At 41.2% G+C, this 72089-nt stretch overlaps 1 protein-coding gene across 1 annotated transcript; it reads right to left on the reverse strand.

Moving 5' to 3' along the window:
- Positions 1-287: 287 nt before the first annotated feature.
- Positions 288-49455, reverse strand: LOC133169747 (leucine-rich repeat and fibronectin type-III domain-containing protein 2). The gene is made up of 5 exons (XM_061302177.1): positions 48846-49455; positions 28040-28129; positions 18125-18238; positions 4221-5617; positions 288-2963 (listed from the first exon to the last, which is right to left on the reverse strand). The coding sequence occupies exons 4-5, from the start codon at positions 5594-5596 to the stop codon at positions 1970-1972; spliced, it is 2370 nt and encodes a 789-aa protein (XP_061158161.1). The 5' UTR covers positions 5597-5617; positions 18125-18238; positions 28040-28129; positions 48846-49455; the 3' UTR covers positions 288-1969.
- Between the last annotated feature and the right edge of the window lie 22634 nt (positions 49456-72089).

Genomic DNA, 72089 nt, shown 5'->3' on the forward strand with positions numbered 1-72089 from the left:
AGATTACATCCAGGCAGATTATGAATTAGGGCGGGCCCTGGCAAGGAGCAGCGTGTACTGGTGATGCGTAATATCGGCAGTGCTGAGGTGAGTCAGCAGCAACTGGCCTGATTACAACAACTGGACCTGAGAAAGCAATGCATCGGCCCACCCCACCCCTAATAAACAATGACAGTCATACTGGTGTGTGATGTTGGAGTAAAAACAATAGCCAACGGAATTTACCAACATTTTATATATATTTTTTCTTTTTAGCAAAAATCTTTTCACACATAGGTTTATTTTTTTTTTAAATCCTTGAGTCGCAGAATCATGACTAAGCCGAGTCACGCACACAATTGTATTCTTAGCAGCGTGAAAAGGGATGACACAAATAGAACTAGTAAGTTAAATTGTCCGTTCACAAAATACAAATGTCTCTTTTATCAACAATGTCGTCACTTCTTGGGAAATGTTTTTTTTTTTTTTTTGGGTTACCCTGATGTAGTGGGGACAAGAGGTACTGTAAGTCATGGCAACATAGTGACCAATCTGATCGAAGGGGAAACAAAAGACAATGTCTGTCGGTAAGGATTTATTTGGTTTCTGATTTGAGTGATTTTTCTTCTTTTTTTTTTAAATTGACATTTTAAAAAGAAGTAGGTTGCCACTTGTCTTACAGTTGTGGAAAATCCCATTTGACTGAGCCAGCTAGAAACGACCAAGTTAGTACACCACAGTAAAGCACCTTCACTGTTTGCTTGCAATGAAAATTAAAACATCACCAAATGATTTCCCCACGTTTACATTCCAACCAGTTATTTGTACAAAATATGCCAATATACAGAATGCTACACCAAGGGATCAAATCAATTTAAAAAAATATAGAAACATCCAACAGAATCATATGCAGCAAAAACCCACAGGATATTGGGAAAGGCATCAAAACAGGGAGTGGCTAAATCTTAGTTAGTCAATCATTGTGAAACGCCACAAAGTAAAAGTAAGAATCATTTACAACTCGGAATGAAAGAGAATGAATCAACTCGGCAGCAGCCTTTCTCTTCCATGCCATCGGGTTTAACAGATATGATATTCTTTTTTTTCTCATTTTGCTATCATTATTTCGGGCTGATTTTTAACCTAACTAGACTGCAATATCCTCATTTTTTTGGCCATTCACTAGATTCATCTGACCTTTGTCATCAGCTTGACCAATGGAATGCAAAGCAAATGAGAGTGAACATAGACTGGATCCAAAGGATTTCACCTGCTTTGTGCTACGTTTCTTACATGACCCAAAGTAGAAGGCGAGAAAAAATGTGCTGTTTCAATCTTTTACTTGATGTTGAAAGAAGGGCCGCATAATAAATATTGTGCTTGCTCTTTGATGTGACTGGAAATGACATCATGTGGAATGAAATGGCTACCTTTTGTGACATTTGGATGATGCTGGATAACCGAGCTGTACATCTGTAACTTGATGTATCGGTCAAAATAATAAATAGTATAAATGATAAAAAAAACAACAACAACCTTGATAAAAAAACAAAAACATTTAAATCACCCGGCGCCGCCCCCACATTGTGATCCTGCGGTCCTTCGATCAACTGTGGCGGCAGTCTTATCGTCGCGGTGGGGTCACACAAAAGTACATCCCATTCACGGTAACTGCGGCAAATCCACTTGGCAGTCAATTCATTTGATCAAGAGCTCCGAATATTTGGTCTCTCTTCCCTCTTTGCCATGTTGAGGGAAAGTATTCCAAGCCATTGCTGTGCAATCCAAGAGTCAATAAAGGTCAACTATTTTGTACACACACTCGAAGACTGTCCGAGTTAAGTGCTTTGTTGAAAAATGACAAGTTTGAAGTGGCAATACACAAACACTGGTCCCGTGTGTAACGCGCCTTCCTTTTGATCACGTATTTCTCCAGTCTATGATTTTGATCAAGTGGGTTGGGTCCAGTGCAATAGTGGCCCAATAGTACTCAAACGGTGCTCTCCATCACCCACTCCGAGCCCTCTAAACTCGGCTTATCATTGTCCTCATTGTCATCGTACTGCAGCAGCATGCCGTTAACTGACAAACTCCGTTTAGTCCAAATGTTGCTGATCCTGCGAGGATAGCTAGCACGGCACTGGGTGGACCCCACGTGACCCATGTCGAAGGAATGGCTCCTCTTGGGTTTACCTTCCTGGGGCAGCCCCAGAAGACGGCCCAGCATGGTGGTGGACTCGGCTCTTCCGAGTAGAGGTTCTTTGTCGGATAGGGGCGCGACAGCTCCTGTCACCGTAGTATTGGAAGCGGTGGAGGGGCCAGCTACACTTTGACGGTCCCTTGGGGTCCTTCGCAGCTCCATTGCGGTGAAGGCTCCTAAAAGGTGGTCCAAGTTTGCTTGCGGTTTGTGGCTGTGCCTGTTCCTACGGAACTTGCTGCTGGGCAGGGTGCTGCATTCAGCTGCCTGCATACTGTAGCAGTCACCGAGCCTTCTCCCCGTTTGGCTATCCAGCGAGTTGGAGGAGGACGAGGATGGCGAGATACTGCTCTGAAGGGATCCGCATTTGAACTCAACCATTTCCTCACGCATGACCACCACGGCCGATTTGACTTGCGGCGGGGCGCCGTTGAACCTGTTCACACCCCCGTTGGTCTGTGAGTACGTATTGCTCACGCTGGGTAATTTTATCGTCTGGATACCGCTGGTTACCTTATAGCGCACCATGAGGATGATGATGAACACCAGTAGCGTGGCCACTATGATACCGCCGATGACTAAGATCATGGTGCCACCCAAGAAACCACTGTGAAGAGACTGGCATTGGGGATAGTCATCGGTGGTCACAAATTGGACACAACCTACAATGTTGGTGGCTGTGAGTGTGGTGGCACTGTCATCCCAGATGGCCAATACGCACAGATCGTACTGCATCCCTGGGACCAGATTGGTGACCACGAAGGCTCTGTTAGTCATGGCAATCATCCTAGAAGCACACAGATGATAAAAAGGAAGACATTGTTTGACATTGCACAATGCAAAAATAGAGGGCTAATATAGTTCATATCGAGTCGTTCAACCAAAGGGTTCAATATGAACAGCCGAGTAATTTGCACCTGGTTTTTGAAACCCGGGCGGGCGGATCTTTAAATGAAAAAGCTGTCACAGTAAAAGGTTCAATTTATGATCATGGCTCTTTCAAATGAGTAAAGTACGTCTACAAATATATTTGAACAAGAACGATCTTTGGAAAAAAAACAATGATACTGTTCTATCTCTATTTTTAGCGTTGATCCTTCTGAACTCCCTGCACCATACGCTGCTGCAGTTCATTATTCATCGTTAATAGCCTTTTTCTATACTGAGGAAGACACGACTTTTTCTCATGCATGAGGGAACTTGTGCAATCCTCCCTCCACAAGCTCTATAATTGATATTCGGTCTTAACATTGCAAACATAGAGCTGTCTGGCCCGTTTTCATTGAGGATGCTGAAAGACCTCACTCACAGGTTTGCAAAACAGCAGTTCCACAGCACTACGAACAAAGACAAAATAACGACATACATGGATGGAGGAAGTAAATGGAAAAGTCAATGGCTTCAACGGAAGCAAGTCTGTTTTGTGTAGTCGCACAGTCAGGGTGTGAACGCAACCGAGCTGAAGGCTGTGTAGAAATGCCAACCTCTATCATCACCTCTCGGGGGCAATCTGGCTATTTTGTCAGCCGCATATGCATCTCAGCCCAAAAACAAACAAGCAATACTAGTGGAAAGACGGCGGGCGTTGAATTGGATTGTTCTACTCGACAATAGATTGAGTCGCTTTATCGAAGAAATGGATCTTTCAATCAGGTGCCACTGGTGAACTGAAAAGTTCATTCATATTGTAAAATGACAACCCATTGCTTCCAACCCTCTGAAGTCAGACGTCCCAAGTGGATCTAATAAAAATCCCGCCGAATCCCTCCATTTGAAAAGAAACCAGCTAATAAATCAGCCTCTTTTTGTATTAACGAGACTTGTCAGAAGTGTCATTCAATTGCCGCTACGGAGACCATGACTGATGACTTTCACGGGAACGGTTGCTGTTCAGCTGCTACGCTACGCTTGCCAGCTCGCGGAGCAACCTTTGTACACGGGAAAATATGATGATGATGATGATAACAAACATCGCGATTGGCTGACTGCTACAGCTGTTTTGATGGCCGCTTGGACATCATGTCATCGTATTTATAATTCTTACCTGTAAATGAGAACTTCGTCCTCAGAGCAGTTGTACTGAAGCTGATACATTTTAACCTTTGGTGTTGATTTGCCCACAGTCCACTTAATCAGGGCTGAAGCTGAGGACACTTCTGAGACAGATACCACATTCTCAGGCAGAGTTTTCGGCTCCCCTTTACTGATCTTGGTCGAACTGGTGATATCTGAAAGACCAGACTTGGACTGCGTGGTACGGTTTGTAGCGTTTGCCAGGTGAGGGAGCTGAATGATCGACAGCTCGATGGAGGCCGTGGATTCCCCGGCAGCGTTTGCAGCGATGCACGTAAAGGTTCCATAATCCTTGGACGTCGTGATTGTAATGTCAAGAGTGCCATTTTCATATAGAGTCGCTCGAGAAGAATTGCTGATCAGTCGGTCGTCGGGGGCCACCCAATGCACGGTTGGCATGGGGTCACCGACCGCCTTGCAGCGGAGACTAGCAGTTTGGCCTTCTAGCACTAGCAGTTTGTTTGTATGCTGCGTAATGAGGGGCGGCTCGCAAACAAATTCCTCCTCGTGGACAGACCAGAAGTAGCGTCCCTTTACACTGGTCGGAGAAGCACAGGTTTCCATGTCATCCTCTCGTTCCAGCCTCCGAAGCCAAAGCACCTCGCAGTTGCAGTGCAACGGGTTTCCACCAAAGCTGAGAGAGAGCGGCGGTATGTAGGGAGTACTCATGCCGACGTTAGTTTGGGAACGTGCAAAGATAGGGTCCGGTGGCAGCTTCTGCAGACGGTTGGAAGTTAGGTCCAAACGAGCCAGTTTTTCCAGGTCTGTAAAAGTCCCCTCGGCAATGAATGCGATGAGATTATGGTCCAGACTCATCTGATGGAGGTTGACCATCTTGCGGATGGATTCCCAAGGCACACTGCGTAGGTTGTTGTATGACAAGTCCAGATCTTCTAAGGTTAGCATCAGGTCATCAAAGGCTGCTTTGGAGATGCGACTCAGCTGATTGTTGTTGAGGATCAGATGCTGCAGGTTGATCAGACCTCGGAGGTCGTCCGGCCCCAGCTCAGTCAATCTGTTGGTGTCGAGGTGCAGTGATCTCAGGGTCTCCAGGTCGATGAAGGAGAAAGGCTGGATTGTGCCGATAGTGTTGCGGGACAAGGTGAGGTCTACCAGACCTGTCATGTTGGCAAAGTCCTGAGTGGTTATCTTGAGGATAAAGTTCCCGCCCAATCGGAGCTCCACGGTGTGTCTATCGATGTCCGGCGGGACAAAGAGGAGTCCTTTGGAAGGACAAAGCGTCCCCAGAGATTCCGAGAGGTTCTGGCACACACAGTATTTGGGACATGCGTGGGCCATTGTGAAGGTGATTCCCAGCAGCAGGAGACTGACCACCACTTTGTCCATGTTAGTTTGTACCAAGGAGACCTGCAGAAATGACAATGAAACAATTTTATTCATTTGGCTATTCTATGATAGCTGAAATGTACTAAAATGGACATTTGTAATGGTGCTCACGACTTTTCTGGTCAAAATAACAAATGACGATGACAAAAAAACAACCCTAACCAATATTTAACGCAAAATGTAGACAAACTAACAATCTTAGCTTATGTAGGCCAAACATATTTGTTTTAATGAGATAATCACATTAACATCTACTCATTAAAAAGCTTGATTCAGAGATGTATCGAAATTTGCAATGCAATGGAGGAGTAATAGTTAGGCTCAGTGATGCATACGCTTAAGAGATAGTTTGAAAATAATAATGATGTGGACACAAGTGTCGGGCACATGTGTCATGTTGAAGGTTCACTGACATTGTGTTTGCTATAATACATAAGAAAGCTTTTAACTTGAATGGCTATAACCTTCACGACCCGATAAAATGAAATTCTACAAACTTTAACCCGGATTTATGTACTGATTTATTATTCGAAACTTTGACCCCAAGTTCCAAAATCCCATTTGCGCTCCCGCACAAAGGAACTGAGAGAATAATGAAGAGCCAGAAGCGGCGCAAATCTTTCAAAGTGTGAGATTAAAATCAAGTCGCAAGTCAAATGTAATCCATGCAAAGAAACCAACACATTGGTCTTGGATTAGTAAACTGTAGAGATATTTCTTGTCAGAAAAACGGGAACACTTCATTGATGATGATGAATAATTTGATGGCGCCTTCCAGTCATGGGTCAATTTGAGATCACGTCCATTTACCATTTCATAAAAAATCAAAGACATAAATAATCAAATCAAATTTGACATAACGTCTGGAAATGATCAAGCGAGCGTGGCAAAAACCGAGGTTAATGCCACCGAGGTGTCCAATTATCAGGGATTAATGGACTTTGTGAAGCCAACCCTCCACCCACTCCACGTTGTTCATTGGTCCCTGATCATCGGCAGGCAGTGAGTGACCCTGATGCATTCACGCCCGCCCCACCTTGTGTGATCGTTGTCACGTTGTTGTTGGCATTCGTAAACAACAGAAAAGCACATTTCAAGGCATGTGAAATATCCAATTCCCATTAAAACTTGAATCAATTTGACTTTGGAGTTGGGAAGCAGAGTCAGTCCAACTGAGACCGAGAGAGATGACCTTTCCTGAATAAGGCTTCCCCCCACCAAGTAATAAGAAACATTTAAGGTCTGTATCCATTTACTAGTGGCCTTTTCCCAGGCTCAAACACCATCTGCAATGGCCGAGGCAAAGGTCAAGCCTGCTGCTGAAATGCCAACAGGCGCATCCAGCCTCACAATGCATTAAGGGAAAGGACATAGTGTAAAGATGCTCTGTGATTGCTGCACTTGTGTACATTTCAACCTTGCAATCTCAGTCATCTTTCCTCACTGGGTGAAAGGTCATGTAAAGACGCCCCAAATGTAAAACATATGCTGTGGTGTTTTAACCAACTTTGCAGTCTCATTTATTTGTCTTCTGTTCTTTCAGCTATGTGACAAACAGCTGCTCTACATGATATTTACAGATTGGTTTACAGCCATGCACGAAATAGTGCTCGTTTAAATAGGCATGTGAGCAGAGAACAGTACAATCTTTTGGTATAGCATGCAAAACAAGGCATATACTATTCATGTTGTAAAAGAAATGGAGCTTGCAGGATTCTAAAGATGTTTTGCACTTGAAGTAGTGCTGAGGGTTTTCATCAGGGAAGATTTGGAAGCTAAATTAAGTTTGAACTGATCCAATTTGGAGTGTCGATGGAAGAGGCAAACATTGCCGAGTCATCGTAAAGAATCTCTCTCTTTGGACAAGCTCGAAAAGCAACATTGAACACATTCCAAGTGCATGAATTCAATGCATCTGCTCATCCTGTGCAACATGGCATTGAAAAAAAAGATTTTTTTCGTGTCTGGCATTTCAAAGAAATGTAACTCAATATTTTCCGGGCACCATTGTGCACGTGGGTATTCACCTGCCTCCAGACGCATTATTTGAAGATGCAAAGTCAGCCATTGAGATTCATCTCACGTTTGACAAACCACATTGCGTGTACTGTTGTCATCAATTTGCATATACTCCTCCCAAAACACGTCAAATGAACTTTGCAGCAATATTACCATTTGGCTGCGGATGAACTTTCCAGTCTGTTCATGCCCACGCAAACATTTTGTTTCCATCCACAAAATAAATAGAGCTAATTATATGGCAAAATGACACTGCCACTAAGATAAGTGCAAAGTGCCCAAGTGTACTGACAAAACACGGTGCAGACTAATTGTCTCATAAAAGGCCGTTGTTTTGGTGTATCTCAAGACGACACTTACTGTGTGTGACACTTGTGTGCTATCACAGTCCCAAACTTCTAAGCCTCAATTGAGAAGAAATTGCAACTTTTGCCTGCAATGATTTGAAGAACATGATTGTTTTTACACACATTTAATAACATTGTTTGCCAAGGCAAAATTTGAATGGAATTCTTAATCACAACCTCAATCAACGCGACACTCTGTACAGTTTTGTAAGACTCCTATTAGTATTTACGATGTGAAATAGTGAACCTAAATGATAACGCATTGGGGACATCCAATATGGCGCTCAACTTCAACATCATGCTAAATCACTGGAGCTTTCTCGTCGCTGCATTGCACGGTGGTGACTTCCAATCATCGCGTGAATGGCTTAACGGCAGAAAGCTTTTCGAGACCACTTCATTTACGGTTTGAGCTTTTTCATTTTCCACTACTGAGCTGAGAAACCCAAGATGACTGTGATCCCTTTTTATTAGCCACTTCCTGAAATGTATAAAATTGCATTGACCAAACCTGTGGAAAGAATGTTCTCAGCCTTGATTTAAAAAAAAAAAAAGTATTTCTAAGAGCGGGGGATGCTAAATTGAACACAACCAGGCCTGGAACACTACGTCAAACAAATATCCAAGTGCTCTATACATAGTTTCACCATGTGGGAGCTGAGATGTTCGTTGAGTGCGTCCTCATCCCTCGACGGCAACAACCACATGATAAATGAGCCCGAAGCTCCAAATAGGAAATCATATTATTTTCATCTCTTTTGTGATTTCTTTTATTTCAGCAGAGTTGAGAATCTTTCAACACACTCGGGTAAAAAAGTGAAATACACTCCTGTAATCTCCTGAAGGAAGCTACGAGCAGCTGCTGCAGCGAACTAGACTTGCCATCGTCTTTCGTCTCTCGTTCTGCTCTCACGCTTTGATAAGACGTCACAGGCCGACAGCTAGGTGAAACTTTCTGTGCGGCAAACTTACTTCTGTCATGTGTGGGAACTGACAGTCCAGATTATATCTCACAAGTTAGGTGTGTTCATGTTGCGGCACAGTGGGCGAGCGACTCGCACATCTGCTTCAAAGTATTTCAAATGACATTCATGCTGCTTGAAAATAGGCATGAGGATGTTGAAAATGGGAATTAAGCTTCAATTGTATATAAACTTATTGAGTGGACAGAGTTGCTATACATCCCTCTCAAGAAACAAGCCTCACAGATGGTTGCGCAACCCAAATTATGAAAGTAGCTAAAGAGAAAAATGGAGCTCCTCTCACAGCTTGTTTGTCCATCTGTAGGATTCATGTCATCATCACGCTGCTGGCACGGCCATCGGCAGCACTGAAAATTACGCCAACCTGCTGTTTAGTAGATGACACATACTGCTCACTTCAATTGCTGCCGAATAGAAATGAGCTGGCGCTATTGTTAGGTGACTCCTCATTTTGCCATTAACCTCAATCAAGTTACTTTGGATTGTTTTCACATAAAGTCAGTGCAAGCCGGGCATTAGTCATAAAATGACAACACAAAAGGTGTGGAAACAATTATCGAGAGAATGAAATTAATTCATTTGGAGCCGTGTATGTACAAATGGGGAGGGGGCAGATACAGCCTTAACACTTGAGGCAAAATGAGTCAAATGAGGTTTAATTAGGCTAAAAAAAAAAGAAAAAATAATAACTGCATCAGTTCTCCTTATCATTTTTTTTAAAAATATTCACTGGTCTTGCTTTCAACATGTTGGCGGCCCAATCATTAGTGTCTGAATATATCATAAATCAAAATTTCAAAATGTGTTTTATAACAGGATAACCTGTAAGAAACTGAACTACCTCATTATATTCCTAGCCAAGATTATTTATAAATTGGTGATGTATCTTAATCTTTTCGATTGGCTTTCCAGCCAAGTGCAATAGCACGTTCCTCTCCTTGCGGACAATGAGGTCATTTGGAGTTAACACATGTATCACGGCTGGGCTCAGAAGATTGGAGCGGAAACGGCAGGCAGATTAAAACTATGTTTCCTACTCGCTGCAGCAAAGTAGTAGAGCTGCTTCATATTTTGCCTTGCTCCGACATTATGCTGTTGGATGCGTTAATGTAAATATTATTTATGAAGTCCACTGAAAAAAGAAAAAATGAAATGTTGCTCTGTTACCACCACTCTAAAACAAATCTTAATAATGCATTTGTTAAAAATCAACACTCGGGCAGGGAATGAGTCATCCCTTGATATTTCATCTGTTTCGTATGGCGGCTTAGTGCAAATGGGAGCTTTTGTGATTATTTTGAAGCAAGTGTGGTCAAGGCAAAGCATCCATACTGTACAATAAAAGTGACAAAGCCAGCCAGCCAGCCAGTCTGGCAGTCTGGCAGCCCTCCTCCTCCATTCTTAGCAAAGCCTCGATCAATGCTTGCTTCACGAGGCCTCACTCTCCCTCCCATAAGGAGGCAAACAGAGATGATCACCAGGATGACACTTTCCCCATTTGGAATGAATACTCTTAGTCCCTATACCCACAAGTCCAAGTCAAACACTAAATTGAGAGAGTAAAACGAGTAACCTGGGAGATCTTTCTATCAAGAAGAAGATGATATGCATTGTATTCCTTAAGAAGGCTCAGGAGCCCAATTGAACATCCTCTATACGTTTGCCGTGTTGGTCCACGGAGGAAAGCTTTTAATTCAAAAGTTGAAAGAAAGAGAGTCCAGCCGGAGGTGCTCATATCATCACAATACTAAAGCTTACTCATCTTTCATCGAGTCGTAAAGGAAAGTTTTCTTGAAGCTGGTTCAATGTAAGCGGCAAAGGGTAGCAAGGAACATTTTGTGCATGTCACAACTGTCAACGCTTTGTTTATGTATACGCTGCATGACTGCACCTCTGCTTCTTTTTTTGCACACTTAATTAGCATGAATTAACACCTTCTCTTCCATGTGAGGTGTGAGGTACTGCAGGTGTTGGCTTTTGAGTTATTGCGTGGTGCTCGATGTTAATACGAAGCAGGAACGACCATTGCACGGAGCATCGGAGATATTTGAGTTGAATCCACTGGAGACACGTCGGCTCTCCGCGGGCGACTAGTTGCTGAACTTGTCATCTGCCTACAACATTCCAAGTGAATGAAAGATAAAGCAAGTTGTGGAAAACTATTTTAACCTAAGGGCATGCAAAGCTGATGCATTAACTTTGTGATCTCTCTTTTTTTTAATTAAGTCCTCCTGGTTGACCACAAAAAAATTAGACGGAATATAGCAGCTCACTCACTCACTGTCTTATCAGAGGCTGCCAGCCTCCAACACCATCCCACACATAGCCTGAAGGGGCAACGCAACACGTAGTCATGCATTAGGGAGGAGGCAGTGCGGAGAGAGAGAGAGAGAGAGAGAGAGACTGGTAGGGAGGGATGGATGGGGAAATGAGAGCTACAGCCCAGGAACATCCACCAGGGAAAATGGATCACGTTGCAGAGGACGGTCGATCCAAGCAAAGGGAGGCCGAGTGAACGTGGATCGCTAGCGTCAAGACAATCTTTTTTTCTCCAACTATGCCTGAGAGGCTAAGAATGAATGAAAGGAGGGACAACTTCAGATAGCTTCTGACAGAATGTGATTTGTTTCTGTGAAAGGAAAAAAAAAAAACGAGCGGGAGGGGATAAAATGGGTTTCACATGTCATCTTTGTGGCAATGGTTGGGATGATGCAGATCACAAGCTTCATCTATTACCTTTGTTGCAGTGCCAACATAACTGAGCAGGCCCAGCGGCAAAGCACACGTTGTATGCGGAAGCCTACAGGCCGTCTTTTATTATTTTCTATGTGTACGGTGGAAAAGCTTTCTTTCTCAAGTGAAACCGACAGTCTGACCATGCCACCTATGTTTACGTTTTGACAGGCTGCTGACGGCGGAGAAGCAGAGACATCAAATTTGTTCCTCTGTCATGTGCTCCGCTTTGGGATTTTTATTCGTGTTGACATTCAAACGTGCGCACGTTTCTCAGAAGCACCAACGTGCATTCGTGATTGCTGGCAACAGCTGAATGAACTTTTTTTTCCCCTTCTAAGTCCTTGGCTTAGTATGCAAACAGCAGTTAGAGAACAACGTGGGGGAAAGTGTCGCACTTAGTTTGAGGGAGATAACAGAGACGTGGTCATACAAGCTGCCGCCATCATGAAAGTTTTTTTCTTTTTTTTTTTATCACAAGTAGAACGGTACAATACTCTCAAAGGCACTCGGACGCAAAATTCTAATACAGATTAAATGTATTTTTTGATTTTGTATTTTTACAACTTGTTTTGTTTTTAAATGGTGGAAAATGAAAATAAATGAAACACGTTGTGCTGCTTTCAAATCATGCAAAAACAAATTCAGGTAATATTACACTCCCATTTATAAGATTTAATAAGATTAGATATGAGAATAAGACTTTTGGTTCCATGCAATTGACAGCGGGAATTGTTTGCAAACACTGACTTAAGTCTATTTTGATCTGTTGAAGCAATTAAGGAGAGCCAGAGTAATATGGACCCGGAAGACACGCAGAATGTCACTCTAAATGTTATATGAGCGCTAAACATTGAAGTCAGCAGAGGAATGGTTAATGAATAATTTGTGTGTTCTGTGCTGTGCTTGGTGAGGTTAGCGCGTAAGGTCATGGCCAGCTGTTTGTGGATTGATAGAGAGCACACAAGCTGAATGGTGCCTTTAGAAGAAGATGATTTCAATCTGGAAGCCAACTATCTCTGACTGTATGAATAACGGAGCTTTTCCTCAAATGACATCATCTGTCAGTGCTCTCATTTTCTAGCTGCACCGACCAGAAACAAGTGAGTCAAATGATTAAAACCTAACATCCAGCCAAAGTCCGTCAGTAGGAGTGTGCACGCTGTCAAAATCACCAGAGTGAAATCACTAACCCTGAAACTCATTTATTGATCCTCATCGACTGCTCATTACTTCTTTTGACAAGGGGAGATTTCCAGGAGCACATAGATAAAGCACTGTGCTTCAGAAATCCAATATTTCAACTCTCAGCCCAGCTAAGGTGAGAGTCTTGCTATTTAATACAGTGCATATTTGTGAGAAAATTGTTAATTAACCACAGAATCTACCATTTCGAATTCATTATCTGCTTCACGACCAAAGGCTTGGGAAAATCTCTTTAAGCACATTGTAGGCGGTAGAGGAGGTTAGATTGTTCTTTGGGAAATTAAGAAAGCACAGCAGGGCTTGGACTCCCAAGCGTCGCAATCCCCATAATGACTAAACGCGTATTGTGTGCTTGTTTTCTCCCCCCCACCCCCACCCCCCCTTTTTTTTTTTTAACGGTAAATCAGCCCTGCAAGTTGTTTGCCTTTCTAACCACACATTCCCAGAGTGGCTTTGAGTGTTTGCTTTGCAAATAAGCGTGGATGTTCTGAGTTGTGAGTGAACTTGTATTCGTGTCTTAAGATGAAAATGTTTGTCTTCCAAATTGTGTAAGAGCACCCGCAAAGGATGCCCAAATGTCTATACGGTACATTCTCCCACATATTAGCTCAACTCAGGGGGCTCATAACGCACCTAATTCTCCGGTCAGACTTGGCGCAGTCTGGATAAACCAAGACAAGCCCGCCCTCCCTCCTTCATCCCCGGTGATCTTGCAGAGAATGTCAGTGTGATGAGCCAATGTGCAGCGCTTTGATTTGTGGGCCATAACTGGCTCCTCTGGTGCTTTTCTGTCGACAGTAGCGCCCTTCAAAAGAACAATCTAAGGCTCAATTTGAACGGGTCCCTGCCCTGCCTGTTCCCAGGCTGTCAATCCCGCCGTTCCTAGGATGCACCGCATGATTACTTCAGAGACAATAACAGCACATACGTAGACTGACCCTGACTGTAGCAAGAAGGATCTAATGAAGAAACTTGACGCTCATCATTACTGTGATATTTACTTGAGTTGCTCTCAAGGACAGTAAGCATTGATCATCAAGTCCATTTAAATGGTGTTTTTTCATGCAATTCTTTAGTTTTGAAGTGACTGAGGCGACAAGGACGAACATAACAGTCAAAAAAGGATGCTGACCGAATTTTCAATGCCTGACTAATTAAGATGATCTTTTGGATCTTTATTTTGGAGGTAATACATAAATACCAGTATTAATTGACACTGTCAAAGAGGTGCTGAAAACATCTTATGGTATTTTCTATCGGCAGAAGAGTATTTTTCTTTTTTATATCACTGCATTGCGCAAGTGGTCAAAATGTTGTGGTGTCAAATGAGAGATGGCCAAAGTAGAAATGATGCCGTAGTTTGCTTTTATCCACAGGTGCTTGCAATGAAACCAGCTCGCTCCCGGGAGCCCATTTGGCGGCGAGCTCGCTTGATTGGAACCACCCAAAAAAGCCAAAGCCAAAGCCAAAGTGTGGCAGGGTTTTTACTTGACACCTCTGCTGTTATTTCTGTCAGTAATTCCCTTTTAAAATAGCATTGTGTTGCTAGAATTACAACAAAAAAATGACCTACATATATTGCATACAAATGCCCTCAGTCAAAGCCCGAACCCACACAAACACTCTTATCACTCCTCCACCTCGCGAAAAAACAAAACGCCGAGCATCTTTCTGCAAGCGTCTCACCCACTGTAACTGCTGTGCAGAGGTGTAATCTCATTTTCCACAAGGCTCTTGCTATTGCCCATGAGAAAAGTCTTCATCCAATTCACACATGGTGATTATGTCGCGCATGAGACTTCTGTGGTCACTTGTGCAGCCAGCAGCGGCGGCGGCGGCGGCGGCCGGTTCAGAGAGCAGCAACAGATAGGACAACGCACATGGTTGTTATCGCTGCAGATAACATTTGCCGTGCTCGCGAGGAAGCTGGCGGATTTCTGCTTATTGGCTTTTCATACTATCCAGTACAAGCCAGATTTGAATAGTGATAATCAGACGTGGGCATTCTCACCCAGTGACAGACTGTCCGTCCGTCCGTCCATCCGTCCATCCATCCATCCATCCAACCATCACCAATGGACACCCATTTTCTTTTTGTGCATAATTTGCAACATTGTTGATGATACTTTAGTTTATCAAAGAGATAAAAAAAAAAAAGCATAACACTGGCACGGGCCCTATTCCCTCTCCAGAAGCCAAAAAAAACCTTGAACACTCAACCATTGTCAACTGGATCATATTTGTCTATTTTATATGACCACGTTCAATTGAGAAACAGTTAGAGAGTTACATAAATGGATTTGACGTTGAAATCCAAGAAATAGCTCCAGTAAAAGCAGTACTCGATGATAAAATGACCTCAAATTGGGTTTGGTGAAAGGCAGCTAGCTGGGCATCACCATGAAAGCTCCATTTCTACCTTCATTTCTTTTTTCTTAGCTCTCACTGATAATGTGTGGGAGTCTCAGTGACCTTGACAATCCGCCATGAAGCAATAAAGCTGTTTTATAGACTTTGTTTAGGTTTCACTTGGGGGAACAACAACCCCCGTCGAGGCTAAAAGTAGCCACAGTTCAAATAAATCGTGTAAGATTATATACTTCATCTTCTTTTGAGTCTTGCTTCATTTTTTGTACAAACGCTGTCATCTGTTTCATTGACATCGAGCAAGAAAAAATAATTGATCACTGTCTTATTTTAGCAGATGAGGCAGACGGGAAATAACATTTTCTGAAACAGAACATGCCGCTTTTAATCATAATTAAGATCAACAAAGCTCTCTGAAATCTTTCAGGCGCCATTGGCAACTTCAATTAGCATGCCACCACTTTCCGCTGTAAATGCATAAAAAATGCATTATGATATGATAAACAAGAAGCCATCAAAGTAGTCTGTCTCACAATTGGATAATAATCTCATATGAACTTGTACAGTCTCATCAGCAAGTTTCACAGTCTCATTAGAATTGCCCTAGCAGCTCATACCAGAAGCGCACTCAATATGATTTGAATGATATAAATGAGCCAAATTCGGATCGTAAAGCTCCTTTGTGTGGCACGGACGCGCTATACTGTTAATACCATTACCCACAATGCAACCAAAGCATTTTCTAAAATGATTTTCTTAAATATTCATCAGCCAAAGCGGAGTTTTAATTAGCGCAAGTATTCTCTCGGGCTTTTGTGGCGGCACCACTAAAATCATTCTGCTTAATTATCTGTAAATAAATGAATTAATCAGTCGGGAGTTTGGCTTCTTCCCCCAGGTACAACACTAGTAAATGAGGATTTTTATAAGTGCACTTTGGGTTCTGTGCCTTCCCCTGAACTGGAACCGGTTTTGGAAGACCTTTTTTTGTCAGCTACAACAAGCACGGTTGGTTTCTCATAACGGTTACCGTGGAGCATTTCATTACTTTTAATTGTGCTGTAGCCGCTTTATAATACATGATATATATTTTACGTTTGAGCTTTACTGCATTGTTAACATAAAGCTGTAGTGCTGCTCTTCACAACTACAATATTTGACTGGAGCTGGATGGTTAGACAGAAACAAGTGCATTGCTCAGGAAATGTAAAATGCCTCTAAGTTACTAAAATGTATAATAGAATGTAAATAAATAAATAAATCAATACATAGTGTTTTTTTTTTTTTTTTTTTTAAAGTGAGACATCTGAAATCCTACAGTGAGAATTAAGTGGATTGTTTTTGGCAATGTATTTCTGTTTTTATGGTATCATTTCAATGAGAAGGTAACGGTCGGTGGCCACCTTTTCCGATTTTCCGGCAAGCAATCAAGTCGATATTGGATCACTCCCAGGGGGGAAAACCCTGGAGGTGGTCAACACCTACCTGACACGTTTGAACAATATCAACACAATTTCCCGGGCAAATTGCATTTTATCTTTCCACCAACTGTCCCACTCATTGCAATCCATTTTTTCCTCCCGACTTGCTACTGCCTACTCGAAGCCCTTATCTGTTTTTCTTCCTCCAGAAAGTAAATTTGAAACAAGCAAAGATCATTTCAATGTCACACCAGCTTTGTCCCTTTGATAAAAGGAGACAATCAGGCCTGCAGTGACAGCAGTAAATGGTGCCAATTTTCCTCACAGAAAGAAAGGGCTGATGGATAGAATAAGAAGGGAAAGAGTCTGGGCAAATGGCTTAAGACCCTAATCCAACTTTGTATATCAGAATACGTTGGCTTTTGCCGAGTTTTTCACCCACTCGCTGATTTGTATCATTTAATCGGGATAGACAAAAGTACAATGGCATGTAAGAGGATTAGATTAAGAGTGTCACATTTCAGTCAAGTCGAATTTGTTTTGTTTTATGGGGATAAAGCATGTATGTTGTGTTCAACGCAATCACTTTTATTGGCATACGCACTCGATTGGGTGTCGAGTATTTATTGACACGTCGCAAAGAAACGACCTGACATCTTTTGATATACCGTAAATTCCGGACTATAAGCCGCGACTTTTTTCCAAAATTTTGAACGTTGCGGCTTATAGTCAGGTGCGGTTTATATAAGGATTATTTTCGTGATTTTTGTGATGACTTGATCACTTTTATACAGTGTGGTATCTTGAAGAAAAAAACAACAACAAAAATACTATTTTGAAACACTACTATGGCTGCTGCTTATTCTGGCTGTGTTGCTTGTGACTATAATGAGCTTTAGTAGGAATGCACGCTAGGTGACCTGCGTCAAAGGGCTCTAAACCCTTCGTCACAGGCAGTGTTTAGAAAGACATGTTAAAGTATGTTATTAAAACTTTAAAAAGGCTTTCTGTGAACGGTCTTTCCTTGTAAAAAGACGCGTGTGCACGTGCGGCTTATAGTCCGGTGCGGCTTATATAAGAAAAAAACTAAAATATCCCCCAATTTTAGCTGGTGCGGCTTATAGTCCGGTGCGGCTTATAGTCCGGAATTTACGGTAATACTGACATGAACTAATAAAATACCTAATGATATTGTTTGAATGAAAGGTGTCACTGAAACTGAGAACTAAATGTGTTCCGTCCCCCTTTCCAATTAATTCACGGTGCTATTCGACTCCCCGATTCTCCCAACACGAGCTGATAGAAGTCTAATGATACAACAAAGGTTAACCGTTGGCCAAATGCCATGTATCTGTACACCAGTCTCGACAAAACATCCATTTGGCCACGACCAATATGATAAGTGACGTATAAACGATTTTGCAAGAAAGTAGGCTTCTGCTCCATACTCACAGTGATCGTAACTTGTTTGCTCGACTCAAGTATCCAGAGACATATTGGTGATGTCAAAGTTGGAGGCAGATTAGGTTCCTTGTCTTGGTCAAAGTCACACTTCTGCCGGGTCACCTGAAAGAGGAAAAAAGGCAGGAGAGAATTGAAATACACTCTCATGGAATCATCAAGCAACAAAGCAATTCTGAGGAAAGCAAAGACCTGAAAGCTTCTTCCAAAGACGGCGACTCCCTGTAAATTGAAACTGCGGTGTAATTTTCCACTCTGTGACATGTTTCTGCGATAGCAGCACAGACGATACGTTGTGGGATAATTCCCGAGCCGAGCCTTCACAAGTAACCGAGCAATGGTTTCATCTATCTGACAAGAACAACGTCCACCCGGATGTGCATGCTTGATTTGCCCTCATGACAAATGGCCCACGTAGTAATAAACAATTTCACGAGCAGGTGAATGACTTTGCCGGTGGTCAAGGACGCGACGCGAGGAGTGAATATGATGCTATCACAGCAAATGATCTTCCATTGTTGTTCCACAATTACAGAAATGGCACTGATCGAAGCAACATATACTGTAGCTCCAATGCAATGTGCGAATACAAAAGATCATATCACCTTTTCTAATTAGTAGGGTCCTTTGGTTGCAGTGGTTAGCTTTTGCCAAGTGTGCGCATATGGTGGAAACTTAATGGGATTCCAGAGGCTGCAAGCTGCATTTCTCTTGGCACTTCAGCCAAAGCCCAAAGTGCCTGATGGCAAGCTTGACATATTGTTTAAGTGCAAAGAGGCATGAAGCTGTAAAAGTTGAACCACTTTCCAGACAGTTACAATTTCACACCGTGTAATTGAGACGTAGCTGTCGGCATAGTACAAGTTAAATACTGTAGGTCGTCAATAGCTGTCACTCTGGCTTACGGTCAGTGTGATGGAGCCAAACACGGCACATAGGAGCTAAGGTTTCCCCCAATTGTGCGACGACGCAATGTTCCGAAATTCCTTATTAGCTCTTTGTATCGTATCCACAAGGTCATCTGCAGTCGCAAAATCCTCCAAATTTGGAAGCTGGCAAATGTGAGACCACAGGACTTTTGTCAATAGCGTTTAACAGTGGAATGCCCCTCATTAGTCTGAGGTGCACTCCTAAAAGATAACATTTAATATGCAGCAAAGGCTGACTTTGTCTTGCCTTTCACAACTATCTGCGCTCGGCACAGGACATGCATATTCTAATGTGATCATTATTATGCCGACTAGTGCAGCAAGTTAAATCATCTGATCATCAAAGGACCGGTGTAATGTTCCTCTCAATCAGATCCAATCTCTCTTGGCAAACAGACCCCTGACGATAACTTGGCAGGCTGCTACGTATACCTTGACTCCATCTGTCGAAAGGGATTTGGAGATGAGCTTTCACCCAGGTTGGTGGTCAGCCCTGCTCTTTGCTTGATTGTTGTTGTTTTTTTGTCTGCAATAAGTGCTGAGCATGTCTCATTGAATGGCATTGATTGATACGCATTCATAAATAGACAATTCAAATCAATGAAGGTGATGAACTCATTTTATTCCATGAAGCCATGACTTAATTAGGTCAAGAAAAGGGTGGATTGGAGCCATGAAGGAATTCAACTGCGTCAGTTTCAAAAGTGCACAAGCTGAGTTTTGTTTCACAGGGACAGTTCATTATTTTGTTGATTTTTCTTTTTCCTGTTACTTCTGTCAATTGTTTTTTTTTTTAATGGGAAAAGGTTTCAAGTCAACTCGACTTGATTTATAGAGCGCTATAAAAACAACAGCAGCTGCATACAAAGTGTTATCCATAAAGTATCAATCAGACAGCTAAAAACAAAGACATTAAAACAAATTCACAACACAAAAAGAGTCAAATCAATAAAACACTAAAACAAGGCTGCGTCTCATGCTGAGCGGAAAGCCAATGAAATTGCAACTTTTAAGATGGAGACCGAGGCGCTTTGCCCAACGTTTAACGGAAGGTCAATCAACAAAGAGGGGAAAAGCGCCATCCTCGCTGAGGCCATGCTTAGTTTAGACAAATTAAAAATCGACAAATTATATGCATCCATTGTCATTCAGCAATCTCTTGCGCACTCAGGGGTGAGTGAACAATCTTTATTTATTCAGAGCACACAGCGGGATGGTTTGATTTAAACCATACTATATCATTTTGAGCTGATTTTGAACCAGTTTGTTTTTGACTTCCAGAGAGCAGCCGTATCAGAGTACAGGGGCTGAATACAAATGGGCACCCCGCTTGTCACATGTTCACTTTTACATTCATTCCACTTCACAATTTTGTTGGTCCAGCACATCAAATATCAACGACAACAAAACACTCGAGTTCAAAAAAAGTTCAAAGGGTATATGAAGCCATATTATGCCTGCAATCAAACTTCACTCTTTCTCCTGTGTCTAGAAATGGCACGCATTTTTAAACATATATGGTGCGTTCAGGATAGCATTGCTACATGCATAATCGATGTTGTGCAAGAGCAAGCCATTAAACCGCATTCTTGAGGCTTGGGAAATTGTTCTTTTTCTCCGTTTTTAGGCCAGCATGTAGAAGAAGAAGACAGTACGCGGGCTGATGAAGCCTGTGCTGTGCTTGCTTCTATCTTTAGCTCTGCAGCAGCTCGTGGAAGCCATTGTTGGGCATTTGCCATGTCATTTATCTCTCGGCTTGACACACATTAACTACAGATGGAAACAAACAACTGATTCAGAAGTCAAGTCATAGAGAGCAAAAATGGCGCCTCCCTTGGGTGAGTAAATGCCATCTTTTGGGGAAGAAATATAGTAGACACTTTTAAATAAATATGCCGATTTTAGATCAAAAACAAAAAGTTTTCATCCGGCGTTGACTTCCTGGAACTGGAGTTTTCAATGCCACCGGCCTTATCTCAGCAGCAAAGTGCTTCAGTGCGACAGGCAGCCACCCGATTGTGCTTCTTGTCAGGGTTAATCAGAAAAGAAGAGGGAAGTTGACACATTTTTTATGCTTGACATCTCAAAATATTTATTGGAGAACTGTGTGGGTCAAAATGATCCCCCCGCCCTTCCTCCTCAACCTTGAAAAGTAAGTTAAAGCATTCTGTCAACAGCTGTCCATCAAGCACATGTTCCTAATGTATCATGACAGACACAAATGCAAGCACGCACAAGCTCTAAATTGCTGTCTTGTAAATGTGTAACTGGAAGCTTCGAATGTTTCCATACTGCGTGTGCCCGGAAAATGGCTAAAACAGAAAATAGAAGGACCAATTATTACTCCATATCATATAAATCATTATGATTAATAATCTAATGATATAACATATATAGTCAGTCATAATTATAGTAATATAATTATTCCGTTGCACAACAAACATATTCAGATTATGAAATGAACAAAGGCTGACTGTAGTTTCCTGTTGTGATTTTCTAAAGACATTGTTCCTCAAGTGCAGGTCAAAGTATAGCGACAGACACATTAGATACATTAAATGGGACCTCATAAGTGATCCATCAATTGAATGTTCATTATTGGAGCCAAACATACTCGATCATTTTTCGAGAAGCTTGTAATTTCCCATTAAGATGCAGTCCTTCACACTACAAAGCCTAAGCACCATATTTAATCTCTGACAGTCCCAGGCAATAGCAAATCATCTCACAACACAGAGCTTATTTGATTGTGCAGATATGTGATATAGGGTGAACGTTGATCAAAAGCATCTACCGGCATGGCTGGCTGCATCATCACTGACTAGGATCACTGATATTTTCAGCAGTATATTTTCAAATGATTGGAAACAAGTTCGCAGAAGGACTCGCTGCATATGTGACGAGACTGGGTTCTCTGGTCGGCTCAGGTGCTTGACGGGCTTCTATTTTTACGGGTCAAACTAACTTGTGCCTTTTTCTTTATCAACCTGAGAGCTGGGCCCAGATGGCGAAAGAACTCCCAACACAGCCACAAGGAAAAGTTAAGAATTTAATGAAAAGATGGGCTGAAGATTGATAAAGGACTTGTTTGTTTCCTATGCACATTGTGAAAGCAGCTATTATATAGCAGAAACTTCCCAAAGGAGGAAGCGATGAGGAAACAGGGCCAATTATATTTTTAGCCTCAGCTCACAGAGAGTTGCGTAGTTGAGGCCAATGAAAAGCTGTTCCACATTTGCATGAGCTGATGTTTGGTAGTCTGACTTAAAGTGTGTCATCTTTTAATTAGGTGCAGAAAAAAAAAAAACTCCATTGGTTTATCAATGATGCTTTGATCAATAAAACAAAGTGTTCTTACATTCCAACAAAAGCCAGCTGCATACATTTTGGAAATTGGAAAAGCCATTTCATTTAACCAGTAAATGAATATATTATTATTATTATATAATAAAGACTGCTTGATTTTATTTTTCTACTGAAGAATGGTTTTGTCGGTCTGACTTACATAACTCAGAGAACAAAGAAGTATCTGACTAGACCTCTCAAGCTAATGCTCGTCAGTCAAAAAGGTTGTGTAGGCAGAATGCAGTCACTGCTAATGTATGCACTCAACAGTACATACGTATGCTCTTAATTATTCCCTTGCAACGTGTAGACAAATAATTGATTGCTGGAATTAGACTCAGTCTACTAGTATCTAGTCAGCGCTGGCACCTTGTGTGATTAGCAATGGACAAGCCTTGGGCTATTAAGGGGTTAACTATTGAGTAAACAATAAAGGTGGGGAGAAAATCAACCCACTATTATTTTGATCATCACACTTAAATCAAGTTCAAAATTGCAACCTCGTGCAACTCATTATTTGACTTACCGTATTTTCCGGACTATAAGGCGCACCTAAAAACCTAAAATCTTCTCAAAATCCAACAGTGCGCCTTATAGTCCAGTGCGCCTTATATATGGACTAAATTCCTAAATTCAAACTTGCCCAAAGCATTGTGTCATGAAATCAAGCATAAGTGGCCTGCTGAAGACTATGAATCATGAATCAAAAAGACTATGGATCATTATTATATAGACTTATAAAGTCATTTGTTGCATCTGAAGTTGAAATAAAAAAGATAAAATGGAGAATGATTTCATTTGGATTAAAAATCTGACATGATGCATTAATGGTGCGCCTTATAGTCCGGTGCGCCTTATATAAGGATTAAGTTTTAAAATGGGCCATTCATTGAAGGTGCGCCTTATCGTCCGGTGCGCCTTATAGTCCGGAAAATACGGTATTTGATATTACAGAACAGTGATGCTGTATTATGATGAGTGGGAGTGCATATAACCTTTTGTCAAGAACATTTCTGAGGTTGTATGAAAGAAGTATTGGTGAATGCAGCCAGTCTAGACAAAATAAAAGTGGCCTCAATTTTGGTGAGTGCATTGATTTCTGCTCTATGTACTTATTTATTGCACTGTTAAGTAAAGACTAGGTGGACAACGCACATCGAAAAATGTTGATGGCTGCTGAGGTAAACATGTTTTGAAAAAAGCTGAATTGCTCTGATGCACGTCTTTGGCCTGCAGTAAATCAATCTCCAGTGATAAAGGAAAGGAATAACAAACGGCCAATTCTGAGACGGTGAATTTCCGAGAAGTGTTGCCTGGTTACAAAGAAATGTGTTGCTCATTTCCACTTTTCTTCCCAGTGAATATGATTGTTATCCGGGACATGATTGGAGAGCCCGCAATCAATGATTATTTCTAAGATCTGTCAAATCACTGTCTGTACTGAAATACTGACGGGGACATGCTGTGCACAGGCTTGTCCATTAAAGTGATTCTTCTTTATCATTATTAATTATTATTATGATTAACTTTCTCCCACATTGTTTTTCTTTCTGCCAGGCTCAGCCACAGGAACTAATATGTTTTGAGGGATGATGCATGCCCCCCCCCCCCCCCCCCTGCCTCTCCGTTTTGACCTCCCGAAGCCATTTCCTCGCTGCTAAGTGGGCCGTCATCAAAGGATATTCAATTACTGAATCCTCTGAGCCAGCAGAGCAGTGGCAGTGAATGCTTTTGGCATTCTAAGTCAACTGGCAAGGAGAATTCTGCATCACAATAATCCTTTGCCCTGACAAGGTGATGAAGATAAAAACAAAAGTGGAAGTACGACACTATCTCAAAGGCCAGTCGATTAATAATGGACCATATGAGCTCCTTCCTGTTACAGAGACTGACTGACTGAAGCGTAATAAAGCATCCATTTCATTTCATGGGTCTTTTGTATATACTCTGATTTTAATGTTAATACTTGTACTAACTACCATTACTTCCTATTTATGTAAATGAGTGTAATCAAGCATGCACTGCAGGTGAATCCATACATTATTCTAAAGCTGACTTATAAGCAATTCTAAAGAACAAGCTAGTAGTTAGGAAATGACTAACAAATTCCATTTCGACCAGGAAAATCTCTGCTATCTCCGTTTAAAGAATCCCCAAATAGTGCAGTTGTGACCGTTGCAGCCTTTAAAGCTCTTGTACAAAGCCTGCAAGATTGCTACCTGTTGATATGATCAAAGAGTGCAATAGCTACATTTACTGCCTTCCATGCCATCGGTTAGGGCTCCGCTAGCTATCAAAATGGTGGCGCGGGGGCCACTTGTAGCCCGCATCATGACATCACAGTTGAATGTTTTGGGCCATCACAGCACAGGCTCAGCTTTTAACGAAATGTAATTCACTCACTCCAATTATTTTAAATATTTGGAACATAATAGAGAAAAAAAACATTTTGCCCAAAATCTTAGGATGTTCGCAGTACATCAAATGATTTGACATCATTATTCTGGATTCATTTGAATTCATTTGATTTGTTTCCTCACAGGTAAATACTGGCGGTTAGCTCGAAAAACAACATGAACCAACCCTGTGAATCTCTGAAGTATTAATGGAAGGAAAAAAAGAAATAATCACATATGCCACTTTATTTGCAGCCTGCGACAAAAATAGTGGTGGCTATCAGATGAGAAACACAACAGGACCAACTGCCTCGGCAATTGTCGCAAGATTGGGAAACGACACCTTTGATTAAAGAGCTGACACCAAAAAAAACAGGTCAAATTGAAATAGCTCACTGGTTGTGCGCACATTTTCACAGGACCACTTGGACGAGCAAAACATTCTTGATGACGCGAAGAGTGAAATTTAACTGCAACTGAACTTTTTCTATGGTTCCATCTGCTTGTGTTGACAGTTTTGGGACAAGTTTAATAATAGAGATTGAGGTTGGCATTCATAGAATTTAGCATCCACACATTTTCTCAAAGCTCAGAAAGAAGAGGCACAAAAGTGCAGCACACACTGTGACACTTTTATAAAGCACTTTTTATATAATCTGCAAAAGATTGCAGGGATTGTTTGACTGTCGCGTTTGATTGATTTCAAACAACTTAATGTTCTTGGGTCATTTCTAAAGTAAAAGGAAGTTTTCTACATTTTCAATAGAGCTCTTCAAATCCCAGCGCCTCTGAAGGAACTATGTCTGCAGAAGGAACTAAGCATGTCTGTATTGTTGAAAGAAATTGGCGGCATACCTATTTTCACAACAGCGAGTCGGATTTACTTCTGCTGCAGAATGTACCATTTTGGCCTTTAAAGGACATTTTGCACTCCACCATCCAACCAGTGAGGTCATTGAGATTATTGTATTGTATTTTATTGACACTAACAGCATGTCCACCTGAAGAACCGCACTCCCTTTTACTGATTTTGTGTATTGATGCTGTATGCTGGCAATATATAAATGAAAAGCAATAGATCAATATTTCATCTCACCAAAATGTGAATGCGTCCTTCCTTAACACCATTCTTGTGTGGCATTTATGAAATACAAATCAAAGTATTAAGACAGGCTATCATGTTTGGGGGAGCTAATTAGACAGCGGCTTTGACAAAATCACAGCGGTAAATTGATTTGAGCTTAAAAATAAATGACAATGTGGGACAATCAGTCCACTGAGGGTTCCACTCCACTCCACAATGTGACATGGAAAGATCTGATCCATTTTGCATTTTCCATTGTGGATGATGTCGCTGTTGTAAGAGAGCATCTTTTGTTTAGCATAGCAAATGTGTTCTTCCCTTCAGGCAGGACTGTTTCTTGGCAAACAAAAGGAGTAATAAAACATGTCAGCTAAACACAGCACCCACACGCACCTCTAGTCAGCAAGTCCCCAAATACCTATTTTCTTCTGTTCTAATAATAAGGACTATCGACAGAGCTTGTGTTTGTCTTTATAGCATCCATGAGACTGAAGGGGATGCCATTTTTGAGGGTATTTTTAAAAAAAAAAGTTTACTTATGCTAGTAATGCATCACCAGTGAGTTTCTTACATGTTAGGTAAAAAAAAGAGGTGAATTCAGTTCCTATTCAAAGCTGCAAAAGCACTCCACTGTGCTGGGAAGATCTCATTTGAGCACTGTCAATAGAGACACGCTAATACATTCACAAATAACTCTGATGCAACATGTTATAAAAGGATGTAATGGGATTCAAGTGAGAGTAATGAAATGGTAAGGTCAAAATAAGTGGAGTTTTTTTTTTTCAAGAAGCATATTGAGAATATTGAATTAACGGGCCTTTTATCTACTTTTGAGTAGCTTTGATTAAAGCAGTTTGTCAAAGCTGATACAATTTCAACAAAATGTTTTCTAATGAATCAAAAGTATACAAGTGGCGGCCTGAATAGAAATGAGATCTAAAAATGAATGTTTAAGCTGGAACAGCTGGAAGCCAGCAATTCAGCTGAAATGTGTTTAAGATTTGCCACAGCACAGACAACACATGGCCAGTGTGATCACACGTTCCCCATCAGACCAATTAACAGTCTTGAAGTTTGTGATTTCATTTCAGCCAATTACGCTGCGGTTAGCAAGTTCGCTTAGCCAAAGTAAAGCTGTCAAAATCTGACCTCGCTTTTCACTAGTGCTTTCGCCTTTGCCTGAGCATCTTGTCACAATTTGCTTGTATTGTGTAACTGGCAGTGATGACTCGGATCTGATTCCCAAAGACACCAACAAAGCCACCATACATTTTTTTTTTTTAAATCACAATAAACACATTTATCTATGCAGCCAAAGTTTTCTTGCAAATAGTCAGGTCAGTACACCAATTCCATAATGGCATTTTGTGTCATAACCCCAACGCTTCTAAAGGCTATTACACAATGATATAACTTCAATGGTTAGTGAGTCTCTCGCCACATTGGGGCTGAGTATAATTGGCAGTATTCGGTGAAGGTCACAATTGGCGCTCACTTTTTTTGCAATTAACCCAGTTTCTTTGCGAGGCTGCAATCTGTGGGGAAGCAATTAAACTCAGTTCTCCTCCCCACTGAGAAAAGTTGGATGGATAAAAAGTCGACATTTGTTTGACACATGCTATGCAAGCACCAAAAAGAAGCAAAAAAACAAAAAGTGCGTAGAAATATTTGCAAAATCTCAAATATACATAAAAACATTGCTCCAGGTTTCTTCAGACTCCAAGAAAATGAATGCTGGAGCACTAAAGTGCAAATGTGAACATAAACATCTGTTACAGGCTCATTCTTCAAATGGCACTGCAGCTGAGATCTCGCCTTGAAGAAAATAAAAGGATTTTCTGCCAAACACGGAATAAATCAACTGAGCGTTATTGCAAATAATAAATACAACATTGACCTTAGTTTTGGGCAACACTTCAAGCCATCGATGGCCTCCTGAAGCATACTTTGTATTCAATCTCATGGCGTCCGAGGGATGGGGTGGATCAAACCATTTTTGAGGCAAACCGTGGTCAAGATACCGTACTTTAGTTGATAAAATAAGATTTGTATGGTTTTAAACACAACAAACAAAACCTTGAAGATACTGTAAATACAGAATATACGTGTAAGCCCGACTGACTGACTGACTATGTCTGCAGTATGCACTGACCTTGAATTCCCACTGTGGACAGAAAACAAGTCTCTGTGTGCTGAAGAAGAAGAAGAAGAAGTAAAGCACCTCATCAGTTCACCCTCAAACCTGCATGGAGGAGAGAAGCAGAGAATGAGAAGTGGTCACAGTGTCACATGCAATCCTCGTCCTTTAAGAGGGAATGCGGGATATGGATGCTCAACCCCTGATACTTGGATTCCTTTTCACCGCTAGCGTTATGTTGAAATACTCTAGTCAGGTTTTTGGATGAAGTTATCATTTGAAAGGAAATCTACAGTAACAACGAGAAAGAAGGCAAAATGGGAAAACTCACAGAGTTAGTCTGTTGATGTTGATGGAAAGGAAGTCCAGTTTGGTGCATGTTCCATTAAGAATAAAGATGCCAGTGCACTTATATGAATCAAATTCCAACGCCACAACAACTGGGAGCATGCATATATTATTATGAATTATTATTGCAGCAACGCTTTTGCACATTGTATGCCTTCATTTTGTTGTTTAATACTAATGAGCGTTGTCATTAGTGAATGAGCAAATGAGCCAGAATTTAATCGATGCTACATAAGCGGAAACTAAATATGCCTCGTGTCGACATCGCAAGTTCCTTGGAGTCGCTCCAAGTGACAATACTCAGCTCTTGGCCAGGGACGGCACTACACCGGCCTTGCTCTTGGCGCTCAAGAGTCTGAGAGTGCCCATGCAGACCCTTTTGAGAGCTGCAGCACCCCAGCACAATGTTAACTGCTAACCAGCAGCCTAAAGGTGAGGAGGCTTCACATTGCAAAGGGCTCCTCCATTGTAGCGCATTGCGTATGTCGGTTGCGGTGTAATTCGTACATGAACGTGTCCGCTGCATCGGGAGCGTGATCCTCCGACTACAAGGCTTTGCAAACAAAGGGATGTGTTAATTGGCAGAAAAAATAACGAGGTGTTAGATGAGGTGGCATTAACTCGTTAACGCTCGGATTTTCCTACAATTACAATATTCTACTCTTTACAAGCGGAACAGTAGTTCTTTACGGGAAGATATACTTTCTTGAGGATCAAAAGATGGACGATTAGAAACCTGCTGCAGACAAACAGAGCAGAGGAGAGAGAAAGAAAAAAAAAATCAGGATACAATTTATGATCAAATTATGAAAATAGGGCATGGTTGTTGGAGTGCTGCCCGTTTCCTTGTGACTAATGAATAGGAAACCTTGAGCAAGTCAACTCCCGGAGACCTCTTACATCTCTCCCGCTCTGTCTATACCATACTGGTTTACATGCAAATTGTACAGTGAATGAACTAATTAAAAATCCTCTAAAGGCATAATTATGTTTTAGGTGTAGACTTTTTCACCTAACTGATCTCATTATCTTGTGTCTGATATTCTGAGTCTGTCTGTCAGCAGAATATTTGTTACTTCAGCTTGAAGTGGGGGTTGCATGGCTTCGGATTTCTTTCACTTTATCAATCTTATTACACAGGTCCAATGTACAAAGAGCATTAAATAACAAAAAAGGTGTGTGGGGAAAAAAAAATGAAAAATGAGCAGGCTGTTAATTCTAAGACGCCATATTTGAAATCCACACTAATTTATTAAAGCTTTGCATTCAGATGTAGAAAACGACTGAAATAAATTAAGGCGAGGGAATAATTTCACTCAGTTCATGAGACCTCACTGCGGCCATAAATTGACCAAAGTATGTACAAGCTTACTTTGAAGCAGGTTTTAGCGGAATACGCTAAGTGAGGGCGGCAATTTGGCTTCCTTGTCTTTTTGGTCAGGTGCCTGCAGTGTACATGGCACAAGTAGTCGCAAGCGTCACTTGGAGAGCTGTAGCAATTATTGCATGAGACCACCATCCATTGCTGTTCTCCCACAAATTCATAATTTATGACACATCCTTGTTTTTGCCTCCAGGGACCTGAATGCTATTATCCTACTCGAGAGAAATGTGATTGGGCAGCCACGATCTCAGTGGCTTCTTTGAAGGCCGCTTTCTTCAAGTGTTCTTCTACACTTGCTTTAGTGCATCAAAGTGCATCAGCTGACAATCGGTGAGTTGGGGCATCACCGACCGACTATCTTTTCACCTAAGATGGCAACTGTCAAGTTTTGATAGAAAACTTGGGAAATAAGCAATGTGCTAAGGTATTTTAGGAAACTGAAACTCATATGACCAAACACTCTCGGCAGCTATTCTTTTCAATCGTTCATAAGACTTGACAATTTATCCTAGATCGAGGAAGCTGTTACCCAACACTCCTAAATATGCTTCCATTTTCTTCTTTTCTTCTTCCTTCTCCTTAAGTAGAAATTGCTGCTCACCAACTCAATAATGGGAACAAGCCGTATAGTCACTAGATGGATGGACATACTTTAGACTGAATAATAAGATGCTCATTAAAGGAGCTCTATTATAAAGGGGGTTGTCAAAAATGAACTTGGCCATTATTTTAGGAATAATAATAAAGTTCTAGGAGTTACTGCATATTACCTTGACTGCCTTGAGGCTTTCAGTTAGCACCTTAGCACCTCAAAGGTTAATTGCATACGCGTCACTGAATTAGACAAAGTAAGAACTCATTATCTCACCATGCAAGAAAATCATCATTGACAGACTATTCAGTATTTGCTATGTTCAGCCGCTACGTATATATATTTACCTTAGGATTAGATTCAAGTATGAATTGTGTTTTCAAAGGCAGCAAATGTTGCCTTCTCGATAGGGCTCGTTTAAAATGACTTTGCGACCTGAAAACTCACTAACTGTGCACTTTTGTGACCTTGAATAATATACTGCCTACGAAAACACTTTTTAATTGTTGTACCAAATCAAAAAGTGGTTCATCTATAGACTAAAAACAAACAGACTCAAACATAGTGGCATATACAGCTAAGCCACCTAAACGTAAATAGTGTCCCGCCCGCATACAACTGAATTCTCTATGCGTATGATTACACTAAAGGAAGGGACATGGAATGCATTCTTGGAAAATAAAGTCAAGCCACATGACCTGTGGTAATGTTCATTCAACCACTGCTCGCTGTGGCAACTAAATGGAAAAGTCCCAGCGCGCAATCCAAACAACACAAACAACATGATGGAAGTGGCCACTGAACACTCAGAAAGAAAGGCAAATCTACTCCTACACTTTTATTCCCATTTGCCACGGAATTGTTCCACTGCAGCGTCACAATACAAACAATGGATTTGCTGTTGTGCAGATTCTCATTTTTATCACAGAGCAGCTGCAACACAAGTAGCGTTGAGGGCACGATGAACGTGTTTAATATTTAAAAATGTCACATTTTCAGATACTGTTATTGGGGAAAATGCATTTGTATCACACGTTAGACAGGAGGACAATCTTATAAGATATAGGGGCCGTTAATGCTCTTGGTCAGGAAGTTGTAGAATTCAGGACAGTCTAATTATCTTTATATGTATTTATGTGCCTCAGGCCAAGTTTCACATGCCACTGATCATAATGTACAGTGTATAGAGATTTTTTTTTTTTTTGCTAAACTATTACACCAGTGTTTCTTCGATTGTATCACTGTTTTGGGCAACCTAATGGTAAGCTCCAAAATTGCCTGAAGACATTGGGTCATTGCCGACAGTTTGCAATCTGTTTTACAGAAGGTGCAGCAAGTGAATGTTTTTAAATGAACACATTAAGTGTGAGCTGAGGTCCCATTTTGAGTGAATTATCTTGCATTGAAATCATGCTCTCTAATCTTTCAATTACACCACCAAACCAGCGCTAACATGCACTTTGGTGATGATGTATGATGAGTTTAATGTGATTCTCATGTTCTTGCCAACAAGATACAAAACCATTTGGATCATGCATACTGTACCACACACCTTGGGGAAGTGCATAGAGAGCCAATGGCTGCAATCATGTGCTAATGGCTTAATGGATGTTTTTTCCACATGCCTAAGCAGAAAGGTGTTGACATGTCACGTCACGGGTGCAAAACAGAAAGCACTTCAAAACCACTGCTGGCTCACGGGGTAGAGCCAGTCCAATGATCGAAGGGTCGGTCGATCAATTGTCCACTGTCCAAGTCTCCTCGGGCAAGACACTTTGAATTGCCGCTCCAAAGAGTTCAAAACCAAAATCTGTTCATTTGGATTTCAGAGATTTTTCTTTTTGTTTCTATTCACAAATGGATATGAGATCCATACCATCGCTTGTGGCTTTTTCACATCGCACCCCTCCAATCATACTTACACGATACCATATTGGCTTGCTGTCACTCTCCACGTGAGCTTTAAGTCATGTGTCTAGCTCTCCTTATTAAGCTAATTCAAGGCTTTACCCAATGACAGGCTGTAAATCCAAAGCTTAAGAACACTAGGCGGTTAGACTCGGAGAATGAGGTCCATCTTCTTTGTCGTGCCTCAAAAAAAGGATTGCCGCAGCCCTCAATAAGGCACTCGTTCAAAATTGCTGTTTTCAGATATTTTGGTAGATAGATAGGTAGGTAGGTAGGTAGGTAGGTAGGTAGGTAGGTAGATAGGTAGGTAGGTAGGTAGGTAGGTAGGTAGGTAGGTAGGTAGGTAGGTAGGTAGGTAGATAGGTAGATAGGTAGATAGGTAGATAGGTAGATAGGTAGATAGGTAGATAGGTAGATAGGTAGATAGGTAGATAGGTAGATAGGTAGATAGGTAGATAGGTAGATAGGTAGATAGATAGATAGATAGATAGATAGATAGATAGATAGATAGATAGATAGATAGATAGATAGATAGATAGATAGATAGATAGATAGATAGATCTTGTGTTTCATCTATTATTTAAACCACAGAGCCAGAAATAGAGCTATTTGAAGCTGCTGTACGGTTTGTTTGAGCTGATGACAACAGCAAAAAACAACATCAAAACACACCTTTGCAAATATGAGTGTGACGCTTTGCCCACGGAATAAACCCAATCAGAGAAGCACTGAATCCAGGCAATGAGCAGCACGCACTTTGTTACTAGGTCTGACTCACATGTTACACAATCATCACCCAGTGACACTCTTAGCTTACAAGCTCATCCTATTGTTGCACAAGCAAACATTTCTATAATCCCGTATCACCAACTATGGGACTCCGAATCCTTGACTTGACCTTTACAGCGGAAAGCAAGTACTGTATTTTCTCTCTTCTGATTCACATTCCACAAGCATATGAGATCAGTGGCAGATTAATCATACACCAGCGATCTCTGGTAGAGGCAATGCCAAGCAACAAATTCCTGGCCAGCGATGTGTGTATCCCTCAAGGCTCAACTATTTCAAACATCATTTTTTTAAAACTTCAATTTGACATATGCTGATGCCAAGAGAGCGACCAGAAACAAGCCAGGCTGTATACAGCAGCCAGAGTGTAAAAAAAAAAAAGATCACATCTCCTTTTCACTCACAAATGAACCCTCCATTCTGGCTGCAGTTTTTGGACATATCTAATAAGAACTTTTAATGTTCATGAATGAGATGATTATCTGCCCTGCAAGAGATTTTTGTATGTATTATTATTACCTATGACATTGGCACAATTTGTTCCAAGTCTGTGCTTGCAAATATTTTTCTCATCAAAATGAATAGAAATTTGCATAGTGGACGCAACGCAGCCAGAGCAACGACACATTCCATTGCTTCCTAATAGCACAATCACGTGCACATTTCTTTTTCTTGGAAGCCACACTGAGGTCTAATTAGAACTGTATAAAAACAACAACAACGTTTTGTAAAGATCATATCTGTATACTGCCCTCAATTTAGCCTTGAGGTATGATTTTGCCTGAACCATGCCTATATCTCAAAACATTCACATTAAATCACCTTTCCCCATTGAAAATAATGGAAATGTAATTCATCTGTTCCCCTAAAACATCCAAAATGCACCATAAAAAGTCAATAAGGGGGGAAAAAAAAGACAATGCATTTCTCATCATGATTTCATGAGGCTTTTAATTGACTATATACAGGTAGTTTGTAAAAAGAAGCAAGAGCCTCTTTTGCAAAAGAAGCTTTTATCTCAAGTCACTTAGAGGCTTCTTTATGATCTCATAGTCGTGAAACGTTACGCAAAGGCAGTCAACTATTTCTTGAGACCTTGTTAAATGTTAGCTGTCACGTCATTTATTTTACAGAGTAGAAAAGTTTTAAAACTTTGCGGCAGGAAAATCAGGATTCAATGAATGTGTTATCTTCCGATTGACGTAGACTGAGCCAAGCTGGAGCCATAAGGGTTATAGATTCTGGCAGCTAACCATTTGACTCTGCTTTCAATCACTTTATGTTGAAAAGCTTCCAGTCCATTCAAAAGTTGAGTAAAATGTCGCTGACAGTCAGTGTCAAAACCTGAGCCAATCCTCATTTAAAAATTCATTTGCTTTCAAAGAATGAGAGCGGGTTATGATCCATTGCCCTTATTAATGAGTAATGAGATGATGTTAATTTGGCGCAAATCAAATCAGTAAGGCTTCTCCATTGTTTTGGGTACATGTTTTCCCAATCCACAAAAGCTTGATTATTTATAAGCGCTCGTTTGTGGGCTACAATAACCAAACGACCTTAGCTTGGCATGCCGGGAGAGTGGACAGATGACGGTTGTCAAGCAAGTGGCGCTGTGTGTGAAACGTGGCTGGGGCTTTTATTTATTGAACCATATGCAGCATTGAGCAAGTCAATATATATATATATTTTTTTATTGCATGGACACCAACTTTATTCCACCTAATGTAAATGCCACAAACACCGGAATCCTGAATTGCAGCAAACCAGCGTGTCGTGGAGAACTGCAATGGGAGCGGGCGGATAAAGTTACATGCGGCTAAGAAAGAATGCCCCTTGTATACTTACTGGCCTAATTAAAGTGAAAGAACCTAGCAGCAGTTTCCGTATGCATTCCAACGGGAGGTGCGGAGGAAAATCAATAGGAAACAAGAGAATGTGGAGAATGCAGACTTCTGCAGAGGCACAGACATTTAGTACCTGCAAAATCAATAAGTCAATCACTGAGTCCCTTCATGGCTAAAAGGAGCTGTGCTTTCATTGACATTTCTACTGTAATCTTCATGACTATGGTCTCGTCTAGTCTAGTCGGGGGCGTGGCTATCTATGCAAATATAGCCTATGATGTTTTCTGAGTCCAGTAAAGATGTATGAATTCACGAGCAGACAGAGGAAAAAAACTGTGCACGCTGATCTCACAAAAATGCTTTTACTGACTAATCTTTTGAATGTATTATTTGAAATACTGTCGAGTTCCTTTCTCCTAAACTTCAATTCCACACAATGGTGAGGGATGTTTTTTTTGTCTGAGCTTTTTTTCTGCAGCAATTTTCTTTTTGTGCCTCCAGTCTACTTTTGCCACTTATTGAGCAGCACTAATAGAAAAGACAATATTTGGTCTGGCAAGAAGCCATCCAGCCATCCATCCATCCATCCAGTTAAAGTAATGGCTGTGAGGGGACGTACGTACGTACGTGCTCTTCAACGGACATATTTATGGCGTTGAGGGAAATATGCGCTGTAAAGTTTACTACGAGACAAATTGATGATGATGTGGATGTTTTTCATCATTACGCAAGCCATTACCTCCTAATAGAAAGCACTTTGAAATCTATCGATGCCTAAATACTCTCACCATTTCCAACAAATACAGTGAAACTTTGACAGCCGTGCAAGTGAGAACTAAACTAAGGCTTATAGGTGTCATCAAACAGAAGTCCAACCAAAATCTCATCAATGCACTTGTGTTTTCCTAACAAGGCTGTAGTTCTTGTTTGAATATTTCCCTCCCATGTGAATTCTCATCCAATATCTCAACTTGTCTTTCTGTCTCACTGTGACTCAACCATCCCCAAAGAAAGCGCAGCGGGAGACATCTTCAAAAACGACTTTTCAAGCTGCACTTTTGTTAAAGGTTGTCAGAACTTTGTGATGAGCACTACGCGTGGCTGTCTGCTCGAGATTGTTGCAAGCCAAAGGAGACAAAACAAAAGAAAAAGCCATTCAGCGCAAGAGGTTTGTGCCTAGCGCCCCAGCATGCTCACTCATTTAGCCCGCAGCAAGTTTCCTGTTTGACCCGATAACTACTGCTCATAATAGCACCTGACAAGCGGCCCTTCTAACAAGAGGCTGGAATTGCGTGTTTTGCTCACTTCATTGTATTCAGCAGAAAATTAAAGGAGCCACAGCAACTTTTTGACAGGTAACCTTGCAGCACTTTGGATAACAAAAGTTTTAGTTTATTAACGTTAGCAAAAGGAAGCAAAAGCACTGGTTAATATGTTCAAGTTATTCAGGGTATCAGGAATTAGCCCTCTACCTGAATTCTTAAATTCTTAATTATTATTATTATTATTAACAATTGCATGTCAGATTTTCTACCTAAATTGTATTTTGATTTATTTTTTTGTCATAGTTTATAATCTTTGATGTCCTTTTCTCAGGTTTGCTTTGATCATTTTAAATGGAGATTTTTCTTTTGGTCGTGATGGTGACACTTAAGTTACTAAGAGTTTACTTTGCTTTTTACTCAAGCATGGATGGACAGCATTCTTCCATCAAGCATTTGTAACAATGCAGCTCTACTTTAAAAAGCCTGGCATGATTGGGCTCCATTTCAGGTGCCCCCGACCTACTCAGAGGTCAAGTGGGCCCCCAACAGAGCCCAGGGCTACAAACTGCAGGCGGAAGATTGTCAAACATGGAGGACATCTGTGCAGATAAATAAGAGAACCTTCTGGACCTGAAGAAATTGCACATTCCCAAACTGTAACTTTAAAAAGCTGCTACTTTATAAAGGACACCAATGTACTGACAGAAACCATGAAATTAAAAATGAGCTTGCCACGGGCTACCTTGATCCGGCCGGCAATGTCGTATATAGGAACCAAAATAACGCTTTTGTGTGCGTGTCTAATATCCATATGTCCACAATCCATTATCCGTATCCATCGTTACGTGCCAAGTGTATTGACACAGAGAAAGACAATGCAATGCATACGCAAAATAAACAATGAAAGACAAAGCGCAACATCAACAGCTGCGCTTTTGCCCTATAACAGCTTTAATCTCATCAACAAACAACATTAGCATAAATTGGAATGTATCAATATTCTTGGGTTTATCTACACTGCAACAAAGACTCACATAGTCCAGATGAATGCATGGAATTCTGCCTTGACACTTTTAAATCGTGTGCTTTTGTATTTCCATTATCGCCGCCCCCGCCATTCCTAATCGTTTCCGTGTTTTGCATATGTAAAAACCCATTGAATGTTTTATTTATTTATTTTTTGGTTCAAAGATGTCAGATATCTAATCTGATTTGAATACGCTTGAATAAAACTTGAATTTATACTTCATTTGAAACATATTTAAATGTCCTAGTTCCTCCATACAAAATGTTGTTTTCCACTGACTCTCAAACTCCCATCAAGCAAAATTGCACTTGTCAATTGTGGGGGGGGGGGGAAAAGCTCACTTAGAGGCATGTTTTCATAAATAAACAGCTAATGTAATATTTATTTGTTGCATTTTCTACTTGATGGGGGCCAGACTATCCAGAGATTTGGATACAAGCAATTAAAGATCATTTTCCACAAGTAGCCTTTAATCTTGTTCTCATTTTTATTTTATGATGGAAATTTTCCCACCACTAGAAAAAAGATAATCAAACACATTTGCAAATATAAATCACCTGTATGATTTCATTTGCGATAAGGTATTTAAAAAAAATCAAGTCATTGTAGGGGTGATTTTTTCTCAAGCAATGAGGCGGTGTTGATAACGCTGTCTTTAGTTTGCACATTGATGATATCAGATGGATTCTTCCTTCCTCCAAACTAGCTGTGGATTTGTAACATCTTTATGCAGAATTGAAAGGTGAGAGAATGGAGCTATTCTTAAATGAGGAGTAATCCCACATGGATTGCACCTGCTCATTAAACTCAATGGTGCATATGGAGTTTTTCTTATTGTCAGGCATCAGGTATCACATAAAAGCTGGATCTCACTAACATTCTGCCACACTGACAGTGTTGTCTCCAAAAGTCTCCAGGCTGAAATAATGACTGCAACTCTGCGGATGACAGAGACTCGACAAATTGTTTCGTCTCAACGGTGTTCCGAGGGTTTTTGAGGGCAACCTGCAGCCCCCCCAAGCGCTGCACTACTTTTTTTTTTTTTTTCTAAGGATAAAAAATGTTTTAAGCACAGCCATCTGTTGACATGATAAAGTTTCCCCGTTTTTTTTGTCACAAGGACTTTCAAATGTACCAATATGCTTTGTCCATTGTTTTGTTTCTTGTTAGCACACACAGAAGCGGGGGAAACACATCCAGCACAATAAAAGAGATGATACCATTATTCTCATCTTATTTGTTTTATTTTGCAATAAACTCGATCTCCTATCGAATTTTATCTAGCACCGGCTTGTGCTATTCATGTCCTTATAAAGCAATAGGATGTGCGTCACGCGCCTTCAAGAGCTTTTATGTCATAACATTGGGAGTGTTGCTCATAAACTTTATGACTGAAATATCCTAGGCCCATGAGGGGAGGGGAGGGGAGGCATTTTTTGCAAGTGAATTCACATGACTATCCAAAGCAAGTCTAAAATAAATGAAATATATAAGAAACATTTGCGTGGAAAAGGCTAGACACTAGAAGGTGATTAGCCTTTAATATGGCAGAATGTCACTCTTGTCAAAATACTAAAATGATCCATTCATGTCCCAAGAAAAAATCCATCAGTGGTCATTGCTTGGGCTTCTGGCAGATGTCCCGGCGACCGGCATGAAATACAGTGCATCATAAGCTTCGACGTGACCAATCTTGCCATCGTGTTGTCATCCGTAATGTCTGGCTTTGCTGCAGCCTTGAAAAAAAAAACCTCCTTTGATCATATTTGGTGAATTCATTGAAAATGCAAACTATGGAACTGCACATCAGACGCATTTTGAGTGCGTTAAAAAAAAACTAGCAAGCATATATATGAGGCAAATGATTTGTAAAATTGCAACATATTCATGAGCCTCCAGGAGTCCAGCACCGCATAGTAAAAACGTGATGAATGTGCCCAGTGTGCTTTATTGTTAAACATTCAAAAGGTGACTCATGTTTGCTTTCTCAAGAAAAGTCCACACAACATATTGAAACACCGACCTGCTCGAGATTCTATTTACTCAGATAGTGAAAGCACACCCACCCACAGAGACATAGCGGACATACTACAGCTATCATCCGTGTGACTCCTCCGGTCCGTCTTTGAGTTGTGCTCCTCAGCCACAGCTCGGCATTTTTTTGAAAGCACCTCGGAATCTTTCTTTTTCTGTTCATTTGCCTTTTGTGAGACCTTTGAGCATTGTTGTACAAGTGATGACTCACTCATCCATCATCTTTGTTGTGTTTTGTATGCAACAAAGTGGAGGATGAAACGTGACGCTCATCTCGTGCAGTAACGAGAGCTTATGCATTGTCTCAATGTGCCGTGTATTAGTGGAAGCATTCAGAAATTGCAGCTCAGCAGGAGAATATTCATGCCAATTTATGAATGCCTTCTACTGCTGGCATGGCTGATTTTCCATGGAGGGTCACTATTGAGATATTTGCGACGCTGACAATCAATCAGTTCCTGTCACGATGATCTTGTATTGTCAAGAGTCACTGCACATAGCATGTCTTGGGAAAAATGATGCAGCCACTCATCCTGAAAGCTCTTTTCTTACGTTAAGCTCCTCTGGCGCAGTGGGGGAAGCAAGCACTGAAAGTCCAAGGCACCCTGGATATTGGGGAATTTCCAACAATACTGCTTACATTTGAGCTATTCGGGGAAAAGGATAAAAAGTCCATTCCATTTCCACAATAATGCAATAGGCCTAAGCGATAAACAGTAACGGCTATTTCTGTCACTGGCCTCGCCGATTAGATGTGATCAAATGTCAAATATCCAACTCCCGGGGCAGGATTGAGTGTCTGAGCACTTTTCGCTGTCCATTGCTGTGGCGAGCTCTTTTACTATTGATTTAGTGTTTTGCACCTTGCGATGTGGTGGGAAACTTTGGAAGAGGCTAACAGTGATTTCTTCGCCCCTGTTAATCGAAATCAAGCTCACAAATTGAGCAGTCTGTTAGTAATACACATCAAGATTTGGGTGAAAAAAAGTCCAGCGGCTTCTGGACACAACTGGGGACATAAATGTCTCGAGGGATTGTTCTTATTAGGGACAAAACACGGGTATTTCCTTATTTTTGGCCATATTCACAGTAAAGCCAAGGGCTATTTGGGCTCAATTACCATTGACGGGCCCTGTGTTTTTCTTCTCACTTGACTCGTTTCCATTGAATGGCTTCATGAACCGATTCCCTTCAACGCCAATAAACGCTTCTTGTCTCACTCCACTTAAAACAAAAAGGACAAAAGATGGATTTTTTTTTCCATTCTCTTCGAGCAGCATGGTGCATGACAACGCTTTGAACAAATTAACAACACAAGAAATATTATTGCGCATACTTCAATTTGGGCGACGACTAATGTAACATTGAAAGAGGAAGATGCACATTTGTTTTCTCCAGCTTTTCCTCCAAATGACTAATACTTGAGTTTGTAGAATATAATCAACGGACTTATTTTACAGCACATCTAAAATCTGCGATAAAATGTTTGGAATATTCCCCTGCATGCCCAAATGTACTTCAGGGCAGTTTATTTCAAGTCATTGCTCCAAATGTACGCTACTTCATTCGTCCAGGTGGGACTTTAGAACAACGCGTTAGGTTCACTTAAGGAGAAAAAGAAAATGACTTCTGTGAGAAGAGAAGAGATTTTCTCATCGAGATGAAATATATTAGGAATGATTTGCTCCAGCTACTTGATCTTACATTGATGACAGCTAACAACTCAATAGTAGGTAGCTCGACACACATTCTTCATCTTCTGCTCCTTCTCCTCAAAACAATTGCCCGAGTCAAACCTTTTGCTGAAATGATTGCATCTGGAGTGCTTTTTGATCATCTTTATTTAAGATAAAAGGAGATTGAAAACACACAACATGGGTCTACTGAAGTCCACTGAGCAATCACCTGTGTAACATGACGAGGTCAGATCTGATTTAGTTGGAACTTTCCCACCAGAATTTTGATCAGACTTCAAAGTAGTAGACGTCAATTGAGTGCTATCTTTGAACAAAACGTGTGGCCATATTTTCATCTTCCATGAAGCCCCTGGGGCACACGGCAAGATTTGGAAATTGTCGGCCGACTTCCAGACTATGAGAGACCCTACCTACGCGAAAAAGCGGCAGAAAAAAAAGGTCAAAGGTCAAAAGAGTGGAGACCCCGTCAGAAATCGGTGAAATCTCAGTGACTCAATCCCCTTCAACCTTTTATTTGATTTTTTAAATCTGAACTTTCTCCAAAGCAAGCCTTAAATGTGGCATCGAATGTATCGCGCAAGGCTTTGCGTGTCGTCGGCTGCACTAATTCAAGCGCGCACTCAAGATGAAACATTAGATTGCTTATTTTGCTTCAGCTAATTGCTTCCGTGCTCCTGTGATGACAGCGCGCGCCGCTGCTGACTCGTGCTTGCAGTTTGCTCACAACAACCAGTCATCATAGTGGTGCAGATGGTGAGTTCCATTTGGAATCAATTGTTTATCTTAGGTTGGGAGAGCTGTTGAAGTGATTGGCCCAGACGCCGTGGTTGCTGAGCAAGGCTCTCCTATTTGTTCTTGATGGACTGACTCCAAACATGTGTTCAGTCCTGACCACAGTATTCTGAATACGTTACTGTTATTAGATTTATTAAGGAGAGGATGCAAAATACAAACACATGCTTTTAGTACAATGTAGCCTGTTAATGAATGCCGCACACGTCACGTCACGAGTAAGCGTTACTATGAGATCCGAATATTCTCCCACTATGGATAGCTTGGATATTTGTAAGCAACCAAAACAAGTCACTTGGTGAAATATGATTTTAGGATCATAGAAATGGAATGGGATGGAAGCTCTATAGAGATCTGTGCATAAATGATGGCAGATTTTAAATGTGAAATGATTACACTTCAGAACACTATTATTATAATATTTATGGAAAGGCTGAGGAGATCATTTCACCCCCATGCCGTGAGACTTTTGAACTCAATGCGGGGGATCTATCCGTCTATCTACCGTAGTTGTTTCAGGAGTATAAATGAGAAGAGTTGTCAACGTCTAAAGTATTTGCATATCCATAAACGATGTAAATGATAAAGGGCTCTGATTGTCAAGTTGACATTAAAAAGTGTGAGAGGAGTGCAGTGATATTAAAAGAGCTGCTATCAATTCATCAAGGATGCCGCCGAGAGGGCACTTCAACTTTTCGGGACATTTTCTTCCCAACTTCCGCCTTCATCAGAATTTACAGCAAAGTTGCGTCCCACACAGGCTTACAAAGAAGTAACTATAGTATTTCTGTGAGTGGAAGATATCGTGAATGTCTGGCTTGCTGAGTTGGTGGTCTAACTTGAGAAAGACTTCTGACATTTTGGTGTCAGTTGTGTTGTGTTGCACACATCAGTCAATGCGGCACAACGTACGGCATGCTTTGCAGGCGCCGCGCGCCCATAAGTAAACAAAACATTTGTCAAAACATTGTATCAAAAGCGGATCTTGGCTATTGTGAATTTGAGGGGAACATTTTTCTTGTATAGTAAAAAAAATACACATTCCTTGGTAGAATTAAAGAGCAACAAAAATCCGACAAACAACTCGGGAGCTTAGGGAAGTGAGCTAATGGCAAATCATTAAAAACAGCAATCGTCCCAAAATGTCTCACACCTCATTTAGAAAAAAACAACCGTTTTTTTTTATTTTTGTTTTTTAAATGATTCCCTCTCTCCGTTTTCCATGATTCATTGAGTGGCAAGAAAATGAAGGGAAAACATCCACAGGGCATAATTGCTCATTGATTTGGCGTCACAGTTTGGAGCAACATTTTGCAGCTTGCACGTCTGATTCACAGCCTCAAATTTGGATCAAATCACCAGTTTGTTCTTGTACACTCATTAGGAGTAAACCCATTGCTTCCTCACCTCTAATTACAACGTACAGATTGTAACAAACACTGTTGCTGGGTTGTTGTTGGTTTTTTTGGAAAGGTTTTTGTGCAGCAGGTCCTTTGTAATGCAACCAATCTAATATCATGTTATGGAATAATGCCACAACACAATCCCAAAAAAGGACCAGTTTTCTCCATTTAAATTGACCTTCCACGTTTAGTGGCGTACAAATACAGCCAATTCAATGGGGCTGTAGAAGCTATGTAATGCAGCAAAAATCAATGTAGACTCTATTTAGGGCCACGCATTGCAGTTTGGTCTTTTTCCGTTTCGTGATTAATTAGGACTGCGCATTTAACTCTCTTGCATCAGTTAACACACACAGCCACAGCCACAGCAGTTCACTCAGGCTCGCTTCCTTTTTTTTAATTTATTTTTTTGCTGGTGAGCAGCGGGGCCCCAAGGTTAGAAACAAAAATGCTTTCGCTCCAGAGATCTAAAATGAAGAGCTCGTCATGCCGCTGCAGAGTGATAAGATTCAGGCTCTGCTGGGGATGTCACGGCTGTGAAGAAGCTGTAATTTAGAGAGGATTTGAAAAGCTTATCTTTTCAAACCCCCTGGGCAAAATGAAGAAATATTGGGCAAAAACAGACCAACGCAATATGTCATTGTTTTGGTGAAAGATCTGTCATTACACAATGTTGTTTATTATTGGATGTTTCAGAAAGTGAGTGGTTGGGTTCAAGTAGCACTGCACTGGCATGATTCATTGGATTTTGAGTGGAACGATATTAACTAAAAATTAGGGGGCCTAGCTCACCGAGATTGCCTGTGTCCTCTCTGTTAAACAAAAAATGTTCTTTCTAAAGGCTCCGTGGTTCCGAAAAAAAACCAAATCAATATGATTTGTGTCAGGTTGTATCAACCAGTTCATATTTTCGCCTGAGTCGTGCTCGTAAATGAGTTGACAAGAAGGCGTCACAGTGATCACTATATAGAACTATTTGTAGAATATTAGACTGTAATCAAGACATTTATAATATCTTAAAAACCCGATGTGCTAGGGGAAAAAGGAAATACGTATTCACATGACCGCTAGGGTTGACTGTTCCGTAAACATTGTGGTTTCTGGAAAAGAACACACCGCAGCAAATTGAAAGTACCAAAGTCAGTGGCTCGGCTCGTTCACACCTGCTCTGCGCGTGGAAGGAATACTGTGTTGGCTGGAACTGCTGAGTGTGTGTGATGAATGGGCCCCCGGTTTAAAGCAGGGGGTCAACACAGTTGAAGAACAACAAAATTCATGAGGGAGAGCCGGATCAGAGGAGAAGCTACACAACACACTTCTCTCACATGAATTGAAAGTGAAAGAGCAAATATTCAAAAAGAAAAGGCCAATTAGAATCTGTTGATATCTTAGTTAGTCATTGATTAGTTGCTTTTCAACTTATTAGTTCCATAATATCCACTATTACCTATCATCATTAGCATTATCACTCTTAATTAGCTCATTCAAAACAAATGAAAGGAACTTTGGAAAAACAACAACGCAGTAAATGATTAGGCAGGTGCTCGGAGTGGGGGGGGGGTCATAATTCATTTCTAACACCACTTCCATTTGATGCCAAATTGATGTCAGGAGCATCAATTAGTTATTTGAAAGCAAACAACAATCTGCAGCCGGGAAAACAAAAATCACTCCACTATTGATTATTTTAGAAGGGATCAAACACACATGAATGTTTTCACCTGCCTCCTGCAATCAATCGCGTTTGAGCATGATCCCATTACAGCGAAAATGAGCTCGCTCCGCTTTTGCGATCAAACTCCATTTTAAAGCCAACACTGGATGGAATTTTACAATCATTCTCTATTCTGGTTTGTATATAAAAGAAGGGAACAATAATGGACTGTCAGGAAAATGGTAAATGTCCTCATTGGTCTCTGCCCTCTCCATAATTTCACATGCGAAACAACAACTTTGTAACATTATCTGAGAGCCTTCTTTGCATGTGGAGTCTCTCCCCAAGGTAAAATTGGCCTACTTCAGAGAGCATCCTCCGCATCCATCCATCCATCTGTCGTAGCCGTAAATTGCATTTGCCTGCGATAGCAGGTTATCTCGTCTGTCAAAGCAGGCCTATCAATTTCAGCGTGGAAGCCTGAACAGAGGGCATTAACCCTCAAGCATCATTTTGCCATCAGACATTGCAAGCCGTGATCTCAACCTAGCACACCGACACCGGGGACCATTCTCTTCTGACTCTTGGCCGGGAAAAACAAAAAAGACAGAATAACAATCGGAGCATGCTGAATAAGAAGGACTCCAAATCTTTTTTCACTTTAGGGTATTCCTATGAAAGTGAAATGAGCGCAAATTTTAAAGGCTAGTATCGCTACAATCTGTCATAGAGTAGAAAATGAATCTTTATGATTTAAGTTCAAAAAGATCGTTTATCGCGAAGGAATACTTTGCACAAAACAATACCAACAAAATTCAAATATTAAAGAATTTGCTATCAATAATATATCGATCTGGTAGATGCATAGATCATCAGTTAAGCTCATCAATCGGTTTTATACTCACTTGTATTGTGCCGCACAAACATTTGATTGCGTCATGAGTGAGGATGTTTTTATTTTCCGTCTTTATATTTTTTGTTCTGTCACGGTCAATCTGATACGGTCAATCCAATTGGATTTGGTTTTTGGGTGTTCACAGCTATTACTGATTTTCTCAGATAAAGGCCACCACTATTTCCCCTGCCGTCCAATGGGAGTCTGAGCAGGGAGCTATTTTCCACTTCATTCTCAGGCAATTAAGGTTGACTTTGCATGTTTGCCCACCACATAGTTAGCCCAGTGAATAACCCCGACCGTCGTGGATTTATCACCATTTCAATGAAATCCCTTCACATTGAATGAAATCACATTAGATGCAAGAAGTCATTTTGTGCAGCTTATGTTGTGTATTTCAATTCAATCGGCAGTTCTGGAAAGACTGCAAAGGTCAAATCCTGATTCGTCCACATCCAGATTCCAGTTTGGAAATGAAATCACTTTCTGCCACTTATCACCCAAGCGTAGACGACTAAGAATCAGAAGGCAAGAATGCAAACAACAAGCATTTGTAAAACTTGGTGAAGTTTGAGTCAGAATTTCCATCACTAATAACACACAGTCGGTACTTAGGTAGAAATTTGAACCAAGGCATAATCATACATGACTGGCATTAACCAAACAAATTCATTCACTCCATTTTGAGATCAAATAGCAACAATGCAAACCCCTAGCAACGCTGCACAAAGCGCATGCTCGCCAAAATATTTATTACTTGTGAAGGTTGGAATGAAGGGGAAACAAATTCAACGGGTGACACAAAGAAAGCCTTTGATGACGCACAGTTGCAAATGGAGAATAACAAAGCACTGAAATAATCACAACAAAAGAGGCCACGAGTAAGGAGAACATTCTTTTGCTCCTTTAATGGTGCAGCACCCAATTATTCTGAACAGTGCTGAATGACTTGACAAACGGGCCTTTGGCTTGGTCTTGAGCATCTTTCAAACCTGAGCTACCTGCCAGAACTAAGGTCGGTATGGAAGCGAACGGAAATAAACTATTCCTAAAAGCCCAAGTTATGAAAGATGATCTCACCAAAGGAAAAATATTTGTATCCAGATGGTAATGTACAATCAGAACGTAATAATTGGCGGGCCCGTACAAACGTGTGCAAGTCGGAGAAATGACAGCACGTCAAGTCTGCCTTTACTTGACACATTAAAAGCATAATAAGGACAGCAATTGAAGTGACTCCTGCAAAATGTTGACTGTCTTCTGCCTTAAACGCTTTAAGGGCCCGCGGACTGGTGAATGGCTCTTAAATGGGTGGTCACAACGTAACATTTATACTGTTGGCACTTTGAAATAGAAGGAAAGCTGTGTAGGTTTTCACTTGGACCCCTTTTGCTGGCAATCATCCGGCAACATAAAACGCTGTTCCATTCATTGTATATGTTGCCAAACTTGTTAGTGTCCATCACTGTTTGAATCTTGTTATCTCTTTAAAGCAATAGAATTTTATTGCACTAGCTAATGTTGTCTTTGGACGAGCATACTTGAAAGCAAATAGGCTGTATACTGTAAAACTAACATTGGTCTTCACGTACTGATCACTGTAAATGTTATAATTGCAAATGAATAGTAGTTCTTTAGGTTGGGTCCAATCAATTGATTATGGTTGATGAAACATTAATGATGAGTGTATCAACTTAATTCATCTGGGTTATAGGCACTAGTGTCATTTTACTTTGTCCAAACACATTATACTAAGTAGCACAATGGCTACAGTGTATAAATGAACTGCAGCCAGTGCTATTATAACCTTAAAGGAACATTCTGAATATTCTGTGAGGAATCATTTGTGTCTTCTGTCAGAATTTAGTCCATATCTGGACAAATGTGCAAAATGTGCAGGCACATCAACTATTTGACCATTCCCATCATGGTTGCATTAATAAATCTAGATGATGCATGCTGTCTGCAGTGAAGTCCCATGCTAACTAACAAACAGAAGGCAAACAAACAATATGAGGCAGGATTATCTTAAAGCATTGAAAAGAATAATTCAAACTAATATCCTTTGAACAAACACGACTGTGTGATGATTCTCATTTCTTTGCTGAGAAACACTTTTGCACATAACAGCTACTCCTTTTTCGATTGCCTTGCACTAGACAGTTCTTGTTTTTTAGGTTACATGATGTATTTTTATCCTGGACGCTAATGACTACTATACTTTGCTGCATGCCGTGTCCTCATCAGTGAGTCATTTAGCGCCATCCCGCTTTTGTAAATTCGTGGCTTTCAGTGCTTTGAGAAGAAATGATCATATTTTAGTTAGAAAATGAAGCCTTCTCTGAGGTTTTTTTCCTTTTTTTCAGGGCATGTTTGGAAGAAGATGAATGCCCCATTGAGGGAGTCAGGTGCTGCCTCCCACTGCAGCCCACACTCGTTCTGTGCTGGCCATGCATGATCTGCAAAAGCCATCCCGAACCTCCAGGCTGGGAGTTGCTATTGCGACCCTTCAAGGAACTGCTTGTAATCCACAAGATTACCGCGGGTGGGGGGCTTCACATGGCGCCTCGAAGTGGCTATCGATCCCATTATCAGACGCTCCCGTCCAATCTGAGTAATTATGCGCGTGCACAGCCTGATATTCCATCGGGACGTTAAGTTTGTCAACATAATCAACCATGAGCACGTCGGTGCCATACACACACCGAGGGACTTGACCAGACAATAGCCCACATTAATTAAACGGAGAGTATTAAAGAAGCGTTTGCCGCCCACCCCCCTCCCCTTTCACGTGCACACGCACATTTTGTAGACGCACAAAGCGCACCCAGAATTAGTATGCGTCAGCCACCAGCATCATTACATACATCGAATCCCACGCAGCACGCTTTCCCCGCACACAGCAAGGGGAGAGGGAAAAAAAAATAAAGAGACCCGCTGGAACTCGAACAGTCTCAGCAGTCTCCATCGGACTGATCCCATTGCAATCGGGTTACCTGTGATTAACTAGGAGCCAGCTTCCAACACACCTTCAACACTGCAGAATGCGTGCCGTGCACGGAAAACTACATTTACATATGAATGAAAGCGATCCACTCGCGTGCTGCATTATTATAAACAGATTGTCATTTGTGAGACTGCATGACAGAATCGGACATAAAGGTTGTTGGGTTTTTCCCCCACTCCTACCTTTGCAGACGGATAACTATCCATTACATGTCACTGCAGGCTGTATGAATGTTCAGTTGCCCTGGTTCGGCGCCACAGCCGCTCCCTCCGTCCATCTAGTCAATTGGAGATCCGTACCGCACAAGCACCAGCTGCCTGCCTATCCGACAGCATATTCGCTTCCTCACTCGAGCTTCTTCCTTAACGGAGGGAGAAAAAATTGTCACCGGCAAGATCTTTGATGCTCTGAAAAGCTGCACTCGCTGAGCGCCAAGCTGCGACGAGGAGCTTCACATCCTATTTGTAGTTTTTTCCTTGAAGTAAAAATAAGTAGATGCTTGGCTGCGCGCAGGGCTCTGTTAGAAAATTCCAAGCGTGATTTGAGAGTGTTGCTCCATGGCAACTATTTTTACTCCCCGCGGTGCAGTACCGCAAGCACAAGATGTCCTTGGAACTATTTTCCCTTCTCTGCTAAACGTCCATTCGATCCCCAAAGTTGACCAAAATGCACATTTTAGATCCACGTTTGTCGTCTTGAGGTGAAGGCAATGGGAGAAGCTGCTAAACCAAGGTGGCACACTCTTGGAAAGGATGGGCGCGCAGGCAGGCAGGTCAGTCCGCACAGGAGCGCATTGACGCAAACACTTGGAGGGGGCCGCGCGCGGGGAGTGCGCAATGGCTGCGCGTAAAACGACACCGTTGGCTTGCACGCTCCACAGCCTGCAGTGCCGTGCTGTGTGCAGGAGATTAAGGAGCAACCACGGATTAGTGTCTTCTTAGCAGTATTTAGCATTCACGGGAACAAAGTAGCCCATCAGGTACACTATCTGTTGTACTAAGTGCGCCGGTCCCTAAAACGTCCCTATTTTTCCCACCTTCATTTAGGTTCAAGTTCTCACGAGACGGAACCTTGGCTTTAGTGTCAACACTGTGACATTTATAATGGTGATGCTTTCAGCGGTGTTGAGCAGTGTCCAATAATACGGATATACGTACTCCACGTAGAGTAGATAAGTACCTGGTTTCTCCATCACTCGTGACCTCGATTGTGTAAGCACATCACGGCAGTTCTCTGAGCTCCTCGCAGACAAATGTGCTCTGGCTGGTTAAAAGTTGGTCAACCCCACATCGGATTGTAATTAATAGGACATGCAGTGCAATCCCCTCTATTGCCTCTTTTTCAATTGGATGATTTGCAAGCTTATTATACTATTTTTAAATCTTCCAAACTCCTTCAAATATGGCGGTTGTATAGTAGGATTCCCCCAGGTGGGACAATACTTTATCTTAGGTCATGCAGGCATGGTGGAATAACTCCAATATTTCATTTTGAGATATTTTAGGTCACACAAATAAAGTTAGATCTAATTTGTAATTTGTTGTGTTGTCCAAACCTCGAGCTCATCTCTGCTTGGGGCTAACACCCTGAGGCTAACCTGTGAGACACGAGTACAATGTTGGACAAGGAGGATGAATTCATGAAAGAATACAATTCCTGATGGACTACACCAAGCGTGGCCGACTGTACGGAAGAAAGGGTTCCAAAAGGTGTGCTGGCTGGCCGCTTATTTATGTTGGGTCAAACTTATGCACCTGTCGTTTCTTTTGTGTGTGTCTGCATGAAATAGAATCTCATGCCCGCTGGGGTTTGAGAGTAGAAAGGGGATCACGAGCATTTTTCACTCTAAAGACTCGGTCCTTTTCTTGGCTGAGCTTCTTATCGAGGCAGACAGTTGGAGATGTGGCCGCTGTGCTATTTATCTGCCTTTAGATCCTCTCTTCGCATGCTCTCCGAGCAACGTTCGGAGTTAAAAGAGAGTGATCCAACTAGGAAAGGACCCCCGCCCTCTTTTCTGGCAGCAGATACTTGGATCTGAAATGGGTAGAAACAACAAATTGGGCAAAAAAAAAAAGAAAAATTCCCCTTGGAAATAACTTTTTGGACTTTTTAACGTAATGTTGTGAGCACTCAGTGAAAATAAGCACTGGCCAACCGAGCAATTTTGCTGACCATGTCCATCCGGAAATGACCTCAGAGACCTTCTAATGGAATGGCTACTTGACGAATGTCGCCAAGCTCTTCTCTCGCAATGGTCTCCTGATCACCTCAATCAACAGCAAGTATTGAAATGGCTCCACTGCCCCAATATCGCCATCCCAGTAGAAAACCTTTGGGCAGGACATTTCTTTCATGAATATGCTGCTGACAAAGCTGCAACAACTGCTGTTCTCTTGGCACTATATCCTAATCGAGCCGCTGAATGTTTAACGATGCTCAAAGTTTCATATTTGCTGCAAAAATAAAAGTAGGTGGAAAATATTAAACTTCCGTTTTGTCTGCATTGTAATCTATTTTGTACAGTGAAAGAACTACCAAAGTGTGATGAGGCATCACTTCAGGAAATAATAAAGCAGAATTGAAATGGAGTCAAAGACCCCAATTTGCAATTTAGAAAGTATATGGGTTGAAAGACAAAGGAAAATGATGTCACCGTGTGTACCTCGGGGTTGTGCTAATGCTTCCAAACGGGCTAGGGGCAGAGGAAGAGGCAAGGACTAAAGTGGAAGAGGCTCATAAAAGGGGAATATGATGTCTCCAGCAGGTTCAATTTCGAGTGTCCAGGTACAGAAGAGCTGCGCTGCTGTTACACAACAGACAAGTCATTCCATTTATTGCTTCCTTTTTTACGCTCCCCCGACATCCCCATCCAGCAAGCAGGATGTGCGGAAACAGCCAGTCCGTAACTCCAAAGTTGAACTCGCCCAACACTTAACAGCTGCATGGGGAGAAGCAAAGAAAAGCCCAGTGACTTCACAAGACGCCAGATGCTTTCAAAGACCGCTCTCATTCAATCGGACGCTCTTAATGACTGTAAATCTCAAAACAAAGCAGTGAATGTTTACAAATTCAACATTCTTGCTGTTGATGGGCGGGGCACGAGGACATGGTGCTGTGGCATTTGGCTTTGCTAAGCTCTTTTTCCTTCTCATTTCGACTCTGTTATCTTGGACGTTGATGCCAGTGGGCCCGCCTCCACACCCACGGAGACAGACCCGATGAGCAACAAGAGGGTTCAGTCTATTCATTCCGCTTTGAAACAAACGAGCCCAGGGGGTGAGACCCATGTGCACAGTTGTCATCCAACCTGTTTGGAGGTGAGGGAGGGAGGGAGGGAGGGTGCAAGAAAAACAAAACATGAATGCCGGACATGGCATGGCAAAATGGAGCTTGCACACCGTGTTAAATGTTATTTTTAGTACATGTCACAGGCTGGAGAAAAAAGAAAAAAACATTGTCTGGACAATGTTGGTGTAGCCGTTGGCTTGTGTGAACAGCCACCCTGTTTCAGCTGTGATATAGTTTTGCTCAACAGGATAAAATGGGTGAGTCACTGGTGTGGAATTGCCAAGCTCGACACTGACGTCCATGAGAAAGGCAAAATAATACAAAGCCGTTTGATGCAGTGCTCCACTAAGAAAGGACGGAGGGATTACAGATCACCTGTCCATCTTAAATATCAAATGTGACAAATCCAATACTCGATTTGGGAACTATTTAACTTTGCTGCTTAGTCTCATTTAGAAAAATGATCATTTCATAGTTATACGCTTGACGAGATGAAAGACACTGACCTTGCTCATCCTTGACGCGGTAGGATTTTGCACTATGTGGGTCCAAGCCAAAGTTCATCGATTATAACCTCTTCAATGAAAGCTATTCTTTTGCACCCTTTTTAGTGACGCACTCATCCTTTTATTCTCCCGCTTTATTTCCCTCCAAAATTGCGCCCACTGGGTTTTGAATTTATTCAATGGAATAAAACTTGGATATGCTATTCAATGGAATAAGGTATTGAAAGAAAGAAGAAGATAAGCGCACTGGACTTGAACCGCAACCCCCCCAAGGGGTAAATGATGCTTTTATTATTGTCAAGGCGCCTGACTTTCATTCAATGAAGGATTCGATTACGATTGACCTTAGTACGGCTGCTTCCGAGGGATTAGCTATAAGGGTGTCAATGTTTCTAACGGCCGATATAAGGACCTGTACGGGTACCGGAAATAAACGATTTCACTACAGTTCGAAAACTGCGCCGTGCAATAAATCAGTCAATTAAAGGTGAAACTACTTGACGTTATGGTTACCCCAGCTAATCGTTTTACTATCAGAATCAATGAGCTGGGAGTGATGGATGGATTCATTCGACCCATTTCATGGTCAAAAGGCTGAAAAGTACATGACATTAAAGTCATTGTTATTCCACTGTAGTGATGGAGGATGGCACTTAGCAAGAATTACACCATCTAATTGTCAGGTCGAATGGCTCATGGTAATCAAGAAGAGTCATCATCAGATAAACTGCTGAGATGAATGGTTGGTGACAAACTTGGAATGACTATGGAGTTGATTTCACAACAATGGGAACTAGTATAACAATGCGACAAGCACATTTCCAAAAGATCACTTCTCCAAAATTATAATAGCTGATCATTTGTGAGCTATAATTCAGAACGTGCCCAACTAACGACATGGTCAAAAATAACAGCACAGAAGCAAGCACAATTCCCAATGTCAGCTAGACAGGTTTGCTCCTCCTTTTTTTTTCCTGCTGCCATGCTCTCATCAATTTCATGTCACGCTTCCCTTTTCACGGTAAAATCAACATGCACCTCAATCTCCTCTGTAATGTTGATTCAAAGAATGTGCTGAATTTCCCATAAGTTTGAGTTACACAAATGTTCCGATGCAAATGTGAATTGTTGCCGTGTTCATTTTAAAAATGTTATATTCAAGTGTATTTTCACAAAGATAAAAATTGAAGTTGCAAACTGATGCTTTTGACTGCCTTTGTAAGAAGCTTGGCATGGTTTTACTCACAAGTGTGCTGTAATCAGGTGTGGAACTCCATAATGAAAGCCTGCTAGAAGCTTCCAGATGTGCATGGTGATGTTCGGCGTGCACTTAAATTGGGCCCGTTGTAATGTAGCGTATCCTTCCCTTCCCTTCCCTCCCCTGAGCTCCTCTAGCTGCCTTGCGCTGGCCACTCATTTGTGCTTTGGCATGTTTGTGCTTGACGTTACTTTAACGACAACGCCTCACTGCAATCTCTGCAACACATCGCTACGTAACTAGCATGAGGAACAGTTGCCGAACTTATTACATGCAGCAGTGTGTGGTTATGTTTGTGTTTTTGTGCGAGCGTGCCCGCTCGTGAATAAGCAAGCACAATGTGGGCTGTGACTTTATGGATTATTTTTATGATGAAAAATAACCTCTCATTAATAACTTGGGGGAGGAATGCGCCATGTTAGGCACAATAAAATGATCTTTTATGCGTGACTAAATAGAAAATTGACAATTGTCTTGGCAAGTTGAAAAAAAATCTGTGTCTGTCGAGGACACGCGTCCTTGGAACCTCTTGCATTTGAGAACTCATAAATTCCAAGTTCTCGTACTTGTTAAAGTTATTGCAAAAGTGAATCATTAAAAGTGTATTTTTATAGGCCATATCCAAAACATATGCTCAAGTCAATAAAGTTGCACAGCTACACAGAATATTCCAAAAGACTACTAAAAGTAGAAAAATGATATTGAAGTTTTATAATAAAGGCCATAACACGTTTGGGCTATCAACTATATGTATAGGGACTGTACAAACTATCATTTATTTTGTGCAAATGAAAAGACAGGTAGGTCAAGAATCACTTTTGACCTAAGTTTGTTCTATTTTTTTGGCGTGCTCATTGAGAGATTTCTCATAACAGAGGGGACAATAATGTGAAAGTCACGTGTACGACGATATATTGCCACCACTTGAAAACAAAAACTTTTTTTTTTTAATCAACACTGGCAATGGTGGAGCATGAAATATTTTCTATCGTTACGTGAAAAATGTTTGCTTAGCGTTTCAGAACTTGTGCTATATTGACCGAGTCCTCAAAGAACTCAGGTACGACTTGATCCATACTTGATGTGACTCCTGAGTAAGGACACTCAAGGTACGCTCGTATTTGCAATATGCATTTAAGGTTGTTTTTTTTTTACATCAAGTGGTGTGTTTTGAACTCTTCTACTTCTTCTTGTGAAAATGAGTATTCCACTCTTCAGACGGTGAGAAGCTGACAGAGGTATCAAAGGCAGTCGCAATACTTAAAAGTTCACATATATAGTCATTATGAAGCTGCATGTCCTCAGCTCCTTAAACTCTTCCAAGAACTACTACATGGCAATCTCAGAAAAACCTTTGAGAAGCTAAGTGGAATGATGAGAAGAAAAAGTTTTCATCTTGTGAAAAAAAAAAAAAGTATTACTTTTTCTGGTGTCTGGGTAGATATGTAAATTTTGAAGAAAAATATAAACTGCTGTTGTTTTTGTAGAAACATGAATTAATCGAGTTTGCATCTTTTCAATTAAAAGCCGGTGATTAAAATTGGCCACTGAGTTTGATGTTAGATTTGCAAACAAAACGGCAGCAAGATGAAGTTTTTGGGGGAGAAGTTTCAACTTTATAATTGAAAGACACTGACGTGCAGAATGCAGACTTTATTTGGTGGCTGCAAGCAGCATGGGAGAAGGTGTACTATTGCCCGACCTCATAAAGGAAAAGAAAGAAATAGCATCTGCTGAGTTTATTGCCCCCGCTGCAAAAACAGACAGCCGTTGCTGCGCCACCTTCTGCATTTCCAATGCCAAAGTACAAAAATAAAACTTGAGAGTCTGACATATTGACAGCAAGAGTTCTGAAAGGTGAGGTTTTGCGGGCATTCAAGACATCGAACTCCCCCTTCAAGTCGACGAAAAACAAAAACGAACCCTTTCTATTGGATTCTGTCCCATTTTGGGTTCAACCCCATAGGGAATTGATGCGTTTAATTTTTACGTGATATTCATGGGGTGGAGTTTTTATCGACTATGTCCCAGACACTTGATTCATAGTTTAATTCATTTGTCCAAAGGTACTTGAAACAATTTAAACGTTAATTGTGTGTGGTACACGACAAGGGTAAGAATATGATATATTTCCACCGAGAAATGCTTAAATGATACAATTAAAAACTGATCTTTGCTGGCATCACCTAAACGGCAATGCATCTGTTGCTGTCAAAGAGATCAGCACCGTGGACAGCGACGAAAGCGCCGCTCGTCTGTGCGGTCTCTGTCCATGGTGCTGATTCCAATAGGAAGGGCTTGATTTTGCCATTTAGCTGCTAAGGCATCATACATCTAATGTGATGCTCAAGTAGACACAAATACCAAGTGGAATCTACTAGTATACTCCTGCTCAACCCAATAGACTGCATCCATAATAAAAGTTATTGCTCCACAACTTTGTTCCAACAGATGCTGGAGCTATGCGCTAGTAGCCTTTGCTAAGTGCACCACTATCAAACACGGCAGTACTGGGCAAAGCTCCAGAAGTCTCCATGAGCCATAAAATATTCAAAGACTCGCGTCCGGCTTTGTTGGCACACGGGGGACAAAGTTTTATAAAAAAAAAAAAAAAAAGGCTAAATCAGGTGAATGCTGCTGCTGCTGCATCCAACTCTATTTCATCAGCAAATAATGAAAAGTGCTTGTACTCTGACAGTTGCATTTCTCAAATTTACAAGCTTGGATTAAAGGTTCGAGTTGAGTGTATCCCATAATGCTTATGGCCTCATTTTGTTTTTAAATCTATTGGTTTTATGGATTTGGTTGTTGAAGTACAATTGCAGTCTTGGACAAAAATGGAGTCTGGTTATTCCTCAAACTCGGGACAATGAAATTAAAGAAGGTAAATCAATAGAGATGTTATTTTCTGTGTGCTGACATTTCCAATTTCTTGCATCGTTTTCAAACAGCCAAGCGCAAAGCCCAATGATTTGGAATGATATCCTATCCAGGATGGTTGACATATCAGGGGGTCAAAAGTCATCTTGCACCCTCTGATGTGTATTTGCTTTCCAGTTCTACATAAAGGCTCTCCCAGTCTTTCTATTTGTCTTTTCTCTGTTCATTTGCCGTTTTATTTGTTTTCCTGCAAGCATCCAGGTCTACATTTGAAAATTGAGCTGCATTCCAACTTGAGGTGGTTTGACCAAGTGCTGTTATGTTATTTAATGCAGACCGGAATGTCAGCCATGGATTTGTATGTATTGATCCACACACACTAATTGACAAGTTTAATTCTGTGGTTCAGCAATGAAGTGACCCACAAGGGAAAGTGCAATCAATCTAGCTATGTGAACTTAAGAGGATTTTTTTTTGGGACTCTCTTAATCAAATCGGAGGTTCTGCTCAACACACAAGCCCCAAGGCTCCCAATTGATATGGTAAGTAAATTCATGCTCACCGTTGGCCCCGAGGTATCAACACAACAAAAAATGATGACACCCTTAAAGGACAATAATTTAATCGCACAACATTTCATCTACCGACCAACAAATCATTCTTCGTGCGTACTTCTATTTCTGTCGTCACTACAGCCTACGAGGTATTCTATGAGCTTAACGCACTTTTGATCAAATATCAGTCACAGAGAAGGCTAATATTTGAGGGTCTTTATGCTTCGGGATTTAATGGGAAGGTTGACAAAGTCAGCCGCTCATTCCATCAATATACTGCGAGTGAGCTATTTACACTGGAGACCAGACCAAATGAAGTCTTTTGAACACGGGGTCAGGCAGCTGGGAGCACACCTAAATCTTTTTTTAAGACCAATATACTATCTAACGCGCAGACAAGGTAAGAGCACTCACTGGAATAAAAAATGTTTAATTCCATCTGGGGCGGCAGGGTGGTTAGCGCATCTAACTCACGGTGCTGGATTCCTACTGCGGCTCACCGTTCCATTCAAAGTGTTATATCAGTCTGTTTTTCTTTTTTTTTTAATACTGCACAAAAGCGCAAGAAGTAGGTTTATGAAATGAATCGAACACAAATATACACAAAATGTGTGCATATTGTGTACAGTGGATTCAATGACCTATCTTGTACACATTGTATTTTAATACGGTACACAAACAGGTTTACAAATTGTAAACAATGCCTCTTTGTATCATTTTTTCCAAGGTGATTCACATCTTTACAATTGGATTTTAGCATTGCCTCTCACGTACAACAAATCACAAGGCAATGTGGATATCTGATAGGCTTGGCCCTGTTTGGTTATTGCCTAATGAATCACGTTATCAGAACAAAACAAAATCACATTTGTGCAGGGATAACTATTCTGCAGTCAGCAGCTCTTTGCATACCATTAATTCCTTGGCAAAGATTAGTGCAATGTGTAGCGGAAAAGAAAAGTCATTTGTCTTCCAGGAGGACCCTTCAGCCAGGAATTAATTGTAATTCATACGTGGAAGAAAAGCATCAAATAAAACTCTCGAACGAGTTCATTTTTTACAATTACCGCACCTACAAATACAGAAGAGAGCACATTCTGTGATGAGGGAATGATTTGCAACATTCATCAGCTACTGCTGCACGCACTCAGATTTGTTGCGCGGAAACACAAGTGAATGATATTAGTCAATTATCGAGTTGCGCTATATTCATTATTAATATTGAAATCTACAGTATTTTCTTCGAGCACATTTATGTATATGTAATATATATATCAAATCAGCGTTTAACACCTAACCCACATCAGCATAGGCAGCATTTGTAAAAGGTTCAACCATCTGTTTGCCTGCCAGATGATTCTTTTGCTATCCTTGGAGTTTAAAAACGTGAATCACTTATGATTTGTTTTAATCTGAACTCCAGTCACCCCCATTGCTTACCTACCACCTTGCATCCAGCTTTTATCTGCGTCACTTGTCTATCTGCATTCATTACGGCCAGCCATCTGTCGTCAACAAGTCAACTCTCAATAAAAGCCCATTTCAAATGAAAGAAAAAGAAATGAAATGTGAGAGACTTCACACATGATGAGAAAAATCATCACCATGTGTGTTCTTATCGGGCTTTCAAAATGTGATGTACTGGAGATGACCCACACTGCACAGCACATAAAATACCTCGACTTGCAATCCTGAATTTCTTCCTCCAAAATAGATGATGTCTGTCGTCAATAAATGGGTTTTACTTACTATCTTGAGAATATTCATATTATTTTGGGGGGGAATGACGTGCAACAATGTCCATGAAATATATCTGAAATCACATACTTTCCTAAAAAAAGAAGAGTGACATTTCAGCGCTGCGCCTTTGACTCTGAACAAGGAGATTTTCAAATCTACTTTTATGGCCGTCTATTGAGGTTCCATTAAATCTCACTTGCTTCGCGACAGGAGTTGAAAATAACAAGCTTTATCTTGTCTCCAGTTTTTTAATCTCAGCTGTATTTCTCTTCAGGATTCATTTCCTGCAAACTTTCTGAACAAGGTAACCACGGGGTTACACTGCCGGCCTTCTAGACTTCGGTGAAATATCTCAAATGTATCTAAAAATATCCTTAATAGCTGTAAGCACATTGAACATATCCCATTCAATTTGACCAGGGACAATAAATCAAGACAATATTCCATGCTAATACATTTCCGATGAAATTCTGGAGAACTTCTGAATGATAACTTATTCTGTGAAATGAGATGGGGAGAGTGAAACAAGGATTGACAGAAGTCCCTCTCACTAAGTTACAAAGTAATATAGAAAAGGGAACATAAGTCATGAGAAGACTGAAACCAATTTAAGTCAAGTTAAGTACAAACTCTCCACTGCATTTCCACCATTTCATGAAATTTCCATCTGTATTTTTCTTGGAAATTTCACTTGAGGGAATTAGTTGGGTTTAACGCAACCAACTGCAACGGGGGGGCGAAAAGAAGCTATTTATTTATTTATTTACTGTCGTTTTGTAGGAGTGGACTGCAACGTGAAAGAGAAACTAAAATAGGTTTCGGGATTAATGATTGAAATCCTGATGTTTCGATGAAAAGGTCTTTCTGAAAGGTCTTGCTCACATGGTGTGTGCATATTTCCTCGGGACGCCATGATCCAAAGCATGAGCCACATTTGCCAGTGTGTACGAGATTGCCGCAAAGAATGTTCTCCTTTCATTTCTTTCTCTTCTCCTTTGAGAGAAGGATCAACACAACCTAAGTGAGGGGGTAGTCAGGCAAAGAGACAAAGTACACAAACCAAATATGAACGCCAACCACCAATCCAGAGCACACACACTAATAATTAGCTTGCACAAATGTACGGTACATCGCAAATTTTAAATGAATTATGAGGTCAGAAGTCTAAAGTCCACGTTTGAGACTATTCTTGTGCAATTTCATCGCATTTACTCCCAATCTGCCGCTTTGAACGGGACACACCATTAGCAACAATGGATAGATTGGGGAGATGTACTCCAATTAAAGGAAACTCAGCGGGAGGAATCCAGAGTTGCAAATCAATGCAAAGTAGAGCTGAGACATCACAGCCCGTCTGATGAAGCCCCTGCTACTGGACACAAGCAGTCTGATATGAATCACTTGCGACCAATCAAACATCAGCGAAGAACTAGATTGCCCATATCATCAAAATGCCTCGAGAGTGGATGTATATCTGCAACACACAAGCTCGCTCGGGTTTCTGCATTCATACGACACAGCAAGCAGATGTGCGCGACATGCTGAATGTTTGAGTTTGCAATATTTTGTACTTGAACATTGATAGATGAAGCTGTCTGTTCAAAGGCTACGCTGTCAGGGTTTGGAGGGAAAGCTCTTCATCTTGAAATGGCGCCATTTGTGGATCCGCTGTCATGCTACCAAGACTGGCGCAGAGTACGGCAAGCAAATGATCGCCTGCATCAGTGTTGACATCTTCATCCAATATACTGTAGGGTTCACGCGGCGGGCAGTTGGAGAGATGACATGATTAAAGAGAACCTTTAATGGAGCACCTAGGCACGCTTCTGTAGTTGGAGACACGCAGAATGATGATGGGACTACACTGCCATCTGATTCTCACCATCACTTGACAGCTCAAGGTTTCTGAGAACATATCGAAGGAACTAGCCTACGGAATTCGTGAGGCGACTTCACGTAGAGCTTCAATGTCTGCATTTCGGCAGATAGGCTGGAAGGCGGTGAGGTCAAAGGTCAGATCCTTCGCTATATCTACCGGGTCAAATTTGAAACGAAAAAAAGGAGATCGATAATATGTGAAGCACTGCATAAATAATAAATGAATTCATAATAAATGTGACCGTGTCTACCTACCATGGTTGAACTGTGTTGAAAATGTTTTTCGTCAGACAATGGCCTATTTCTTTTCCCACATGATAAAAAATGCAGAAGAATGGCGCTATGACAGTGTTTTGACATGTTGCTTCCTACACAATATAGAATGCTTGCTCTACACAAGCACTTTAAGTTTGGAATTTTACCGGAGGCAATGGCAGAGCAGACGCCTTACTCAAAGTGGAGCAGGGGGAAATGATTTGAAGTGACAAGATGTTTCATTGGTATTATTGATTTTTGAGCTTCAATGCACATGGCAATATATTTTGCCACATTTGTTATGTGGTTAAGTGTGGGACCTCGAAACAATTAGGCGGCTATACTTGAGAAATAAAAACTATTGCGGATAGCTTGTTTGTCGTCACACCTTCAAGGAGGTGCTGCGCTTTCTCTCTCAGGACCTGTTTACGAGGCTGACTTGGGTGACCTCTGTGTAACTACCAGTGTTTGTATTTGAGCCAGATAACTTTTGTTCCCAGATACAATTGGTGTGGGGACACTTCCTGTCATGATCCCTAGCGTATTCCCAAGGTGTTTTTACTACAACGGCTATCCCGCGGCGGGCACCGTATATCGGCACGGCGTCATAAAACCTCTCAGCCGACTTGTTACCTCTTTCATTCAAAATTATTCAAATGAGTTATTATTCAAATAAATTGTTAAAATTGTTAAAAAAGTTTTTAAAATGCGTGAATTTGTGTGAGTGCGTGTTGCTTACAAAAATTTAACCGCATAACTTTTTTCCTAGTGTGAGAAACTCCAGTTTATTTGGATGCTCTATCAATAAATAATGCATGGCATAACTTACTTGGCAGGATCCACTATCCTGCCCGATTTGCACTTGCTGCTCATGGCGCAAAAGACTTTGTTCAAATTTGCAGTTACTGTGGCAGCTTTACAAAAAAAATAATAATAATTTCAAACCTACAGGACAAGGATTTCCCTTCAGTCATTAAAAATTCTTCGGCAGGCAACCTTGGCACCCATCATCCGAAAGGGTCCCTTCTCCATATATGTCTTCACTCGGTCAGATGAATTAACATTTCCTTTTCAGTTGTCAAGTGACTTTGTGAACACCCTGTGTTCTTTTCTATGGCACGATGAATAAATGAGACAAAAGCGGGGCGTAAACTCCCTCCCGCCTTCTTCTGGTCAATGCCATACGAATTTCGATGTGTGTGTTAATTTCCATGGCCGTACAAATGACTTTGGCTCATAATCAACACACTCTTATCACCACTCAAGACCTGCATTTCCATTTTCATGAGCCGAGACTTTCCCACCGGGATGGAGCAGCGACCTCGGCTGACCCGACCTTGAGTTCTGCCCAGCGGACAACAGCGAGTGAAGTGCAACGGGTCTGCTGCTGTGTGTTTGTGTGCGTACCTGCCAAGGGTGGCTGTTGAGAAGAATATCGTTTGTTGAAAAGCCGGCAAAGTGCTGGCAGACCTTGCTTATGTTATTCCCCACACTTTTGCCAATGCGATGCTGAATTATTCAAACGAGATCCAAGCTGGCTAATAAATGCGGATATTATTGAGGCGCGAATGATCCAGTCATTGCAAAAATCACATTTTAAAGTCAGGCTTGGTGTAAATATTAAATATAAACCTGAGTATGGTTCTGAAGTCAATGGATTGTGCAATACATGAACATTAGTCATCAGCCAAAGATAAAATTAGGGATGACGATAGAACTGAGTCGCGCACAGTATTTATTTCAAGAAAATGGCCAAGCCTCACGGGTTGGGGCATTTTTGGAGCCATCGTCACTCAAGAAATGTCCCCGGACACAAGGCGCCAATATGGCTATGAGCGCAGATGGCGAGGCCAATGAGCCGCAATGGAGACGGCAACGCTACTCATCCTTTTGACAAAGAATTCAGCGACATGTCTTCCTCCAGTGGCCTAATCCTCATAGTTTGATTGCTTCGATTTCTGACTGCAAATATGAAGTCTGGCCTGAAGGGGAAAGAAATGGGTTTATAATTTGCATTTCTCCCTGGTGCTTAGTTTTTTTGTGTGTTCAAAAGAAACTGACAAATGATTCCATTTCACGCACAAAAAAATAAATCTTCAAAATTGTCAAACTGTCACACTGACCCTGCTGGATTTCTCTCTTTCTCTTGTTCTGTCTGTCTCTCCCTCTCTCTGATAACACACTTGTTAGGCCATCATGTTTATCTGGCCCATAAGATTTTAGAGACTGCCACGAAGCGTACATAACAACTCGATTCTTTCTCGAGGTGAGGGAAAAAACAAGACCATGGCAGTGTCACAACGTTTGAGAAAAGTGAATGTTTTTGCTCTATTATTTTAAACAAACGAGACCTCCATGACAACAGTTGAGGTTGTAAACACGAGGCAGTCCGCCATAACAGTGCTCCTTCATATAAATGTGATGGGAAAACATCGTCTTATGATCTAGCCCAGTCCAGTTTATAGCGCCACAAATTGCATCCTCCCATGACCGTTAAAATAATCTCTCCAAAAAGATTCAATAAAAAGTGAACACTAGGCGTTATTGCAGGATAGATTTTATGTTGCGCTAGTTTTAGCATCAGATTTCGAGAATCATTTATGCAAGTAGATGTGAATTGCAACTAGCAAAAGATGCAGGCAATGACAAAATTAAGAATTATATGGACAACGGACAATTGACAAATCAATTGTGAATGCTTACAATTGTAGAAAGATGCTAATTGGAAAAGCCGGAATGCATCCCAGAGGAAATTGCCTGGACACTATTCATTTCTAAGAGACTTTACCTGCAGTCTTGGAGCTAAGCCATTGTATGTGTTTTTCATTTAAATGAAGATGTTCTGCTCTTCAAATAATCCATTGCAGTGCCGGATGAAAAAATAACAAATCTGTTCAGACTGCTTGATACTGATCAGGTATGTTTAGTCAGTCCGTTAAAAATAAAAACTTTTATTAAGAGAGAATTTATAATTGCGTACTCAATAATAATGTGAGCCGCCATTGTATCTGAAACTAGAAAACAAAATGTATTATATGTATGTCAATTTTTAATCTTCGGCAAGTACGTAGAAGGATGATATGGCGTTCAAGGCATTTGCTCAGCCCAACCCTCACAGAGTAAACGCTGTATAGGTCATCACTTGTATTGTCAACATTGGTTAGTCCTATTTTGCAATCTATTGAAGCATGCTACATGACAATACATCCTTCTCAATGTCAATTTTCCACACAGCGCCTCACATCAAACTGACTTGACGCAGCCTGCCTGCTCTTACATACGCTTGGTTGTATCGTTGACACCAGCACAGGCAAAGGCTTTACAATATAGCATAGATATTTATGGCCTTTATTCTGTTTTGAATAAATCCAAATCAACTTACAATTATTATTATCTATTTTTCACAAGACAAACAACAATGTATATTCAATTTTGGTTGATATATTGTGGTGATATATAGTTTACACCTCCCACAAAACTGGCATTTTATTTCTTTTTCCACCAAACTTTTCTCCCCCCAAAGAGATACTTTGTCGTTTGTGGTAATTGTGGTTGCTTGAGGGTATTTTCTACAATCATCACCATCATTGGCTGGGCAGGGCAGGGCCTTCCACTCCTCAATCATTGAAGAAGTGGACATGACCTGCCTTGTAATCCTACTTTTCATGTACACCAGATGGCTTCAGGTCATCCCTGTCAAGAATGACAGTAGCTTGCAGGACACAATAGGATGAACGAAATAGGATTAAGAAAAAAAAAAATCATGTGTTGACGACTACCAAGTGCTCATCCATCTGTTTGCTTGCTTTTGTGCATTTTATTTCTCAAAATGTCATTTTTTTTACAGAATTGCATCATTTCAAAATAAATGTCAACCAATAGCGCTGTGTTAGCTCCTTAAATGTTGCTGCTTTAATAATGTTCTTATTCTGCTCATTCCATGCACTTATCTAGAAGAGTCATTTCCTGTGAGCCATTGTGTGAGTCATCTTGTCATTACCTTGTTGTTCTCACTTGTTCCCTGCTCTATTTAACAACAGACTTATTCACCTAGCGCTTGAGCAGAAGCTCCAAAGTCTTTCTGGCACTGTATTTGCCATCGTGTGGATTTATGAAATTGTGACATAGGAGGTTTGTGGCCGAGCCCAGTGATAAACACTTCAAAGATAGTTTCCTCCCTTCAAATCCTTCAATATATCCCGTCCACATTTCCAAAGGGCTGAATGTAGGTGGAAGACATCATCCTTTTGGTCAAGACAGTTTTCTAAAAGTTGCGTCACGTCATTGTTCGCCGAGAAGCTCCGGCGAGGAACGGGTCGAATTAAACTCCGGTTCTGTGTCTGCCTTAGCTCTGATATTGCATCACAGCATGTGACTCTGCTTAAAACATGAGCCAGCTTTTTTGTATTCTGTTGCCTTCGCAGAGGACTCAAATTAACAAACGGGAATCCATTAGTCCACAACAGTCAGTGAACAAGCTCATTTCTCATACGATGACATCTTCCACGGTTTGACTAAATTTATTGGGCCTAATATGGATGGTCGCATATTTTGATAATGATGACGCTTACGCAAATTAGTACCAATAGAACAACGGGAAATTCAATTTATAATGTCTCTGGAAAAATATGCCTCTGTCTTCCTTTTAAATTAGTCCTACCTGCCACAGAACTTTTAACAAATTAGAAAAAAAAAATCCTTTTACAAATGTGGGGAAAAAAAACGGGCTCTTGAAAAAGTCTTGAAAAATGCAAGCTAGCCAGTTTCCATATGACAAAGCAAAGCTTTCAGCCAATGGATGAATGGACGGACTATTTTCTCAACTGTTTGTCAGTATAGCAAGCCAGAAAGCCGACTTGCGCCCGTGGAGAGACGGACCATTTGTTTGTTGTGACTTCAAGCCAAATAGATGTTAAAAATCACCAATAGACGGTTCCCAAGGCTAGGACATATGTACATAAAGCAAACACTTGCCTTCAGTCTTGTTTTTATGAACAGAACAGATCTAATTTCTTTCTTAGGTCCAATGCCCCTGAGATCGCACAGTTCACAATTGAACCCCATTTTTAGGAGCGACAAATAGGTCTCTCAAGTCATGCAAAATTTGCGTGACGAAAACTAACGTCAACTTTCTGCTTGCTGTGATCCATGATGGAAATATAGCATGACATTGTTTGCTTTGTATTTTAATCTTGCACATACAACAGGAAACACAGCGATGAGATTTCTCTCACCATTTTGTAACACAGTAGCCCCAATTAAAAACTAAAAAAAAGTCACGGACTGAAGATGTGTTATTGTGAAAATGCTTCCAACATCATTGCTGTATTCATTGGAAGCCTTGACTTGGATGCTTTTTCTCAGCATTGCGCCCTTGTTTGCGCTTGGAAATATTTCCAGGAAAAGAAAAAGGTCTATTAGCCTCGCAGTGGAACTTGTATTCCGGAGGAGAGTTGCCGCTATTTATGCCGACCTCTTTCTTAAAAGCACAGGTGGGCATGGCAATGTCAGAACAACTTTCACCACTTTCTGTGCCAAATTGTAGGCAATTTCTTAACGTCCTAGAAAGAAATGGTGGGATGCCATCCCGTCCGATTTTCTCCAAAAGAAGCGCACTTCCTCGGATCAAGTTCTTTGCATCATGCAATGATGAAGGAAAAACATTTTGAATCTGCACATGTGCCTGCAGTTCAATGTGACACCATAGAAAAATGACATCTGGCATTTCCCAGCTTCTCACCATGTACAGTTAGTGAAATCCCATTTTCCCTAAGTAGATCAGGGTAATCCTTTGCTGAAAGAACAGAAAATGTAAGTCTGCTCATGGTTAGAGAGCTATAATCATTTTATGCGCTGACTTGAAGTTTATAGCTGACCAGTTATCTCTTCTGACACCAGAGCAGTCATTTACAAGATGTGGGCTTAGCCAATCCCATCACAGTAATGACATTACATATTGCAGAGCACAGGTGGTGGTGGTGATTCTTTGAAACAGCGTTTTTAAATACACGGAATGTGCCCAAACGAATGACAAGCCATTGCATGCCGCACAAGATACTTCATCGCAAGATGGTCGGGGTTAAGCCATTCATTGAAATTAGAACTGATATCTCTAAACTGATTTTGACAGCTTCATAAAAGCACAAATCAGCTATAAATATATGTTGCAGATGACAGCAGGACATTCCAGTTGCAAAGGAGCACAACATTTATTTTAGTCGACATATACACATCGTTGGTGAATATATTTATGAGGAGTTACAGAAACGTTGCTTGCTCACTGGCTAATAGCCATGTCAAGTCTTCACCCACTCTCTAATCAATACTGTAGAAGGCCTCCAGGAAATCAATTTGGCCAAGAGAGCCTTGATTCCAAAGATACGCAAGAGGTTAATGTGATTCCAGAATCCATGTAATGCTTTTTGAGCTAGTAGGTATGATAAACACGAGTGTGTCAATGGCAGTGACTGGTATCGGAATCCGGTACGGGCCCGATGCTTGCCCCTCCCAAACACTTCAACTAACACAAATAAGAGGAATAGGACAACAGCTGACAATTTTATGCATGGATTCCGACCAGAATTTCCTCATACATACAAACAAAGACATTTTTGATATATGGGCACAGCAAGACATATTTTCTAACAGTTGAAAGCTTTCATTAGGCTGCACCAAGACAGAGTTGGATGGATTTTGGCACTTCCCCTGCCTCCACAAAGCTGGCGAGGTGTACATTTTAATATACTGCTTGAGTTGGCTTGATAGACATTGCTGGCTGGCTGGCTGGCTGGCTGGCTGGCTGGCAGCACAATATGCACACAACCATCTGCAATTCAATAACAAAGTGTCAAATGATTGTTTTACATTGGGAAGTCATTCATCCCAGAATGAATGGGTGTCAGTCAGTCCAGCGTGTAGCCCGGCTCTCACTCAAACGTCAACCCCAAAAGCTTCAGACATTCTTCTGACTACCTTGGCTTCAGTTCTGACATTCAGGGCTCGAATCTTGACTCCTGCTTATTTGTACGAAGCGTGTCAGCTCTCCCTATACTATACAAATGAAATTCAGTTAGCATATATTCTCTCGAGCACCCATTTAATAATGAGAAAAAGAATGTCATGGACGTGTTTCTGATGCGGGTAGGCGACACCCATTTGGCTCTGATAACCGCGATTGAACAGTGACTCTAATCTCGGATTAGAAGAGGGGGAAAAGGAAGGATCTTGTGCAAAGCTTTTTGTTCCACACTTTTTATGCTCATTTACAATTAGAAATTTGAAAACAACACTAAGCATCACTGAATTATCCACATCAATGTGCATATCTATCAGTAATGATGAATCATTCAATGTTATTTTCCTCACACTCGGCAAGCTTTATTTTCGTGCAATTGTAGGAATGGATGTCTCCTCCTTTTTGTCATATTTTGCCGCATGGGCGATGAAGGAATCCTGCAAACATATTGCACAATTGATGAGGACGGAAGAGGTCGTGTTGTTTTCTGTCATTCTTGGCACCTGCCTCGAGATTGAAGAAGGGGATTACGAAGGTTTGCGTGTTTGTCAGGTCTGTCCTAGTTGCAGCGAGGTGACGGAGGAGGAAGCATCTTAGCAATCGCCTGGTGCATTGAAATTCAAAGCATGTACTATTGAGGGAGCAAACGCAAGCCCTCAAATTAAATGGAGCTGATTCATTCCGTTTAAACTATTAGAGAATCCACACGGCTCCAGACGTTTTAACAGGAGAGACGAGCAATTCCAGCTCCATGAACGTGTCTCATGTCTATGACCCAATCCTTCTCATAGTGTGTTGCGGCCTTTCGCCTGAAAGACACCAAACATGGGGCACACCAGTGCACAGGCAGTGGCGTACGTTTGAATCGGAATATTTATAACGGGTTTACGTTTCGGGTTTCACCTGCTTAACTGAAGGGGAGATGGAGAAAGAAAAAAGCACACACACATCTGCGGTGTGCTGATTGTCACGAGGCCGGCGATGAGCCAAGCGCACATTTTGATACATATTCAATCAAATGCCCTCAGCTGTCTTTCAGAAAACCTGCAGCAGGTGGCTCTATGAATTTTAAGTGATCTCCATAAATTCTTGCTTCTTCTTAAATTGCTTGCGATACTACCGTTTGCGGCTGGCTGCGAGATGATCACCTCCTTCACTTGTTATGAAGCCATGTGAACTGCGGCTTGCGCCACTTGAAGAATGAAACCCGATTGATGTTCGCATTCAAGAGGTGGAACACTCTTAAAAAGGTGGAAACCTATACCAGATGGTATCAAATGATCCATTTCCATGCTGTTTTGAAGACTCGTTATGAGCAATGCAACGTGAATAAAAAATGTCTTACACAAGACTATTATTCCCAGTCTTTAATTAAAGAAGCAACAGCGGCATACTGAATTTCACAAGGTCATTTCCATACAGTCGCAAAAACTAAATTATTCAATTCAATATCTTATCTCCAATGAATCCGTTATAAATAATGCGAAATGTGATCTTCCGTAGCTGGTAAAACAACCGAGGCGGAATACTAAAAATACTTCATTTGATAATGTTCCTATTAAAGAGCAAGTACCGATTCAACTAAAGCAGAATACTGAAAATGCTTCATTTGTACTGGCATTGTTGGTGATGGTCAGGGTTTGTATTGGAGAGGTCAAAGGTCAGCGCATGAATTTGCCCTTGCATTGCGAACCTGTTGTTCTCCTTACAGATTCATGAGGCGGCAGCAGTCATCGGGTTCAAGTAAATCACTCCTACCCTTGCCCCTGAACACAATGTCAGTGTCAAAGTTCACCCGGTATCTGCATTTTAAAATGCATCAAATATTTATAAGTCCCGGAGGAGCGTCGAGCCAAACCCGTTTGCTTATTTATTCCGAAAATACAGTGTGAATGTGGTGTGATACTTGCATACTGATCAAAAGCGCATGGAGATTGTCTATAACTTGAACGTGGGGCTCTAGTTCCTCCTGCCTCCTTCTCCCTCCCTGAGCACAGTGAATAAATGATTGAATTTGCCTAGGCTTAAACAGAACTTTTGTTTCAAGTTCATCCAACGAGGGTAAAGAAGTGAATAGCGTCAGAGGAAGAAATAATAATGACTTTGTTTAAGGAGTCATGCATTCCAGCTTCCTATTTTTATTCTGGAAAGACTTCAAAGTGAGTTATACAAACATTGCCTGTGTGAGTCTACTCACAAAATGAGTACTTTTATGCCACGTGCTTGAATTGCTTTAATAAATGAATTAGGGAAAAGCGCTCGTAATTATTTCCCCGCTATAATTGCCAAGTGTCAGTGTAGCCGTCCTTGTTTTACAACCAAATTATGTGTAACCCTAATTTCTAATTGAAAACATAATTAATACATAAATATGTTTTTTCCATTATGAATGCCTGGACCTTGAGACTGCAAAAAGGCAAGTATTCATTCAAACATAAACGTGAGCTCACTTCATACAGCAAGTTTGAGAATTACAAACTCTGTTTGGCCAAATGTTCAAATCAAGAAATGTAGCCAGGCCTGACTTAGCACACTTATATTTAAAAACAAAAAAGGACGGTTCCAAAAAAAACATGGCGTACATGTCAATGCTGCAACCTTTTGTACGTCCCATAATTTGATAATGACTAATGGTTCAGCACCTTTACTTCTCTGGCAATGTACTGTGTGAATGACGCAGGATATTTCACGAGACAATTGGTTCCGTTCCGTTAATTACAGGTCAGGTTGATACGTGCACCATGGGATTCCCCAAAGCTCATAATCACAAAACAGGCTCTCTGACCGGCTTGGTTTATATATGCGCCATGAGTGAGCACTGGAAATGATACAATCAAACTCCTCTCTTCAGATGATCACTGCTGAGTTGGTGATTTAAATTGACAGTCTCCATTCTTGATGATGTTCCTTTGGAATAATGAGGTTGCCTTCAACCATCATGGATTTCACACATGTACTAAGATTCACCTCAACCTATTCTCAAGTTCTGCAGCTCCCATCTGAGAGGTGAGAAGGGAGGTAGGTGTTGAAAAATGGGATCTTTGCACGAACATGCTGAACTTGACTGCAAGGACTGGACGTTCCCGAGTCTCAGTGTGGAGCTGTCCGAAATAAACAAATACCGCCGGCTTCTGGCAGCGATTGCCCGTGGCTATATACACCAGAAATATTTGGCCACTTCTCAAAAGCTCAAGTTGCCTGCTCTTTTATTCAAACGACTAATCCACTCTATCGTGGTAAGTGAACTGGCAATGCGGAATTCGCATTTGTTGCCCAGTTGATCTGCGATTGGCCGGACGGACAGACAGATGCTCACTTGATGCTATTGTTCCTGCAGCAATGACAACATAGGCCAGTGAATGGACCAAAGTTATTCCCACTCACTAGTTTTGGTGGATCAGTACGACTGTCTTCAAGATTCCTGTTAACACGGCAGCAATAAGAATTGAGCCTATCCATACTTCTTGAGCTTGACAGGTACATACCAATCGAATTCCATCCTTGGAGAGATGGCAAGATCCCCCCCACGCACACACAATTTATCTGCAGGTCACCTGCAGGGCTCCATAGAGGAGATGGATGAAGCGGGAACAGATGACGGCTTGTTGAGTACCGATGGGCTGAGTTATGAGTGCACATTTCCGCACAGCGTCTTAAAACATGAAGCGCCAGAGTAGTACCGTAGTTAGCAACCTTAAAGACACAAAAGCAACAAGGAAAGGGAGGCACATTCATACTCCTTCCTCTACAGTGAAGTGGGTGGTCATGTTTGAAGTCTTTTCACAAGCTTTAATAAGCTGACTGATTTATATTTATGGAGGGGCGTAGTCATTCCTCACACAATAGCCATGAAGTTGCCAGGCTTTGTAAAGCTGATGCAAGTCCGCAGGCTTCGTCTCTGAATTCCGTCATTCTTTGAAATTAGGGTTAAAAAATAAAAAAACATCGAAAAGACAAATCCTGTTTCGTGATTACGCTTTACTCAGCATCATAGGACAACGTCATCATTGCCTTAAATGGCAATTGAACTGATTCAATGACACAGCGATAGA

This window comes from Syngnathus typhle, linkage group LG16 (assembly GCF_033458585.1).
Source record: "Syngnathus typhle isolate RoL2023-S1 ecotype Sweden linkage group LG16, RoL_Styp_1.0, whole genome shotgun sequence".
NCBI lineage: Eukaryota > Metazoa > Chordata > Actinopteri > Syngnathiformes > Syngnathidae > Syngnathus > Syngnathus typhle.

Excerpts from the sequence above, each read along its gene's own strand:
- LOC133169747 (XM_061302177.1), bottom strand. The coding sequence starts at position 5,596 with ATGGACAAAGTGGTGGTCAGTCTCCTGCTGCTGGGAATCACCTTCACA. Across the intron at positions 2,964-4,220 it reads GACGAAGTTCTCATTTACAG|GATGATTGCCATGACTAACA; the intron begins GTAAGAATTATA and ends GTGTGCTTCTAG.